The sequence below is a fragment of the Neoarius graeffei genome, chromosome 21 (assembly GCF_027579695.1).
Source record: "Neoarius graeffei isolate fNeoGra1 chromosome 21, fNeoGra1.pri, whole genome shotgun sequence".
NCBI lineage: Eukaryota > Metazoa > Chordata > Actinopteri > Siluriformes > Ariidae > Neoarius > Neoarius graeffei.
Window position 1 is genome coordinate 55533898 of NC_083589.1, and position 72089 is coordinate 55605986.

Below are 72089 nucleotides of genomic sequence, written 5' to 3' on the forward strand. Positions count from 1 at the left end.
TAGAAAATCCTTAAAAAATGCTCTGCTTCTGTGGGGGTCCGGGGCATGCCCCCTGGAAAATTTAAAAAAAAAAAGTGTCAAATGGTGCATTCTCCTCCATTCTGAGTGCCATATTTGAAGAAAATTAATCAAGAAATCGTATGAACATATTACACAAAATGCTGCTTCTCACTTTGCCTTGATGCTTTGATGCATGGATGATCTAATGATCAAGTCACCAATGACCAAGTTTGAGTATTTCAGAAACTGCTGATCTCCTCAGGTTTTCACACACAGCACTCTCTAGAGTTTATACAGAATAGTGCGAAAAACAAAAAATATCAAGTGAGCAACAGTTCTGTGGATGGAAACCAATGTTGTCATCGAGTCACTAAACCTCGAGTCCAAGTCTAGTCTTAAGTCCCCAGTGTTCAAGTCTGAGTCAAGTCCAAGTCATTAAAAAAATTTCGAGTTAAGTCCACTATTGATCCGAGTCGAGTCCGAGAACAAGACTCTGCCTGCACCATTTGACGGCGGCTGTTTCAGTGCTATTAACATTAATTTGTTCCTGAACATGACATGTGAACAGGTGATTGTGCTTCTCTTTATCAGGGAGTGTGAAGTATTCTGTCGGAGATGGATGTCAGTGCAGAAAGTGTGTTTATTAATACAAGTGAAGACGGTAAACAATCCAGAACGGCAGGCAAAATCGTAAAACGGTGAAACAGGTGATAGGTTGAGCGAGACACAAACAGGCTATTGTAGACTCGTCAGAATCAAAGACGAGAAACAGGAAATCAGGGATTAGGAACCCAAACAAGGAAATAAGGCTCGGTAGCATGTCAGCAACGCAACTCAATACTTCGCAAAGTAAGTGGGTTTTCACAATTTTTATATACAGTAGGTCCACTGATTGTGCCTTAATCCTGTGCAGGTGCGAATCGTTTAGTGCCCTGTCACACTACGACGTTCTCACCAGCGTTCGAGTAACGTGTTGCGAAACGCAGAGGAACGTCGAGAACGTTAGAAAAAAGTTACAAGAAAGTTAGACGAGCGTCGGCAAACGTTGGGGAATGTCGAGGGACGTCGGCGAACGCTGAGGGTGAAAAATAGTTTTGGGTGTGCACAAAAATTCAGGACGTTCTATCAAAACGCTACTTACACGTTAGAGGAACGTTACACGAAAGTTTGCGGGCGTTACTCGAACGTTACTCGAAAGTCAGGACGTTCCCTGGACGCTAGGCGGACGCCGGCCCATCAGGGTCGAGTGTCCAGCGCGTGCCTAGCGCTTGGGTAACGCTTGCCTAACGCCTGTGTAACGTCCATCGAACGTCTGTCCAGCGTGTCGCCAACGTTTTTCAGCGTTCGTCAGCGTTCGCCGAGCGTTCTTAACGCTCATGTAACGCTCTTTCAACATCTTTCTAACGTCTGTCAGCGTTCTGAATTTTTCCAGCGTCTGTGTAACGTCCATGTAGCATCCTTGTAACGCGCCTGTAACCTACTGGTAGCGTTCAGGAGCATTTGGCAGGCACTTGCCAGAAATATATTTAAAAGGGGCTTGCAGAGGCCACCGACAGTCCTGTTGGAACTTTCACAGAGTGAAGACTTCCGAACAATGACAGACCAAGAGAAACACCAGTATGCTGTTGCTGCTCTCATGCATCACAACAACCTCCTGCAGTTGGCATTGCACCAGGTTAAGATGTCCAAGGCAGAGGCAAAGAAGAAAAGGAAGAGGAGAGGGAGAAAGAGCTGGGTGAGACCCTGGATAGGAAGGCGACCACAGTTTGGTGTTTATGACAAGCTGATGGCTGAACTCCGAGCTGAAGACCAAGCCTCCTTCCACAACTTCCTGCGCATGCCAGCAGTGATGTTTGATGAGCTGAGACAGAGAGTTGGTCCCAGGATCACCAAGAAGGACACTCGCTTTAGACCGGCCCTCGACCCTGGTATGAAGCTGGCCCTGACTTTGCGACACCTTGCCTCTGGTGACAGCTATGCTTCACAGAAGTTTGCCTGGAGAGTACCTCACAACACACAGTCACTGGTGGTCAGAGAGGTTTGCCATGCCATACTGGACGAGTACCTGGATGAGATGCTGACCTGCCCCAGTACGCCAGAAGAGTGGAAGGAAGTTGCTGACAGATTCTATCAGAGGTGGAACTTCCCCCATGTCCTGGGAGCACTAGATGGCAAGCATGTGGCCATTAGGTGTCCTGCAGAGAGTGGCTCCTTGTATTACAACTACAAGGGGTTCTATTCCATCGTGTTGCTGGCCCTTGTGGATTCTGACTACAAGTTCCTGTGGGCAGATCTTGGAGGCCTGGGATCAGCATCCGATGCCCAGATCTACAACTCCAGTGAGCTGAAACATGGAGCTGAAGAAGACCTGCTTGGGTTTCCACAGCCTATACCTCTCCCACAAGACACTACAGATGTTCCATACTTCTTCATTGGAGATGACGCCTTTGCCCTGAGAGCCTACATGATGAAGCCCTACAGTCTCCGTGGTCTATCACAGGAGGAGCGCATTTTCAACTACAGACTGTCGAGAGCCAGGAGGGTCGTGGAGAACGCCTTTGGGATCCTTGCCAACAGGTTCCAGGTGATTCTTGGCACTATGCAGCACAAGCCAGAGACTGTGAAGCTGATAGTGAAGACCTGCTTGGTCCTTCACAACTTGATGAGGGTCAGATATCCAACACTGCAGAACCAACAGCTGGACCAGCCAGAAGGTCCAGAAGAAGACTTTGTGCCTGGTGCCTGGAGAGATGGCTTCAATATGGAAGACACACAGGTTGTTGCAGGCCCCAACACTGCGACCAAAGAAGCCAAGAAGCAGAGGAACCTCATCAAGCACTGGGTCAACTCCTCAGCTGGGGCACTGGACTGGCAGGACAGGATGGTGTAGACCTGGACCCTAGTGTTGCAATGCAGAATGGACTTAATATAGACTATACTTTTTGGTAGAAACTGAAATATTGTATGTGTAACTTAATTACAATGACTTATTTGTCGATAACAGTAATAATAAAAGTAATTGTGTGTGTCATTTCGAAGTAATTATTTTTACTGATCGCCCTACTTTTTTAGCCAATCTGTTCTAGGCATGATCTCTTTTTCAATTATTTATTTTACTGAGTTCCCGGTCGACCCCTTTTCAAGTAACCAAACGTATAAAACAGTATTAATAAATGTCATAGTTTTATTTTGTATTGTTTTATTCTTTTTCATTTTTTTAACTTTATTTTTTTGGGGGGGATTTTGTATTTTTTTATTATATTTTTTATTTTATTTTAGATTTTACTTTTTTTTTTTATTTTAAAATAAAAAGTAAACTCAAAAATAAAATAAAAAATAACATAAAATAAAATAAAACATATACAATAAACGAAAAATATAAAATAAAACATATAAAATAAACGAAAAATATAAAATAAAACATAAAATAAATGAAAAATATAAAATAAAACAGATACAATAAACGAAAAATATAAAATAAAACAGATACAATAAACGAAAAATATAAAATAAAACATATACAATAAACGAAAAATATAAAATAAAAAATATATTTTACTTTTTATTTTATTTTTTATTTTATCTTTTATTTTATATTTTATTGTATATTTTTTATTTTACCTTTTATTTTTTATTTTATCTTTTATTTTATTTTATAATTTTTTTTTACTTATTTTATTTTTTATTTTTTTTTCCATTATTTTTTTGGGGGGGAAAATATTAAAAACAAGAAATTGAAAGTTTCACGCAAGAACCAGGCAAAGTTCAAACTATGTACAACATTTATTTACAGATTCCTAAACAAAAAGTTCTACGAGTCAGTCTCTGGGTCCACTGGTGGCTGTGGAGTGTTGAGCGTGTCAGTCAGAGAGGTAGCCGTGGACGGGGTGGCAACTGGACCTGGACTGTCCAGGGTGCTGAATAAGTCGCTGACACTGGCTGCTGTAGACACTCCGGTGGGGAACACGGTAACGTCCGTGGCGGCACAAGTGACAACCAGGGCTGGAGAGCTGCTGCCTTGGTTGCTCTGGTCCATGGTGTGTCTGGCAGAGCTGATGGCCGTAGAGACGGAGGCATGGGTGGTGGCTGGTGCTGTCAGCGTGTGGAAGACGGGAGAGTTCCTACTCTGTGGCTGGAAGAACCTCTGTGGCTGGTAGTAGGAGTGAGGCTGCTGGAAGGACGAGTGAGGCTGCTGGAAGGACGAGTGAGGCTGCTGGAAGGACGAGTGAGGCTGCTGGAAGGACGAGTGAGGCTGCTGGAAGGACGAGTGAGGCTGCTGCTGGTGGTATCTGGCCATCCACTCCCTGGTCTGTGACTGCCAAGGAGTGCCAGTGGGCGGGTTGTCATGCCACTGGCTAGGGTCCGGCTGAAACATGTCGCTCTGGGCTTGCCTGGTGGTTGTGATGCCAGGAGGGGGGGCCGACCGACATGTAGCTGAGAAGGTCGGCAGGTCCTCCTCTTCCTCTTCACTGTCTTCATCCATCAGCCGCGTGAGGATCATGTTGATACTGGCCCTGGCCTTCTTGAACTTCCGGCTCGACATTGTGAGAAGGCTGTCCCTCACGTAGTTCGCAAAGGTTGACTCAGGGGTCACTGCTGGAGGCTGGAACAAACCCCTGAGTATAGCCTCTGACTCCTTGACCTTCTCCTGCAGGGTAGCCAACACGTCATCCTCAGTGGTGGTATCCTCATCCTGTCCAGATCGTCCGGGCCTCTTGGAACTGCTGCTGCTGGAGGCTGCTGTGGCAGGTGTGGAAGATCTGGAAGGTATGGCAGCACACTCCGTGATAGAAGGTCCAGATACCGGTAAATCCTCCTGGACAGTTGCTGCAGCTGAGGCTCTGCTGGGTAGGATGGGCTTGGCTGGCTCCGGTCTGTGTCGCACTACCTCCTGCAGGAACCTGAAGTTGTTGAGCACCCACTCGTCCCTCTCTGTTCTTCTTGGGGCACCGTCACCGCTCTTGTGTTTCAGGAGTCTGGTGTTCTTATCCCGCAGTGACCGGAACCAGCCCTTCAAGTGCTTCACCGTCTTCTGCATCTTCTCTGCCTGGGCCTCCCACAACTTCTCCTTGTTGGTGATCTTGTGGTAAGCCTGGAGCTTAGAGTCCCACAATGTCCGGTTCTCTTGTAACCACTCGACCATGATGGCCTCATCAGATTCAGAGAGGCTGTAATTTATCCTGTCACTCTTCTTCCTCTTGCCTCTGTCCTGTGAGGAGGCTGCTGACAAGCTTCTGGAGGAGGAGGAGGAGCAGCTAGACCCTGGAGACCCTGGAGAGGCTGGAGATGGCGACTGGGACCTGGAGGGGGTGACTGTTGCCCTCTTGTTCTTCGGCTGCTTCTGCTGCTGGCTGCCTGCTGGCTGGCTGTCAGCCTCGCTTTCAACAGGAGGGGGATGGACCTCTGCAGTGATGGAAACAACCTCCTGGCTGGGAGAGGATGCTGCTCGTCGGCCCCTGCTGCTGCCCCGACCTCTGCTGCTGGCCCTCTTGCTCTTGGGAGGCATACTTCTTTTCTTTTTCTTTCGTTTCGTTCTTCTTCGTTTTGCGATGTTGACTGCGCGGTGGTTGAAATGGAAGTGATGCACTCTGGCCAAAAGCCCCCCCTTTTATACTGCGCGTCCAGCCGCAGGTTGGCGAAACGTCACAGGAACGTCACACAAACGCTCCACGCGTTACTCGAACGCTACAGGAACGCTAGGCAGACGCTGTGGAAACGTCGAGAACGTCAGCTAGACGCTGGACAAACGTCGAGAACGTTACCTGGACGCAAGGCAGACGCTACCCAAACGCTATGATAACGCTATCAAAGCGCTGTGGACGCGATGAGAACGCTAGGTTTTGCTGCTATTTTGGACCACAAACGTCGCCTGACACTGAGGGAACGTTGGCTGAGCGTTACCCAAGCGTTACAAGAACGTTACAACATCGTTGACCTAGAAACTTTATTTGAAGAACGTCGACGTTCCCCGGCGTTTCGCAAATTTTTAAAAACACAACCAAACGTCGAACAAAACGCTATAGTGTGACAGGGCCCTTACAGTGCATGCGAGAGTCTGCTTGGTGTGCGTGCTGTCCGGAGCGCGCCCGAGAGTCTATCTGATGCACACACCAAGGCGCACAGGTGTGACACTCTTACACGAAATTAGTACAAAAATTAACATAGATATAAATATCTTATACCAAATTATGCCATGTTACAAAAAATAAAGAAAAAATCAGAGTCTTCGTCTCTAATTTATGAGTCCGAATGCAGTTAATGCACAAGTGTGAGTCCAAGTCCGAGTCATCAGTGCTTAAGTCCAAGTCGAGTCACAAGTCCTTAAAATTAGGGCATGAGTCGGACTCAAGTACTCCAAGCATGGTGGAAACAAACGCCTTGTTGATAAGAGAGGCCAGAGGAAAATGGACTGATTGGTTCAAGCTGCCAGGAAGGAAAAATATAGTGACTCATATTATCACTCTTTACAACTATGGTGAGCAGAAACGCATCTCAGCATGCAACAGCAGAAGAACACGTCGGGTTCCACTCCTGCAGCCAAGAACAGGAACCTTAGAATCAAGGACAAGTTCCTATAAAAGTGGCTGGTGAGTGTATATCTCATGCTTGTCCTACAATAAACTGAGAAACATGTCTGAACAGCTGTTTCTACGTCACTGACTGTTGCTCCCAGATATCTGTGAGACAGGATCTCTTAGACAGCAGAAGTCTACATTCCTAGATTATGCTTTGTCAATTCAACCTTCTTTAATACAGTGGTGCTTGAAAGTTTGTGAACCCTTTAGAATTTTCTATATTTCTGCATAAATATGACCTAAAACATCATCAGATTTTCACACAAATCCTAAAAGTAGAGAAAGAGAACCCAGTTAAACAAATGAGACAAAAATATTATGCTTGGTCATTTATTCATTGAGGAAAATGATCCAATATTACATATCTGTGAGTGGCAAAAGTATGTGAACCTCTAGGATGAACCAGTGATTTCAAGGTGAAAATAGAGTCAGGTGTTTTCAGTCAATGGGATGACAATCAGGTGTGAGTGGGCACCCTGTTTTATTTAAAGAACAGGGATCTATCAAAGTCTGATCTTCACAACACATGTTTGTGGAAGTTTATCATGGGACGAACAAAGGAGATTTCTGAGGACCTCAGAAAAAGTGTTGTTGATGCTCATCAGGCTGGAAAAGATGACCAAACCCTCTCTAAAGAGTTTGGACTCCACCAATCCACAGTCAGACAGATTGTGTACAAATGGAGGAAATTCAAGACCATTGTTACCCTCCCCAGGATTGGTCGACGAACAAAGATCACTCCAAGAGCAAGGCGTGTAATAGTCGGCGAGGTCATAAAGGACCCCAGGGCAACTTCCAAGCAACTGAAGGCCTCTCTCACATTGGCTAATGTTAATGTTCATGAGTCCACCATCAGGAGAACACTGAACAACAATGGTGTGCATGGCAGGGTTGCAAGGAGAAAGCCACTGCTCTCCAAAAAGAACATTGCTGCTTGTCTGCAGTTTGCTAAAGATCACGTGGACAAACCAGAAGGCTATTGGAAAAATGTTTTGTGGACGGATGAGACCAAAATAGAACTTTTTGGTTTAAATGAGAAGCGTTATGTTTGCAGAAGGGAAAACACTGCATTCCAGCATAAGAACCTTATCCCATCTGTGAAACATGGTGGTGGTAGTATCATGGTTTGGGCCTGTTTTGTTGCATCTGGGCCAGGACGGCTTGCCATCATTGATGGAACAATGAATTCTGAAATATACCAGCGAATTCAAAAGGAAAATATCAGGACATCTGTCCATGAACTGAATCTCAAGAGAAGGTGGGTCATGCAGCAAGACAACGACCCTAAGCACACAAGTTGTTCTACCAAAGAATGGTTAAAGAAGAATAAAGTTAATGTTTTGGAATGGCCAAGTCAAAGTCCTGACCTTAATCCAATCGAAATGTTGTGGAAGAACCTGAAGCGAGCAGTTCATGTGAGGAAACCCACCAACATCCCAGAGTTGAGGCTGTTCTGTACGGAGGAACGGGCTAAAATTCCTCCAAGCTGGTGTGCAGGACTGATCAACAGTTACCGGAAACATTTAGTTGCAGTTATTGCTGCACAAGGGGGTCACACCAGATACTGAAAGCAAAGGTTCACATACTTTTGCCACTCACAGATATGTAATATTGGACAATTTTCCTCAGTAAATGACCAGGTATAATATTTTTGTCTCATTTGTTTAGCTGGGTTTTCTTTATCTACGTACTTGTAGGACTTCTGTGAAAATCTGATGATGTTTTAGGTCATATTTATGCAGAAATTTAGAAAATTCTAAAGGGTTCACAAACTTTCAAGCACCACTGTACAAATAAATCAAAACCTATCAGTTGACTTGTAAACATTCTGGGAGTTTGCGGTTGGGACAGATGTGTGATCATGTTTGTTCCAAATACTATCAATCAAATGTAGGAGCAGTAGGAATGCCTGCCACCTGTTGTGACATGGGTGTTTTGAACCACACTTCGGAGCAGTGTTTCGAAACGTCTGCACTTCAGAAGCTCAAGACCACATCAAAACTTCAGTATTGAGCATCCCATCCCTACTACTAATACTGTGTTGATGGTGCATCCCAGACCACCTCACAGTGTGGTTTGAGTGATCAGATCACAATGTGTCTTTGAGACGCATTAGAGCCTGTTCACACCTGTACTTAGTGATGGCCGCTTATGATCGGATCACCCAGGATGCATGTTAATGCCAGGTGTGAATAGGGCCTATAGTGATCTTTCACACATCCTTCTGGTATTTGGTTTGGTTTCATACTTAACATACAACCCCGATTCCAAAAAAGTTGGGACAAAGTACAAATTGTAAATAAATCGGAATGCAATGATGTGGAAGTTTCAAAATTCCATATTTTATTCAGAATAGAACATAGATGACATATCAAAGGTTTAAACTGAGAAAATGTATCATTTAAAGAGAAAAATTAGGTGATTTTAAATTTCATGACAACAACACATCTCAAAAAAGTTGGGACAAGGCCATGTTTACCACTGTGAGACATCCCCTTTTCTCTTTACAACAGTCTGTAAACGTCTGGGGACTGAGGAGACAAGTTGCTCAAGTTTAGGGATAGGAGTGTTAACCCATTCTTGTCTAATGTAGGATTGTAGTGGCTCAACTGTCTTAGGTCTTTTTTGTCGTATCTTCTGTTTTATGATGCGCCAAATGTTTTCTATGGGTGAAAGATCTGGACTGCAGGCTGGCTAGTTCAGTACCCGGACCCTTCTTCTACGCAGCCATGATGCTGTAATTGATGCAGTATGTGGTTTGGCATTGTCATGTTGGAAAATGCAAGGTCTTCCCTGAAAGAGACATCGTCTGGATGGGAGCATATGTTGCTCTAGAACCTGGATATACCTTTCAGCATTGATGGTGTCTTTCCAGATGTGTAAACTGCCCATGCCACACGCACTAATGCAACCCCATACCATCAGAGATGCAGGCTTCTGAACTGAGCGCTGATAACAACTTGGGTCGTCCTTCTCCTCTTTAGTCCGAATGACACGGCGTCCCTGATTTCCACAAAGAACTTCAAATTTTGATTCGTCTGACCACAGAACAGTTTTCCACTTTGCCACAGTCCATTTTAAATGAGCCTTGGCCCAGAGAAGACGTCTGCGCTTCTGGATCATGTTTAGATATGGCTTCTTCTTTGAACTATAGAGTTTTAGCTGGCAACGGCGGATGGCACGGTGAATTGTGTTCACAGATAATGTTCTCTGGAAATGTCCCTGAGCCCATTTTGTGATTTCCAATACAGAAGCATGCCTGTATGTGATGCAGTGCCATCTAAGGGCCTGAAGATCACGGGCACCCAGTATGGTTTTCCGGCCTTGACCCTTACGCACAGAGATTCTTCCAGATTCTCTGAATCTTTTGATGATATTATGCACTGTAGATGATGATATGTTCAAACTCTTTGCAATTTTACACTGTCAAACTCCTTTCTGATATTGCTTCACTATTTGTCGGCGCAGAATTAGGGGGATTGGTGATCCTCTTCCCGTCTTTACTTCTGAGAGCCGCTGCCACTCCAAGATGCTCTTTTTATACCCAGTCATGTTAATGACCTATTGCCACTTGACCTAATGAGTTGCAATTTGGTCCTCCAGCTGTTCCTTTTTTGTACCTTTAACTTTTCCAGCCTCTTATTGCCCCTGTCCCAACTTTTTTGAGATGTGTTGCTGTCATGAAATTTCAAATGAGCCAATATTTGGCATGAAATTTCAAAATGTCTCACTTTCGACATTTGATATGTTGTCTCTGTTCTATTGTGAATACAATATCAGTTTTTGAGATTTGTAAATTATTGCATTCTGTTTTTATTTACAATTTGTACTTTGTCCCAACTTTTTTTGGAATCGGGGTTGTAATTAAACAAATCAAAATGCAATGAGGGATGGCTGAGAGGTGTAGAGTTGAAATCTTACTTTGGTTCAAAATCGGTAAACAAAATTTTCACAAGTGTATGTACGGTAAGTATTACAAAAATCTCCTGAGTAATGATGACATCATTAAATTTTGTGTATACTGCTTACACAGCAGCACCAAACCCTACCATGTGGCTCATTTTGCACAATTAGCAGCTTGCAAATGCGCAAAAAAAAGCTAAGTACATATTATTTTTGGCTCACTTTCTACAGATTCAGGGTTGAATCACTTTGAATTCACTTAGAAGCCACCTGAGATCATCTTCCTCAGGTGATCTCAAACCGGTTGGTTTTGGTCCACGCCCAAGTGTGATTGAACCAGACCGGGGGGGCAAGGGCTCCATTCACACTGACTAAACACTGCACATGTGACAGCATCAGTTTTGGCAGATTTGGATATTTCGCACTCAGCGCAAAATGTATACTGTTCCTACTCATCAGGCGACATTGGGTATAACAAACAACCTGTGCTTTCTCTCCCCCCAATCTGTCTGTCCCTCTGAGTTAAGAAGAAGAACAAGAACAACTTTATTCATCACATGCTTGTGAAATTCCTCTCTGCATTTACCTGAAGCAGTGAACACACACATGAGCAATGAGCACACACACATACCCAGAGCAGTGGGCAGCCATGCTAACAGCGCCCAGGGAGCAGTTGGGAGTTAAGTGCCTCGCTCAAGGGCACCTCAGCCCAAGGCCGTCCCATATTAACCTAACCACATGTCTTTGGACTGTGGGGGAAACCGGAGCACCCGGAGAAAACCCACGCAGACACGGGGAGAACATGCAAACTCCACACAGAAAGGCCCCCGCCGCCGCTGAGCTCAAACCCAGAACCTTCTTGCTGTGAGGCGACCGTGCTAACCACTTACACCACCGTGCCGCCCCATGGCACACTGTTACATGTCAATCCTGAGATCGAGATGCTGACCTCTTCTGCACCTCGGACCTGCCTGATCCATCCTGATGCCCTACGTCTGGTTGGAGTCTCATCACATCGCTCTTGTGGAGGATGGCCTCATATGGACAGTTGAAAGTCACACTTGGAGGATGCTCTGGACACTTACAGTGATGCTTTTATGGCTGAGGACTACGGTTAACTTGCTAACTTTAGGACTGCAGTTGTCATGAACAGTTTTGCACTCAAGTTTCCATCAATATAAAATGTTATGATCACATTGTCTGTTATCACCCAAATGAGGATGGGTTCCCTTTTGAGTCTGGTTCCTCTCGAGGTTTCTTCCTCATGTCGTCTGAGGGAGTTTTTCCTTGCCACTGTCGCCACAGGCTTGCTCATTGGGGATAGATTAGGGATAAAATTAGCTCATGTTTAAAGTCATTAAAATTCTGTAAAGCTGCTTTGCGACAACATATGTTGTTAAAAGCGCTATAAAAATAAACTTGACTTGATATTTGTGTCACTAGGATTTGGACTTCCATCCATCCATCCATCCATCCATCCATCCATTTACCGTATCTGTTTGGGTCATGGGGGAAGTTGGAGCCAATCTCAGCTGACTTTGAGCAAGAGGCAGGATACACAAATGCCTTGTGCAAGCCTCAGGAACAGTGCGGTGCCACAAGGACACAGGGGGCAGGGTGTAAGTTGAGAACACAGCTAGATTTCAGGGTCATCCATCATGACATCATTGTGTATTGGTTCCCTCAGAAACCATGGTAATGGTTACCTCCACCAACCATCAGGGAAGCATGAGGCTTTCCTCCACCACAATATATTTTTCTTCCATTTTTTTTCCACGTTGCACAGAATTCATCACCTATGCCACAAATGTCTGCTCATGGTCCTTGGTTTCATTCCTGATTTCAGTAGTGGTGGTTGGAAAACCCTGGTGCCTTCATTCCTGAGCAAACTGCCTCAAAGGAACAAAGAGATTTAGCATTCTCAGCCTGATCACCTGTGCCTGCAGATCTGGTACTCTTTCTATGAATCCAGGAATCCAGTCCAGGAAGCGACCTTGATTGCAAGAGCCCCAGCACACGAATCTTGTAAGCTGTTTCCTGTATGACGTGCACCTCAAAGGCTGAAGTAGCTTTTCCTCAGGGACTGCTAGACTGCAATTTGACCCTGTATTTGAATCTGAAGCTCATATCACACACATTTATATTTATAAAATCGATTGGTCCGTGCTCAGACCAGACGGCAGTTATTCAATCCTCAGACCAACTGTTCATCTGTCACAGAGGAAAGACACTAGGGACTTCCTTATCTAAGTAGACTGATTCACTTGGTGGTGGACGTCGTCGCCATGTCCTATAGACAGACTGGAAGCCCAGCCTCTACCGTGTTGTGCCATTTCTTTCTGTAATGGGACTCTTTTTTTTTTTAATATGGAATAATAAGTGGCGGATAATAATCACCAGTATTATCTATTGGTGCTCCAAATATCCATCTGTTTTCTGTTTTAAACCCAAACTGAACGTCAACAAAACCAGAAAGTGTTTGTTTTTGTATTACAAAGCTGAGACTATTTCAAATGCATGTGTTTGATAAGGCGTGGCACATGCCTACATGGTAGGAATCATGTGCAACTTTTTTTAAAGTTAAATACTACGCACTTCATCACTCGAGGTCATGGCAGGTCTCAGCTACACGCGTACAAGGGATTATTTGGGCAGTTTATTATTTTTATTATTATTATTTTTGTTGTTGTTGTTGTATTTGCCTGAGAGATTTTCTAATAAATTTACATTACAGGCATTTAGCGGACGCTCTTATCCAGAGCGATGTACAACGTACCCAGAGCAGCCTGGGGAGCAGTTGGGGGTTAGGTGCCTTTCTCAAGGGCCCTTCAGCCATGCTTGCTGGTCCAGGGAATCGAACTGGTGACCTTTTAGTCCCAAAACTGCTTCTCTAACCATTCTCACATGAAACAAACCCGAAATGTAAACAACCATGACTCTAACCGGACAGTTACTAATTACCGCTCTTTCTTTGCGCCAAATATCTGACCTCTTGCTTGTGGCGGGATGAAAGTAAAAACCTCCCACTCAAGCATGCCTTTTTTGTCTTTTATTATCTGCAGAATCGCAGTCCCAGCCCACACCTATAGTATGAACAGAATCAATGTAACACTGCCCATCCCTGCTTAATACACTGTTTATCTTTCACTGTTTGCATTTTACTATTGTTGCCATGGCACCCAATACACTGGATTGTTGTGTGACTCTTGTACAACGAGTAAACTTTTCTTTTTGCCACATCATCATGGCAATATGACAACAATACAATTTTGTAACCACTGTGATGAGAAAAAGGAATGAGAATTCAGGATGAAAACATGACAGGATGTGCTGTTAGAGGAAAATAATCAGTGACAGGGAGATGTAAAGGGTAACTTGGTGGGGCAGAGCGTAGCTGCCTCCAGAGGTGGACAAAGTAGGTACCCAACTTCATTACTTAAGTCAAAGTACAGATCCCACTGGTCAAATGTTACTCCGATACAAGTGAAAGTTCTCCAGTCAAAATTTTTACTTAAGTTAAAGTACTGAAGTACTTGCTTTTAAAAATACTGAAGTATTAAAAGTAAATTTTCTGTCAACGCATTGTTGTATTATTGCCACAACGCTTACAAAACCTAATGCCGCTGAAACAACCGACTGGATTTACAAAATGAACGCATGCTGTGCCATCATGGTGGTTTAACGTTAAGCTAGCTAGTCAGTGAAACTCCAACTGGCATGCTAGCAAACTCTTTTCAAACTCGAAATCATATTGGGTAGCTAATGTTACTAGAAAAGAAAGATTTCTACATTCTGTTTATTTGGCAAGATTATGCTAAAACATATTTCTGAAAGGACTTCAGATAAGTTAACGTTATTCATGTTAGCGTAACTCCATTTTTACATGCTAACTAACAGTGTCCAAGTTAATGTTAATGTTAGCCATGGACAAGGCTAGGGCAACTTGGCGGGCAAATCCGTAGAAAGTCATTTGACTAACTAGACTGCACAGCTACTGCAACATTATCGTTAGCTCTAAAAGCACATAAAATTTCATTGCAAGCTTTCTCTTGGAATAAAACGTTTATATACTGTACTTCAATATGCTCCCGCAGGTTGGATGGCAAGTTTTTGGAGGCCGTGATGTGGTTCGTTTTAGGCAAACAAAGCAAACTTTAAAAATAAAATGAAGCTTTAAAGGTCTGATGACACGTTTTTGACATCTTTGGCGATGTTTTATAACATAAAAAGTAATTCCCGATGATCCATATATTAATTCATGAAGGCGCCTATTTTACAAGTTATGATAAAAAACGCGGCTATTTGGGCAAATTTGACGGGGCTGCAGCACCCAGGAGATGAATGAGGAGGAGGGGCTAAATGACGTCATCGAAATAATCTTCCTCCTCACTTACCAGTTTGTTGTTGATGCGACAGGTGTTCAGTTTATCATTATTAGTATTATTATTATAATACATTATATATAGGGGCGGCACGGTGGTGTAGTGGTTAGTGCTGTCGCCTCACAGCAAGAAGGTCCGGGTTTGAGCCCCGGGGCCGGCGAGGGCCTTTCTGTGTGGAGTTTGCATGTTCTCCCCGTGTCCGCATGGGTTTCCTCCGGGTGCTCCGGTTTCCCCCACAGTCCAAAGACATGCAGGTTAGGTTAACTGGTGACTCTAAATTGACCGTAGGTGTGAATGTGAGTGTGAATGGTTGTCTGTGTCTATGTGTCAGCCCTGTGATGACCTGGCGACTTGTCCAGGGTGTACCCCGCCTTTCGCCTGTAGTCAGCTGGGATAGGCTCCAGCTTGCCTGCGACCCTGTAGAAGGATAAAGCGGCTAGAGATAATTTGATGAGATGAGACATTTTATATATATATATATATATTTATTATGCCTTCGCGTTGTGTTGCCGGCTTTTGCTCCAAAACCCACAAGGATGGGGTAAGTTTATTCAAGTTTCCCAGGGATCCCAAGCTGCATGCGAAGTGGGTGAAGCAGGTCAGGCGCACTCGTGACAAGTGGGAGCCCTCACCAACATCCGTCCTGTGCTCTGAACACTTCGATTTGGATTGTTTTGACACCCTTCCCAGCTTAAAAGAATCTCTTGGGTGTGCAATTCAGCACAAACGTGTGCTGCTACCATCAGCAGTGCCTACAGTATTCCGGAGGGGGTCTATTAGTAGCTATGCCGGATCCAGCAGTCGCCTGGGACAAGCCGACTCCTCCAAAGACAGTCCTCCTGTCAGAACATGTGTTGAGAAACGACATAAGATAAAGGTACGTAGAGTTATAGAGTGCTCCGACATGATGCTAAAAATAGTAACACTGCGGTCTGCGCGGCCATCTTGGAAGTGACTCGCTCCAGAGCGCTCATAGAGTACACATTCATGATAATCATAAATGTAATCATAAAGTCGGCGTGATATCAGTCATGTATTTGCTTGTGAAAGCTTGCGGCTTTCATGTAACTGCCGCCTAGCAACGAGAGGCAAAGGGTAAAGAGGGTAGGCTATCATAGATTCTATTCGGAAGAGATCAACACATGATTGCTTAAAAATTAGGTATTTTAGCAATTTGCATCTGTTTTGTGATTATCGTGACACTTGTGTGTTATATAGAACTGTATGTCTTATCAGCACATCGAGGATCTTCCACCGGAGGCTTTAGCAAGTACTCGTAGCAACACTACACTTTACTCTTTGCCATGCGTTGTTAGGGAACGGTAGCAAGTACCCCGATGACCGACTTCAAGAATATGTAGAAAAAATTTAGAAATTATACTTTCCAAAAGTCATTTGAGCTTAGTGTATTGCATTTCCATTTATATTGTAGGTTCTTGCTGATGTTTTTCGGAGTATGACGCAGCTGCTGAATCAGAAGCTGCAGAGTTTGTATGTACTAGTTGTGAACATTCACATTATTACCAATCTCATTTATTTAAAATCAGATAAAATCATGCCATCATGATCACTGCTTAAAGTACCAGTATTTGGTTGTTGAAGAGCTAGCACTAGAGAGTTCACCGGCGTTTTCATGCGCCATTTCCATTGAGTAGAACAGCCAGTGAACCGCAGCGTGTTCTTCCGCTGACGTCACAACATGGCCGCGAGCCACGGACCCAGTTTTCTTGCGCTGTACAATTAAAAGTTGGATATTCGCATAACAACAGCTTCTTTTCACGTAATTATAACAGAAATCTAACATGTTTGCCATGTTGTATAGTTTATTTAAAAAATTGCATAGAGTCATGTTCGTGTCATCAGCACTTTAAGTTAAAGTACTGAAGTACTTGCTTTTAAAAATACTGAAGTATTAAAAGTAAATTTTCTGTCAACGCATTGTTGTATTATTGCCACAACGCTTACAAAACCTAACACCGCTGAAACAACCGACTGGATTTACAAAATGAACGCATGCTGTGCCATCATGGTGGTTTAACATTAAGCTAGCTAGTCAGTGAAACTCCAACTGGCATGCTAGCAAACTCTTTTCAAACTCGAAATTATATTGGGTAGCTAATGTTACTAGAAAAGAAAGATTTCTACATTCTGTTTATTTGGCAAGATTATGCTAAAACATATTTCTGAAAGGACTTCAGATAAGTTAACGTTATTCATGTTAGCGTAACTCCATTTTTACATGCTAACTAACAGTCTCATCTCATCTCATTATCTCTAGCCGCTTTATCCTTCTACAGGGTCGCAGGCAAGCTGGAGCCTATCCCAGCTGACTACGGGCGAAAGGCGGGGTACACCCTGGACAAGTCGCCAGGTCATCACAGGGCTGACACATAGACACAGACAACCATTCACACTCACATTCACACCTATGGTCAATTTAGAGTCACCAGTTAACCTAACCTGCATGTCTTTGGGGGAAACTGTGGGGGAAACCGGAGCACCCGGAGGAAACCCACGCAGACACGGGGAGAACATGCAAACTCCACACAGAAAGGCCCTCGCCGGCCCCGGGGCTCGAACCCAGGACCTTCTTGCTGTGAGGCGATAGCACTAACCACTACACCACCGTGCCGCCGCTAACTAACAGTGTCCAAGTTAATGTTAGCCATGGACAAGGCTAGGGCAACTTGGCGGGCAAATCCGTAGAAAGTCATTTGACTAACTAGACTGCATAGCTACTGCAACATTATCGTTAGCTCTAAAAGCACATAAAATTTCATTGCAAGCTTTCTCTTGGAATAAAACGTTTATATACTGTACCTCAATATGCTCCCGCAGGTTGGACGGCAAGTTTTTGGAGGTCGTGATGTGGTTCGTTTTAGGCAAACAAAGCAAACATTTCAATTAAAATGAAGCTTTAATCCTTTCAGAAAACTGAAACATGGGTTCTAGGTATAGCCATGAGTGCGTGCGTTCTCCAGAAGAACCGCCTCCTTCCATTCCGCCATCAACTGATCATGTTAAATAATGCTGTTGAGAAATCATTGAACTTGATTTTATCCAGTCTATAAACATGACGTGACCCTAGTGATTACTGATCGGCTGTCTCAGTGTCACCTGCAACAAAACCAATCACGCTTTAGAAAAGAAAAGAAAAAAAACATCCACTTTCAAAGCTGGACATACAGAGGACCTTGACAGAAATGTAGTGGAGTGAAAAGTACAATATTTGTCTTTCAAATATAGTGAAGTTAAAGTCATAAGTTTCCAAAAATAATAATACTTGAGGAAAGTGCAGGTACTCAAAAAGTGTACTTAAGTACAGTACTCAAGTAAATGTACTTCATTACTGTCCACCCCGGCTGCCTCGCAGTTCCAGGGTCCTAATTTTGTGTTATTGTGTGTGAAGCGTGTGGCGTTTCTGTGCATGCTTTCCTCCTGTCCGTGTGGGTTTTCTCTGGGTTCTCTGGTTTCTTCCCACCTCTGAAAGACATGTTGGTTGGTGGATTGGTAGGTCTAAATTGCCAGTGGCTGTGAATATCTGTTTGTATGATGCCCTGTGAAAGATTGGTGTCCCATCCAGGGTGTATCGTCATCTCATGCACGGTGTTCCCAGGATCGGCAACAGGTTCACTATAACTAGGTGCCTTTTAAGTTGTGTGTGTATTAGCTTATTTGTCATATTAAGTGTAATGTCTTGTTTGTGTTTTAGTATGTATAGTGTTGGATTTGTGGTGTAGTATGTAACGTCGTCTTGTTTTTTATGTATTTTGAAACTTTTTGCCGCCAGTCTTGGCCAGGACTCCCTGGGAGAAGAGTTATGCTGCGTTCATGTGCTATGGGAATTATGGTAAATACCAAACGCCGACATGGAAAGCACACATGAACGCCCCCTCTTGTGGTATTTTCCACTGGGCAACTCGTAGAAAATTTTGATACACGAGTTGCCGAGATGAGATGAACTTTAACCTTTTCAACATGGCGGCGAGCGGTACAAGACACTTGAATGTTAAGCATTGTACGCTACTAAAGTTTTTTTTTACTAGTACTAGTGGGTAGTTTTTGGTGTCTATGCAATGTTGCGTCATTAACAAGTGTAATATAATACGTTAGAAATCCGTTTCCTTTAAAAATGTGTTGTTATGGTTTGTTTTTACCTATCCAGAGCAAATGCTATTGCTAACGATAGCTAACTAACTATTGCTAACTCGCAGTCCGCGTCCTTTGTCAACAACAAAAGCATGTGAACACAACACACTAGTAAATACCACTTCCCAACTGGAAAATATCATCTTCCCATAGCACATGAACGCAGCATTATTGTAACTCAATGGAACGTTTCCTGGTTAAATAAAGGTTACCCTGGTGAAAAATAAATGTGCTAAGTGTACTAAAATTTAGCATACTTTTGTGTACTTGAAGCCACACTAATCATCAATATACTTCAAGTGTGTTTATGATTAGTTAACTTGAGGCATGCTATTTTGGAACAATTAATTTTGTACTAAATATATTTTAATTGTAATTAAATTGTAGAAAAGTGCAACTTGAAGTGTATTTAGTGTACTTTTACATGCTAAATTACACATAACTTTCACTTAAAGTATATTTTAGTATAATATATTTCTATAAAGTCTCGTCTCGTCTTCTTCCGCTTTATCCGGGGCCAGGTCACGGAGGCAGCAGTCTAAGCATGGAAGCCCAAACTTCCCTTTCCCCAGACACCTCGGCCAGCTCCTCGGGAAGAACACCGAGGCGTTCCCAGGCCAGCCGAGAGACATAGTCCCTCCAGTGTGTCCTGGGTCTTCCCCGGGGCCTCCTCCCGGGGGGACATGCCTGGAACACCTCCCCAGGGAGGCATCCAGGAGGCATCCGAAAAAGATGCCCGAGCCACCTCAGCTGATTCCTCTCGATGTGGAGGAGCAGCGGCTCTACTCCGAGCTCCTCCCGAGTGACTGTGCTTCTCACCCTATCTCTAAGGGAGTGCCCAGCCACCCTGCGAAGGAAACTCGGTCATTACCCAAAGCTCATGACCATAGGTGAGAGTCGGAACATAGATTGATCGGTGAATTGAGAGCTTCGCCTTTTGGCTCAGCTCCTTCTTCACCACGACGGACCGGTAAAGCGACCGCATCACTGCGGAGGCTGCACCGATCCGCCTGTCGACCTCACGCTCCATCCTTCCCTCACTCGTGAACAAGATCCCGAGATACTTAAACTCTTCCACTTGAGGCAGGACTTCTCCACCAACCTGGAGAGGGCAAGCCACCCTTTTCCGGTCGAGAACCATGGCCTCGGACTTGGAGGTGCTGATTCTCATCCCAGCCGCTTCACACTCGACTGCAAACCGCCCCAGTGCATGCTGGAGGTCCTGGTTTGAAGAAGCCAGCAGGACAACATCATCCGCAAAAAGCAGAGATGAAATCCTGTGGTTCCCAAACAGGATTCCTTCCGGCCCCTGGCTGCGCCTAGAAATTCTGTCCATAAAAATTATGAACAGAACCGGTGACAAAGGGCAGCCCTGCCGGAGTCCAACATGCACTGGGAACAGGTCTGACTTACTGCCGGTAATGCAAACCAGACTCCTGCTCCGTTCGTACAAGGACCGGACAGCCCTTAGCAAAGAGCCCCGAACCTATAAAGTGTAATATAGTATAATTATTTTAAAGTGTGTTAAAAGTGTTAGCGTGAAAGCGTGATGTTAGTATACTTTTTATATATTTACAAAAAGTACAATTTGTGTAGGCGGCACGGTGGTGTAGTGGTTAGCGCTGTTGCCTCACAGCAAGAAGGTCCGGGTTCGAGCCCCATGGCCGGCAAGGGCCTTTCTGTGTGGAGTTTGCATGTTCTCCCCGTGTCCGCGTGGGTTTCCTCCGGGTGCTCCGGTTTCCCCCACAGTCCAAAGACACGCAGGTTAGGTTAACTGGTGACTCTAAATTGAGCGTAGGTGTGAATGTGAGTGTGAATGGTTGTCTGTGTCTATGTGTCAGCCCTGTGATAACCTGGCGACTTGTCCAGGGTGTACCCCGCCTTTCACCCGTAGTCAGCTGGGATAGGCTCCAGCTTGCCTGCGACCCTGTAGAAGGATAAAGCGGCTAGAGATAATGAGATGAGATGAGTTCCATTTTCAATATACTATTGAAAATATGAATATACTTTAAATACAATAAAGTACATTTATTTTTCACCAGGGTAAATAAAAAAATTAAATAAAAATTCCCTGAAGAGGATAAAACACTGAATGGATGGAAAAAATGGTGGTGTTAATGTACTGTATATTTTATATATTATACTAATACTAATACTAATAATACTTGTAATACCAATAGTATTAATGCTACTAGAGCGGCGGCTACAATTATCAACTGTCCATAATTATCGACACCTTTTCAGATTTACCAATAAAAACAATTTTACAAAGGCGAGTTTCAGTTACAACAGTTATTATTGGATAATTAATCAACCGGAAGACCCACCTCGCCCTTTGATCTTGTCATCTGATGACACAACTCGTTACCTGAGATGGAATTTTTTTTAGCACGATCAGCAATTTTTTGGAAAACCCGGACGTTATCATCGCAGGTAAGCATGGTGGAAAGATCATGGACATGTTTTTACTGATCAAATTCACCGATATTTCATGAACTCCTCGTTAAAACCTACTTTGTTTCGTACGCTTTCATTTGACAGCCGCCATTTTGTATCTAAACACGTATTTGAGAAGTCACGTGAGGTGTCGATAATAGTGATCACTTTCACCGGTGTCCACCATTATCACCACCCTGTGGAATCAAGTGGCATTTACAACTGTTATGGATCGATCTTTGTGTAACATTGTTGAAGTAGATGAAGTACTTTAAAAAAAAAAAAAGTGCTGTGATTTATAATATTTTTTTTCTGATTCATACCAGAATGGAATGTTTATAGAGTATTTGGAATCCTATTGCAATAAATAGAATTAGACTAGAATTAAATTCCTAACATATAAAAAATTACATACTTGAAATATTCAGATTTTTCTATTTCATTCAGAATTTTTTTTTTTTTTTTGCAGTTTGTTGTAAATATCGACCGCATATTACAATATCAGTAGACATTTTATATTTTGATTCGAGGAATGACATGTGACCTTTGACCTGGATTTTCATGCAGTTACAATGTAAATTCCCTGTTGATATTTATTGGTAAACGACAAAACTAGAAATTAATACAAACAACAACGAATGATGAGCAAAATGTGATCTACAAAAATACTTAAAAAGTGGAACAAAGAGATTTTCTGACGCAGGTTAAACATTATCAGTTCATTTGTTTACAAACATTACAATTACTTCCTCATTTACGTAAACACCGACATCCATATATTTATATAAAATATATTTTGTACTAAATACAAGTCTATGTAAAACAAATTTTAAATAAAAACTATGTTTAACTTAAATCCACATACTGATTATTATTTTTTTTAATAAATAATCGTCTGGATATCGATAATTGCGGAATGGTGTCGATGACTGTGGACAAAGGTGTCGATAATTGTGGAACAGTGTCACGTGATCTGATACGCTACGTAATCGGGAATCAACTCAATTTTTTTCTAGTGGAAGTTTGAGTAATTATTCATGTGCAATTTAAGTACTGAAAGTCTTTTCTACTTTTGTAACGGCCAAAAGATCGTTAAGGTGTCGATAATTGTAGCCGCCGCTCTACTACTTTTTTTCTACTTTGGAGCTGCTGTAACATATGAATTTCCCCTATGGGAGATCAATAAAGTTTATCTTATCTTATCTTATTTCTACTACTGCTAATAATAATTATTATTGTGTTATCACATGGTACAATTTTTTTTGTTGATGGTATGATGCATCCATCATACCATCCAAGCAATGCAGATTTCTGAAAGACCCCTATGTTGTACTTGATCTTCAACTGGTCCAAGAAATATGGAAGTTTGTGAGGAATTGACCCTCAGTGCTCCTATTGGAATTACTGTCGTTTTCCTGTTCCACATCCTTTCAATTTCCAATTTGAGATCAGCAAAGTAGTTACTGGTCTTTTCAAATTCTTTCTGGGTTATGTTGCTATCTCCAGGCTCTGCAACATCAACAAGGACGCATCGAGCTGCCTTCTTGTCCACCAAAGTGATGTCTGGCCTTTTGTGCTCAATTTTCCAGCTGGTCTGTACAGTAAAGTCCCAAAGGATTTCTGCATGCTCATTCTCCAGGACCTTATCTAGTTCATGGAGAGCCCACCAAGTGTTAACTTGGAAACCGTATTTCTGGCATAGACTCCAAAGAAGATTTAAGCATACCTTGTCATGCCATCTCTTGTAATCTTTTTGTGTGAGCATTTTACAAGAGCTTACTATATGAGTGACATTCTCAACTCCATCTCCACAGAGCCTGTGTTTGTCAGAGATCTCTTGTTTATATATAGTCTTCTTGATTGAGTTAGTATTTAGAGCTTGATCCTGAGCTGCAATTAAAAGGCTCTCGGTTTCTCTTTCGAGGTCTCCCTTTATAAGCCATTTCCATGAATCTTCTGTCTTGAGATCTTTTGTATCTCTGTGAAACTGTCCATGAAGAGGCATCTTCTCCACCAAGGCAACTTTCTCATCTTCGATTCTCTTACGATATTCTACTTTGGTCTCAATAGTACCATTATCCAAACCCTGCTGTTGTGCCACATACTTCAGCAGTATTTCATTATTATTTGCCAATTACCAATCTAGCGTTCATCTTTCACTCACCACACAATCTTCAATGCTAACCAATCCCTGATCTTGCAGGGCATATATAGCCGAATCACATTGGCTTTAGGATGTAGAGCATGGTAAATAGTCATAGTTTTCCTAGTTCACCAATCTCGGTTCTGTTCCTGTGATTATTATTATTATTATTATTATTATTATTATCCCATTTCCACTGAAGTGGAAATGGGATCTTGAAATTGCTTCGGCTTAGTGTACACGTCGTAGTAGCAGTTAGACAAGGGTAATTTCTCGCTCAGTTTTCAAGATATCTGGATGAAACTTGGTGTGCACATAGGTAGTGACCATCTGTGATCTCCATCTCATACATGACATCACATGATGTCATGACATCGTTTTATGATGTCATAAAATGTTCAGGAATGGCGATGATTGGGACCACCTGGTACAGTACCAGGACAAGCTAGACAAAATTCTTTCATGCCATCTTCCATGGCCCTTATGCCTTAACACTTTTTTGCACACATTTGACCTCTGACCTTGACTCTTTGGCAGAATTAGGTCAAAGGTCACTTATGTGTTAAATCGATACTCCTCCCTCATTTTTTCATAAATTTTCACCAAATTGGGTAGGGAGAACCTATTTGGGGGTCTTCAAAATAGTTCACATTGGTTAAGCGATTTGACCCATTTTCACCGAGTTACGTGACCTTAAACTTGTCAATTAGGTGACTCTATAGCAAAAAGTCAGAGTTTTGTCTATTTTTCATGGTTTTTTAGCTAGCCTTGCTCCTTTGCCATAGAAAAACATGTTTCAATGAATATTTATTGTTTTGACCTATTGACCTTTGACCAATGGCCTATATCTCAAAAAATGGAGCAAGATAAGGCCATAGTTACTATTAACCATAAATAGGAAGTCATATGTGGGCTTTCATTTGGGGATATGGGATTTCATTTTCATGAGGGGCACCTATGGCTTTCAAGATGGCGGAGCGCATGGACGCAGCGGCTTTGCTCTGGTGGATTTCTGTTGTTATGTTGTTGTTTGTTCATGTGTCGGTCAGCAAAATCACATACAGCCGAGAATATCTTTTAAAGACTGGAATGGCATGTACTACCCCAATTCCAAAAAAGTTGGGACAAAGTACAAATTGTAAATAAAAACGGAATGCAATAATTTACAAATCTCAAAAACTGATATTGTATTCACAATAGAACATAGACAACATATCAAATGTTGAAAGTGAGACATTTTGAAATTTCATGCCAAATATTGGCTCATTTGAAATTTCATGACAGCAACACATCTCAAAAAAGTTGGGACGGGGCAATAAGAGACTGGAAAAGTTAAAGGTATAAAAAAGGAACAGCTGGAGGACCAAATTGCAACTCATTAGGTCAATTGGCAATAGGTCATTAACATGACTGGGTATAAAAAGAGCATCTTGGAGTGGCAGCGGCTCTCAGAAGTAAAGATGGGAAGAGGATCACCAATCCCCTTAATTCTGCGCCGACAAATAGTGGAGCAATATCAGAAAGGAGTTCGACAGTGTAAAATTGCAAAGAGTTTGAACATATCATCATCTACAGTGCATAATATCATCAAAAGATTCAGAGAATCTGGAAGAATCTCTGTGCGTAAGGGTCAAGGCCGGAAAACCATACTGGGTGCCCGTGATCTTCAGGCCCTTAGATGGCACTGCATCACATACAGGCATGCTTCTGTATTGGAAATCACAAAATGGGCTCAGGAATATTTCCAGAGAACATTATCTGTGAACACAATTCACCGTGCCATCCGCCGTTGCCAGCTAAAACTCTATAGTTCAAAGAAGAAGCCGTATCTAAACATGATCCAGAAGCGCAGACGTCTTCTCTGGGCCAAGGCTCATTTAAAATGGACTGTGGCAAAGTGGAAAACTGTTCTGTGGTCAGACAAATCAAAATTTGAAGTTCTTCATGGAAATCAGGGACGCCGTGTCATTTGGACTAAAGAGGAGAAGGACGACCCAAGTTGTTATCAGCACTCAGTTCAGAAGCCTGCATCTCTGATGGTATGGGGTTGCATTAGTGCGTGTGGCATGAGCAGCTTACACATCTGGAAAGACACCATCAATGCTGAAAGGTATATCCAGGTTCTAGAGCAACATATGCTCCCATCCAGACGACGTCTCTTTCAGGGAAGACCTTGCATTTTCCAACAAGACAATGCCAAACCACATACTGCATCAATTACAGCATCATGGCTGCGTAGAAGAAGGGTCCGGGTACTGAACTGGCCAGCCTGCAGTCCAGATCTTTCACCCATAGAAAACATTTGGCGCATCATAAAACAGAAGATACGACAAAAAAGACCTAAGACAGTTGAGCAACTAGAATCCTACATTAGACAAGAATGGGTTAACATTCCTATCCCTAAACTTGAGCAACTTGTCTCCTCAGTCCCCAGACGTTTACAGACTGTTGTAAAGAGAAAAGGGGATGTCTCACAGTGGTAAACACGGCCTTGTCCCAACTTTTTTGAAACGTGTTGTTGTCATGAAATTTAAAATCACCTAATTTTTCTCTTTAAATGATACATTTTCTCAGTTTAAACATTTGATATGTCATCTATGTTCTATTCTGAATAAAATATGGAATTTTGAAACTTCCACATCATTGCATTCTGTTTTTATTTACAATTTGTACTTTGTCCCAACTTTTTTGGAATCGGGGTTGTAGTACATTAGACTTTACCGTGAACTTTCAACGCGACCAGATCCCGCAGGAGATCGTACAACCGCTGGGATCCCAGTGGATCACTATGTGTTTTTGTTTTTATGTCTTTGTTTTTTTTAATGACCTATTTATGTTTTTATGTCTTTTTATATGATCCACTAGAGGAATAGGATTTCATTGTACATTGTGCAATGACAGTTAAAGGAAATTGAATTGAAGTTGGGAACATTGGTTTTGCCCTGGCGTGATCTCAACAGGTTAGATCATCTCATCTCATTATCTCTAGCCACTTTATCCTGTTCTACAGGGTCGCAGGCAAGCTGGAGCCCATCCCAGCTGACTACGGGCGAAAGGCGGGGTACACCCTGGACAAGTCGCCAGGTCATCACAGGGCTGACACATAGACACAGACAACCATTCACACTCTCATTCACACCTACGGTCAATTTAGAGTCACCAGTTAACCTAACCTGCATGTCTTTGGACTGTGGGGGAAACCGGAGCACCCGGAGGAAACCCACGCGGACACGGGGAGAACATGCAAACTCCGCACAGAAAGGCCCTCGCTGGCCCCGGGGCTCGAACCCAGGACCTTCTTGCTGTGAGGCAACAGCGCTAACCACTACACCACCGTGCCGCCCAGGTTAGATCAATGATCTGAATATTTTTCACTGGCCTGCATCAAGAAATTGGTGAAAGATAGGAACTTAGTTGATATTATTAACCATGGAAGTATTATATCCTTTTCCCTTTGTCATCAGATTCCAGACAAGTGGCCTCATTTCCCTCAGTTCTGTGACCTTGACCTTTGTCCCAAAGCCTCAGGTGTGGAAATGGGATACCACTGTGCCCTTGGCACAGTACCGCTAGTTATTATTATTATTTTTTAATAATAATAATTATTATTATTATTATTATTATTACTATGGAACATTTTGGCCCTCACAATGGGCTAAGTATCTGCACGCACGCACGCACACACACACACACACACACACACAATGACTGCCAAAGTGTTAATAATTGGTGGTGTTATAAGGAAGTGAACTTCAGTCCTGAGGCTGTATAGGAAGGCTTCTGGTAAAACAATCCAGAAAAACAGGTGAGGGCTTGATAATAAGCAGAAGGATGAACGTTAGAGGAAAGTAAGCGTTTTCTCTCAAGACAATTTGTTTTTATTCAAAAGCAAACAGAATTTCTCCAGCTCAGGTAAAAAAAATTAAAAATAACAGTGAACTATATGCTATATACACATCATAACTCTGAATATTGTAGTTGGTTTCCTGGTGGTTTAGTTTTAATCTCGGTTACCAGCCTTTTTTGCAGCTCGTCTCCAACAACATGAAGGCCGAAGACAAACTTCAGATCAGAAAATTCTTTTTCATGCTGATCAACTCCTTGTTTATTGTAAGATCCATCTCAGCTCTATGTTTGCATTTGCAGTTCTCTGTATAATTAGTGTACCAGTTCTGTTAATATGGTGAATATATTTAAAGTGAAATATGTGTTGCTATATACAATATTTATATTAACTACGTATCATGTGCTAATATTAACATTTTTACAGATTCTTGGTATCAGCCTTTTTGGAGCTTCGATATGGATCTTATTTGATACAAGTACTGTCATAACTGTTTTAAGCAATGGTAAGATTTGTTGGGGTTTTTTTTTATTCTTCTTAATCGAGTGACACAGAAGTTAGAAGTATCGAGTGATTCTTTTGTCTACTGTGTAAGAAAATCTCAAGGAAGTCCAATTTGTTCATTATTGACTAAGAAAGTTGTGTCGACGCTTGAGTGAGCAGATCCAACTATGTGCTGATTGTGTGATGATGCATAACGATAGTTCGTATGTGTATGTGATCTCTGATCTCTTAGAGACGGACGTCAAGGTGGTGGCCGGAGGGCTGTTTATTATCGGTCTGGTGGTTGTCGGTGTTTCCATGTTGGGCTGCATTGGAGTTTGGTTAGAAAACAGATGTTTCATCGCACTTGTAAGTGTTGATACAAAATTCTGTAGTATAACATGCACTACAATAAAAAAAATTCACTGATCATTTATACACAAGTCATACTGCATACACTCTTTAAAAAAAAAAAACATCAGATTCTTAATGTTTTACTTGAACCCTTTCCCTTATCTTACCTTACCTTTAAAGGTTTCCCCTAAATTATCCAATCAGCCAATCATGTGGCAGCAGTCCAATACATAAACTCATGCAGATGCAGGTCAAGAGCTTCAGTTAATGCTTCAGAATCAAACATCAGAATCTGGAGCCATTGTGATTTCAGTGACTTTGGCCATACTGCAGTGGTTTGTGACAGACAGACATCTTTTTCCAATCTTCAACTGTCCAGTTTGGGTGAGTCCATGCCCAGTGTAGCTTCAGATTCCTGTTCTTGGCTGACAGGAGTAGAACCCAGTGTGGTCTTCTGCTTTTGTAGCCAGTCCACCTTGAGCTTTGAGGTGTTCTGTGTTTTGAGATGCTTTTCTGTTCAACACAGTTGTAAAGGGTAGTTATTGGTCACCTGGCCCCTCCATCTCTCTGCTCCTGCCCAGCCCGCTCAAGACCACTGTCTGTCCTGGTTTCCCGTTGTTGGAATGACCTTCCCATTGAGGTCAGAACTGCTGACTCCATGACCACCTTCAAGCGCAGACTGAAGACTCACCTCTTCAGGCTGCACCTCTGCCTTGCTTCCTTGCCCACCATGTAACTGCGTTTTGGTCTTGACCAACCCAGGCTGTGTACGGTCTAGGCTGGGGTTAGCTGCTTTGAGTTCTCTATTTAGTTGTACTTTATATGGTTGGTTTGTTTCCTTGGGTGTATTGATATTTCAGCAGAATATTACACTAGGTATTGCTGTCACTTGTTCAGTTGGTACTAGAACGTTCTTGTCTAGAAGTTCAGCACTTCGTGTACCTGACTTTTGCACTTGTTGTACGTCGCTCTGGATAAGAGCATCTGCTAAATGCCATTTAATGTAATGTAATGTAATGTAATGTAATATAATACTTGAGTTACCATAGCCTTCCTGTCAGCTTTGAAACAGTCTGGCCATTCTTCTCCGACATCTCTCTGGATGTTTTTTTGTTTTTCGCACCATTCTGAGTGAACTCTAGAGAATGTTGTGTATGAAAACCCCAGAAGATCAGCAGTTTCTGAAATACTCAAATTGACACCAATCACCATGTCATGGTCAAAGTCATTTTAATGTTGGATGTGAACATGAATGGAATCTCTTAAGTGGAGATGCACTAACTTACAGTTGTATCATTCTGCTGGTTTTAGACTTTGGTCTTTTCCATCTCTTCCAGTACATGGGCCTCTTAATTGCCATAATTTTTGGTGAACTTTTTGTCACCTTCTTACTACTGGTGAGACGGAACCAAGTAAGTTTTTAACCAGACTCATTTTGACATTCAATATACCACTTTAGACTTGTCACGAATGGTGAATTATCAGAGAATAACAGTGTTTATTCTATCCACATTCACTTGATATGAGCAATCGCGCGTTCTGATTGGCTACTCTACTATTAGGATATCAGCTCATATACCGTGAGTAGAGAAAAACAAAATGGCAGCGTGCATCAAGTCAGATATATCACTTTTTTTTTTATCAAGTATTTAAAAGAAACAGAAATAGCTCAAATAATATCGTCCCCCCACCACCACCACTACCCCTAATATCTCCTGTTCCACACTCCAGCCCAGTCGATGGCAGTAATGCAGCTTTAAGTTGTTTTGCCAACCACCAGAAAACCCTAAAGAAGAAGAAGAAAATGGCGGAGCGTGTTACTGAACCAACCGACGATGAAATAAAAACTCTACTCAAAAACAAAACCCTAATAAATACAAAAAAAGCAACAAAATACAGAATAAAAGTATTTGATGGTAAGAACGAATCTTTTTTATTATTTTTCAAGAATTATTATTGTTATAGCATTTTTCACAAATTGCTACTGTCACTTCGCTGGTTTGTTTACATTCTAAGCAGAAATTATTTTGTTGGACGTTTTGTATAAAGGTTTTATTTATCGAATTAGCAAAAAATAAAAATGCTCTGTTTCTCAAAAGCCAGTGAATGTGGATAGAATAAAACAGTTATTCCACTCAATCTCGTCATACATGGATTATAGCCAATTCGGTGCTACGCGCCTCATAAGTTATCAGCTCATGTATGACTCGATTTCATGGAATAACTGTTAAGCATACTAAGCCAGGGAAAAACACCAGAACGAGTTTAGACATTTTTGGCTTTTGACAAATTTAATACAACGCTGTGTGTGAGCTCTTTTCTCTGATCCTGCTTCCTAATGGACCCTACAAGATCAATTATTTACGAAGACCTAATGCTGTTTGGAAATCAGCATTAAACAAAAAAGTGCTCTCGACTTTAACAGATTGAGACATTTTTGACTGAAAGTGTCGATGCCATCATCAGCATGTACGGGGTTAATGGTACACAAACCACCTGGAGTCTTCTGGACAGTGTGCAGCAGTCTGTATGTACTGATTATACTTTGTATGCATTATTGAATGAAGCCTAATGATTAACCCTAATTAATTTAGTCTGTTTGTGAACGTCTCCAAATAAGTTTAACTGTAATTAAAAGCATGGCTGGCTTCCATCATCTTTATGAACTTGCTCCGTAATGAGTATGCTTTTCTCGAGGCAAAATGCTGCGGCAGACAGAACGCCAGCGACTGGAAGACAAACGAATTTGTTCAGAGCCAGAACACATCTGATATCTACCCCTGCTCGTGCTTCAATGGGAGCTGCCCTGTATTCCTGGCCAACGAGATGTACTCGTTTGGAAATGGGACTCATATCTACATAATGGTATTATAATGTTATTCACGCTCACTCACTCTCACCTCTGTCCTTATTAAATTGCATAACCTTGTTGTTGATTGTTTTCCTATAACAGAATCCTAAAGTGTTTTATGACTTGCATATGAATTTAATGATCCTGGAAATTGTGTGGGTTTTTTCCTGGTATAGGGCTGTGAGGAGAAACTAAAGGATTGGTTTGAAAAGAACGTAATTGTGATACTTGGCATGGACCTTGCACTCCTATTCATTCAGGTATCTACAGGATGCTAGGAAAGTGTATGCAAACTTTTTTTTTTAGCCTTATCCATATGATATAAACCTCTTGCTGTTGCTGTTCTGTTCAGATCCTGCAGTTTATTTTGGGACTTCTAATCTTTCGGAACATTGGTACGAAGATTAAAGATCAACAGCCTGAAAATCTTCTCAATGCAATGGAAGAAAACCCAGCATCAAGTTCTGACCCTTACCAAAACGATCTGGAGAACTACCAGTCTTACACAAATACTTCTGACCAGCAGCTGCACGATGCTTATAATCAAGAACATTCTGGACAGAGTTATTACCAGTATCACGATCCTCAACATCAACACAACTCTCATATGGATGACCAGAGATGGAACGACGGGTATGACAACGCGGGACAGAGTTATGATCAGTATGAAAGCCAGCTTTATCAGCGCCATCATGACCCAAACCCCAACCATCACATCTATAACCAGACATTTGAAGATGGTTATGAACAACAATATGCTAATACGAGTTATAACCAGTATCAAGGACAACAGTACCAATATGACCATGACCTTCATTACAGGCAGAGCTCAAAGAGCAATTATAGCTCGGGTTATGTTCATGATGACTACAGGAATAACTATGAATATTAATAATCAACTCCAAAATTATTGGCACCTTTTCAAAGTGCAAAAATGACACAATAATTAAAAAAAATACATTTGAAAAATTGAAGAAAACACTTGAGCTAAAAAGCAATTTCTTAAAAGAACAACTTGTTGAAATAAAAGTCTTTTTTTTTTTTCCTCAAAAGAAACATCCCCATAATTTAGTAAACAGGGCCAGATCCAATTCTCACTAACAGGGTGGGCCAGGAAGATTTTTTTTTTTTTTTGGGGGGGGGGGTTATATATCAAAGATTCTTTACTGTCAATTCGCTAAATATCCAGGACATATAGGAGAATCAAAATGCCATTTCTCTCTCACCTTACTTGTAAAAAACAGATAAAGATTACAAATATATGAAAAATATCCATTATCTGTAGCCGCTTATCCTGTGCAGGGTCACGGGCAAGCTGGAGCCTATCCCAGCTGACTACGGGCGAAAGGCGGGGTACACCCTGGACAAGTCGCCAGGTCATCACAGGGCTGACACATAGACACAGACAACCATTCACACTCTCATTCACACCTACGGTCAATTTAGAGTCACCAGTTAACCTAACCTGCATGTCTTTGGACTGTAGAGGAAACCGGAGCACCCGGAGGAAACCCATGCGGACACGGGGAGAACATGCAAACTCCGTACAGAAAGGCCCCATCGGCCACGGGGCTCCAACCCAGAACCTTGTTGCTGTGAGGCGACAGTGCTAGCCACTACACCACCGTGTCACATTTCTCTCTCCCCCTCGGGTAGGTGGGCCAACCTTGGCATTGGGTGGGCCAGGCCCACAATGCCCCCCCCCTGCAGAGCTGGGCCCAATAGTTCTAGGGTTGACTGTATACATTCTTATCCTCATAGATTTTAGTTTTCATTTCATCAACTGATCAATTTATTATGTATTCGGTATACAAAATGCATAGTTTTTTTTCAACTTGGTATTTTATTTATAATACTGTATAATGATTTTTATAAAAGTTTGTAACATACAGGATAACAGTATTTACTTATTGACATGTAAAGCATATATATATATATATGAAGATGAATTAGTGGGATAGCAAACTAACTCTGGGTCCAGTTTATGTTCGCTCACTTTAATTACTTTGAATCCCAGCTTAAAAAAAAAAAACAACAAAACCACTGGTTAGCTTAGCGATGAATGAATGAATGAATGAATGACTGAATCCAGCTCTGTAGATGATACAGGTATTTACTGTAAAATGAGAAAATCAGCAGGATAAATACTGTCAAGTTTTACTGGTCAAGTAAGTTGGAAAGAAAATAAATACTGTTTGAAGAGTTAAAGTTGGAAAATAGCACAAGTCATATGACACACTCTTACTTCTGTCACTGTAACCAATAAATAAATTATTTTTTTTTTTTAAAAACAAAAAAAAACAACAAAAACGTCATATGGCATGTACTCTTTGGCTCGCGTACAACATTGTCATGATATTTTGATCTTGGTGTAACATCAAACAGACCCTTTTGTGAGTCACGGTGTTGTTCCCTGCACTCGGTGCTCCAGTCTAACTCAGGAAGTGCTTGGATGATGCTAGAATCATATGGTGTTGATCAGCGGTGTCTGGATTGTCAGCGCACAGGCTGTGTGTCTTGTGTGTAGCTGTGCTGTTCAGAGCTGAGTTGGTGTCCAGAGAGTGGGTTTAGACCGGAGAATGACTAATAACACCATAAAAAGCGGTGTGTCTGTGCACGCATGAGAGACGTCTTTGTTAAAGCCCCTCCGCGGTTGATGATAGCCAGTCTGCCATTACTGACCTCATATATCGCGAGCCGGAGGTCACGCTTTATGACAATAGTGGACAGCAGTCGCATTGTTAATTCGAGAGAGAGAGATTTGATGAGTTCGGGGAGACAAAAGAGCTTCAGACTTCCTCCACCTAAACCTGAATGGGCAGAAAATGACCCTTTCTAATACTGGCGCTCAAACTGAGTCAGGGAAAAATTGCTCAGCACAATGTTTGGAAACATGATGGACACGGACATTTGATACTGCTTCCTCAACGGCGTAGTGTTCATCAGTTCATCACTCGGAGCTACGAAACATTTTCAATAGAGAGTCCTGTGTTATTCGTTTCAGCCCAGACGTACTTACTGTGAGCCATAGTCCAGGGCAGCTGCATGGATAAACCCATCTTCAGAAGCCAAGCGAAACAGACACACAACGTGAGAATCGAATTATGGGATGTGAGTCAGATTCATCATGTGGCTTCAATTCTCATGCACTTTGACTCTCTGCTTATTGTCATGAAAACAGTCAGCTCTTTCTCCTCCTGTTCGAGAGATAAGTGTGTTTATTAGTGACAGAGTTAGGACGTTTTTCTCTGTGCGAGCACAGTGGCCTTTTAAGATTATTATAAATCTTGTCATGCTGTATAATATGATACAAATCAGATTATTCCATCCACATTCACTGGATATGAGCAATCGCGTGCTCTGATTGGCTCCTCTACTACTAGGATATCAGCTCATATACCATGAGTAGAGAAAAACAAAATGGCGTACTGTGTTCCTGAACCAACTGAGGACGAAATAAAAACTCGACTCAGAAACAAAACCACAAAAAATGCAAAAAAAAGCAACGAAATATGGAACGAAAGTATTTGATGGTACGAACGTATCTTTTTTTTTCAAGAATTATTATTATTATTATTATTATTATTATTATCGCATTTTCCACAAATTGCTCCTGTCATTTCGCCGGTTTGTTTACATTCTTCATCTTTAAGCATTAAAATGTGTTGAATTTTTTTAGTCTGGTTCAAAAGCTCAAAGAAGTTTGAAAATTACGTCACTGAAATATCCAAGGAAGAACTAAAATAAGTCTAAAGCTATTCTATACCTCGACAGCACGACGGCACTTTCTACAAAAAAACAACACCAAAGTCAATTCGTGCCGCCATCAATAGGTTTTTAAGAAGCCAGCCTAAGCGGAAATGATTTTGTCGGACGTTTTGTATAAGGTGTTTATTGATCGAATTTGCAAAAAATACAAATAAAAATGCTCCCTTTCTCAAAATCCAGTGAAGGTGGATAGAATAAAATAGTTATTCCACTCAATCTCGTTGTACATGGATTATCAGCTCATGTACAACTCGATTTCGTGGAATAATTGTTAAATATACGATGGAGATTGTATTGGCGCTCACGTCATCAATCTGGCACGTTTTCTCATGCGGAAAACGGGATCGCGTAAACACAAACATTCTTCAATACAAGTTTGAGGTAATACGGATATTAATTTCTGTCAATTAGCAGGTTTTGTTTCATTTCATTTTGCCATCGCTGTCCTGTGAGTTTTGCATAATCCTGCGCCGTCCTCCAATTGGTGGCTTTTGGATTCTGTGACCACCAATCTCAATTCACGACCAAAAAATTCTTTGATGATGTGTGATTTTTGGCAGTGACAGGAAAAAAAAAAAAAAAACAGGCCAAAAATTATACCATGTAAAGCCAACTTCAAGTGGATTTTTCTTGTGATATATCGTGACGCTACCAAGCTGCTTTATCAACACTTCCTGTTGTCCACACTACAAAAAAATGCTATCTTGTTAAGAGAAAATATATTTAATATGGGTGAATTTATCTAACATTTCTTATTAGAAGATTATTTAGCTTACTTTTAGACGCTTTTCCTCATTTCAAGCTTGAAATTTTCTTATTGTGTCGGCAGATCATTTTGCTAATTTTAAGCATTTAATTCACGAAAGAAGCAAAATTATCTGCCAATAGAATACAAAAATTTAAAGCTTGAAATGAGGAAAAGTCTCATCTCATATCATCTGTAGCCGCTTATCCTGGTCTACAGGGTCGCAGGCAAGCTGGAGCCTATCCCAGCTGACTACGGGCGAAAGGCGGGGTACACCCTGGACAAGTCGCCAGGTCATCACAGGGCCGACACATAGACACAGACAACCATTCACACTCACATTCACACCTACGGTCAATTTAGAGTCACCAGTTAACCTAACCTGCATGTCTTTGGACTGTGGGGGAAACCGGAGCACCCGGAGGAAACCCATGCGGACACGGGGAGAACATGCAAACTCCGCACAGAAAGGCCCTCGCCGGCCACGGGGCTCGAACCCGGACCTTCTTGCTGTGAGGCGACAGCGCTAACCACTACACCACCGTGCCGCCATGAGGAAAAGTATCAAAGTAATATAAATAAACTTATATTTGAGTTCTAATAATTTTCTAAAAAGAAATATTAGATAAATTCAGCTGTATTAAAGATATTTTCTCTTAACAAGAAATCTTTTTTTTGCAATGTATTTGTGTTGGTTTGCTGAATTTTAAGCACATAAGAACCAATTATAGGAATGGCAAATGTATTGTGGATAAAAGATTGACCAATGGTAAGTTGTCATAAGGTTTTCTTTTTTCGTGCTATTTGGATTCTTGGCTAAAAATTACCTAAATTCAACTAATACCTGTGCTTTTTTTTTTTTTTACATACAGTCTCATCAACATGAAGCTGTCATTGTGTTCTGGCCACCAGATGTGGATGTGTTTGGATGACTGCCATGCCACAAGAACTTCAGTGCCCGATTAAGTGGTAAGAGTGGGCTGGCTTTGTTTTTTTCCAGTTTGAAAAGAAAGTACTTTTGGAGTGGGCCAGCTCGTACAATTATTGCATTTCAATATGACCACCAGGAACAATACATCCTGCATATGAGATGACCTTGGCTTTAATGACATGAGTGTGATGGCTCTTACCACACTTCCCACGCAAACAAACACACTCCTGTAATAAACAAAACAACCGTCACCACCGTTGTACCTCTCACGCCCACATTTGGTGACACTCGGCCCTTTCTTTACAGAAATCCTAAAATGCAATGAATGAACTGCAATCTGCGCCGATCTTTCATCCGCCATCCAGTGCTCCCAACTGCGCATACCGCCAGGACAAGTATGCCCACTGTTCTGCCGCAGTGCTGTGCTGCAACATGGAGGAAGCCTCGGCAATATAACACAAAAAAGCTATTTGTCCTCCAAAATAAGGCCTGCAGCACCACAAGTCAGCCTCAAAGAGACGGACCTGCCGCAGGCATGGTGGCGGTCACGCCTCTGCCGTGACCACGTCTTCAAAAGAGCTGTGCTTCCTGTTCCGGCCAAACCACTAAATCACCAAAGCGTTCCAGCAGGCTGTTTTCAAGGATGCCTTCTTGTTTGTGCAATCCAGAAGAAGCACGTTGAGTTACTATTTATTGGGCATTTGGAGAGTCCGATGCTGGGGGTGGAAGATGTTAGGATTCTTGCAAGTGAGGTCATTTCTTGGGTATTCAATTAAACACATGGCTAACTGTTTAGCGCATAACTTTCCAGCCAGCTGTGAGAGTTGATCCTGGGATTCTGTTCAACGCCCTTCATTGTGCACTTCATATATCCAAAGAATGCCATCAAATACTTTCGGTGCGGCGGATTAAACTCCCGTGTCCTCAACCTGCTGCACCCTGATGAGAAGTTAAACACAGAACAAAGTGAGGCTTTTTTCTCAGCTCTTGTTTACAAAAAAACACAAAAACCCAAACACTGGGTTTGTCATTCGTGAAATCAGCACCATTTGTAGTGTGGTATTGTATTGTATTGTATTGGTCTAAAAGGAAGCCCTCATACCTGTATTGGTTATTTAAGAAAGATGATTCGCTGTTATTGAGTGACGCATCTATACTGGCTTCAGGGTCATTTTGTGGCTCCATGTCATTGGTCTCATCCCGTCTCCTTTCTGTACAGCACATTTTTCGATGAAGCACCTACAAGATCGACAAATTGAAATGTATACAGGTATTGTTTACAATGTTGGGGGTTTTCTCCCTTGCGTTTTAGCCTCCTGTCCACATGAAACCAGCATTTTGGGTCACTGAAAAAGAAGCTTTTTCAATAAAGGTGGTGAAATGTTAAAAATCAGTTTATAAAACAGATATATTCGGTTCTAAAACCTGATTGGCTGATCCACATTCGAAGCCTTTGAAAACTGCTCGATAGATGCGTGCTCATCACAATAACTGAATTCTGCACTAATACAGTACACCAGGGTTTAAAACAATGAAACCATTACACTGCAGCCATTGTTCTGTCCACAGAACCACAGTCTTTGTCCGTGACGTTGCTGAGCAACCAATGCTTCCTGTTAACAAACAGAACTGTTTATTACGAATATGATGAATAATAAATTCAATTATTTTTGGAAAATGAAACAAGACACACGTTTTCAAATAGTTTTTGAGGGGTTTTTTTTTTTTTTGGGGGGGGGGGGGGGGGGGTTACATGGACCGTTCGGCGAGCCACACGTGCAAAACGTTAATAGAGTTACTACAAACGCAATAACTAAAGCAAAAACACAACAGAAAAATCAACAAAACAAGCAAAGAAACCTTTAGCAAATTCAGAAACACATGAGCATTAACTCAAAAAGGAAAGGCGTGGTCTTTGTTGAACACCACAGGCTCGTTGCTGATTGGACGCAGTCTGCAGAAAACTGGGAGGTGGACGATGTTTACGCTGAAAGGTCATCTGAGAGTATTTCAGATACGCAGACTATTTTGAAAATGCAAATGCTGAAAAGCTGAATAAAGGATGGCAAGATACTTAGTAAAAACAAGAATTACTTCTTGATACAACAACGTAAATAAATTTTGAGGAAATTCTTGCTGAGCAGATGAACCCTTTGATGCAAAACATATTATGCACACCCCTTCTAATGCACAACATGGGTCAAAAATGACCCGCATTCATTTTCCAGGTTATTTCATGCTGACTGAGTTTTTCTTTGCTCTATCTTTTGAAATCAATTTATTTTATGATTGACTATTCCAAGTATTCTTTACATATCTTGTTTTTAATTACCACAAATCATTAATTTAATTTTTCTTTCCTACTTTATGAACAAAAATACTTTTTATATTACTACACATGGGTCATCCAAGTGTGAGTTAAAATTAAATGTCTTAATACTATAATAATTACTTTAGCAGTGAATGGGGCCAGTTATTTATTTATTAACTATGTCGTTAGCTAAGCCAACTACAATAAAATTAGCTAACTAAAGTAGAATATGTCGACAGCTCGGTAGCTAATAGTAATTACTTGTAACTTTCTGACAAGTAATCTACTCACTCTCAAGGTAACCTAAACATAATCCATTTTTTTCTAAGGTAATGTTAGAACAATTGAAAAACATTCCTTCCATGTATTAGATGGGCAAAGGGCGCCGTGCTGAGCTGTGAAATGTCTGACACAAGCACAATTCACAGTTCCCACCAAACGCTGGAGTAAATGCATGCGGGTCGGTTCTGACCCATGTGTGTAAACTTGATGTAGAATTACAAAAGCTGTGCTTGTTCATAACTTAAGAAAGGAAAAATAAAAATGATGATTTGTGCTAAACAAAAACAAGATATTTACTGCATATTTGGAAAAGTAAATGACGAAATGAATTTATTTCAAAAGTATATCATAGAAACACTCAGCCATACATGAAATAACCTGGAAAATGAATGCAGGTTGTTTTTGACCCATGTTGTGCATTAGAAGGGTAGTGATACAAAAAGGGTTTTTATTCAAAAAGTAAGAAAGGAAAAAATAAAATAAGGATGTATGATGATTACAAACAAGTTAATTGAGGAATACCTTGAATACTGAATGATGGAATTAATTTATTGCAAAGATATAGAAGATAAAAACTCAGCCGGGTCACTTTTGACCCATGTTTTGCATCAAAGGGTTAAAAAAGTTCAATTATTTTTCTTGTCATAGTCACACGCCGTGTCCAATCAGCAACCAGCATGTAACGTTCAAAAAGCACCTACAGTTTCTGTTTTCAATTAACGTTGATGTGTTTCTGAATTTGCTGATGTGATTTTGCTTTAATTGTCACCTTTTCGGATTTCCTGTTCCTGTGTTTTTGGTTAGTTAACCCTTTCACCACTGCCTAACTTCATATACAGACTACTATATACACACTATATAACTTTATACAAGCAATATTATTAAAGCTAGACGGCCTTTCAGATTTTTCAAGTGTAGGTCATAAAAAGAATTTTCCCTGACACCCAATTATTTTTGTTTAGTGGATCGAAAGCTACTGAATTCGAATCACGGGCTTCCAATTTTATTAGGTTTTTTTTTTAAATAGAACAATTAATGAATTTACAGCCACATGGCCCTGAATTCTCCGCTACTTATTCCTGCTTCACCATGACCCAATTCAAGATACTACGTCATGCATCATCACGTGGTGGGCTTTCCCTGTTTGCGCAAGGCATTGTGGGATACAAATTTGAAACAGGAGAGAAAAATGGAGGACGTGAGTGTGCGAAATGTGAAACGTGAAAGGCCGACTACAGTAACGGAAAGCGAGAAGAAAAGACGTTATGTTATATGCGAAGGAAAGGAAACGCAGGACCAAACTAATAAATATCGGCGCTCAGCGAGCACCTCGGTGTGATCAGCTGTTCGTTTAGCGACAGAATGATGGAACTGTCAGTGCACGCTCAAAGGTAAACCTGTAGATGGCAGTAATGCAACACTGTGGATGCCAGCTGCTGTAAAAGCCAAAAGAAGAAGGAAAAGAAGAAGGTAAACCTGCGCATGCGCACACGGACTTCCTCTGTCTGCTCGACTGTGCAAAGCGAGTGATTTCATGCACATTATTTGCTTTAATCCCCTCAAATTAAATAACTTCCCAGCCACAGAATGGCCTGGGTTTTTTTTTTTTTTTTTTTAGATATTACAGAAATAAACATTTGTCACAATTAGGGTTGCAAAATTCCTGGGAATTTTCAGAGTGGAAAATTTCCATGGAAATTTTGGGAATTTATGGGAATTTTGGGGAACTTTCAGGAATTTTCAAAACCAACTTTACTTAAAAATTGATGCAAAAAAAAAGGTCCTTTTATTCAGATTAGGATATTTCTCTGGGTCTCTGTTCTGTTCAGAAGAACATACAAGCAAAAACAAGCATGTAGCTAATTAAACAACTGAGAAAATTAATAACCACCAAATGTTTTACAAAAACAATACAGGTTTTCCCTGGTACATGTGTAATGAATTAAACAATAACCTTAGATTTTGTGAGAACTTATCTTCAAAAGCAACTTTAACTCTACTTATGATTTTGAAGACTGCTTCCTGTAACTTTTTTATTTACTAATTCTGCTTCAACAACTTGGATTCCTTTTTTCATTTTGCAACTGGTTTGTAAACCGTATCCTGTCAAGTAATTTGCTTGCAAATCATCGGATTAGAAGTAATGATTAGGGTATACAACGCTATTAAAACAATGACATTAAACAACCTTGCTCCAGATTCAAAGAAAAAAGTGGCACTAAGACATTTTACAAGCAGCAAAACTTATTTCAAGACTACTAGTAATTAGAAATTTTACATTTAAAAAAAAAATATTCCTTGTTATTTTATGATGTGATACCTTTGTGATTAAATCTGTAGACAAGTCTTCAAGTTTTGTAAAAATTTTGTAATAAAAATAGTCAAAATTGAGTTTTTGCAAGATTTTTAGAAATCACTACTTGTTATGCAAGGAGTTAGGTTTCCAGTTAATTCTTACCAAAGGGTACACTCTAGAAAAATAATCTAGTCAATTCAAAATTACAAGATATCTTGTCCGAGGGACACTTAATAGAAATCTATTCAAATACAGATTCGAGAGGTCCCCAACACAAAAAAAAATGTATTCAAAATATGTGTAGTAGACCAAGGGATACAAGACCTTCTACACTTTTGTGGTCGGGAACTTGGGAATGCACATTTGACCTTTGACAATTTTGACTGGATTTCTATTAAGTGTCCCTCGGACTAGATAATTAAAATTGAGAATAATCATTTTTCACTGAAAAATCTGAATACTAATATTGAAAAATGAAAAGCCTTTTATTAATTGGCCTTTAGCAATATGTCCTTTTCTTAATTAGCACAAAACAGTACATAATTGAAAGAAAGGCTTAACATGGGTTTTAGTTTGTTTTTCTGGGTGATGAAATGTTTTAAAATGTTTAAAACTTAATAAATGCCAAAACTGAAAATTCCAGAAAATTCCCAATATTCCTGGGCCCTTCAAAATTCCCGGAAACTTTCCACCCCTTTGCAACCCTAGTCACAATTCAGAGGGAACTATATTTCACTGATTTTATGAAATCGAAAGGCCGTCTAGCTTTAAGACTAAGTAACTTTGTGATAAATTCAATATATCTATGTTATTTACCAGCTGGGAGGTCCGTATCGTGAATACCGTGACCGAGGTCTTGAAAGTACTGAGCGAGGCCCTCTAAGCCGAGGTCAGTATTCAAGGCCGAGGTCACGGTATTTCACCATACGGACCGACCTTAAGCTGGTAAATAATAGATTTATTTTTTTCTTTACCAAATTCTAACAGAAAACGAGAGCGCCCGAAAGGGAAAACCGAGCCGAGCCGCCATTTTGAATCCTCATTCATGGCTGTAATGCAAATGGCTTCCTCCTCGGTATACAAGTGCACTTCCATGGCAGGAAAAAAACTACATTTTGCTGCCTATGTAGTCCCCTATTTATACACAATTGAGTCATTCAGGATTCAGCCATGTTTTTGCTCGGCGTTAGCAAGTTAGAGGTTTTTAGCTTTCTCCTGAAATGCTTTCTTTTACTTCTTCTTCCTCAGGGGAGTAAAACTCGCTTTCGCTGTGAAGACTGTCGTTATCGCTATCCATGCTGTAAAATTAATGCTATTCTCCTGAGAAATGCGAAAATAAATGTTGACAAAAATTGCTACTATGTTTGTTCTTGTTGTGAATGAGCGAGTCGCCAGAGGTCCGTAACCGGGGTCCGTAACTGGGGTCTGTACCGTAGGATACGGACCCGCTCGCCAGCCAATCAGAGTGCAGGATTTGATGGAAACCGGACCGCGAAAAAAATAAAAAAACAGTACACAATTTTAAAAGTAAATATACTGAACCAGAGTGTGTGCCATAGTGACATGCACTCGCTGGCCACTTTAATAGGAACTTGTTCTTGATTCTGAGATTCCTGTTCTTGGCTGCAGGACTGGAACCCAATGTGGTTTTCTGCTGTTACATGCTGAGATGCTTTTACAATACAATACAATAAGCTTTATTAGGTTCCCAAACACGGGATCTTCATACCTAATTTACAAAAATCTAATCATAAATATTTCTAATTACAAATAATAATCATAAATTTTAAATGTAAACTATGATAAAATCTAATCAAAAAATTAAAAATATTAATCTAGAAAAATATATAAAAAGATAAAAAAATACCTATAAGATCTAATAAATATACTATATTTATCATCATCAATTCAGTTTGCGCTCAACCACCTTTCCAAATACTGCGACTTCAAATTCCGCTTAAATACTGACACTGATGAAGAATTAGAAAGTGAATTCCAGACAGAAGCCCCTCTATAAAGAAATGAGTGCTGTGCCTTAACGGTAGCTACGACACTTAGGAATATTCAGATTGTCGCTGTTCCTAGTGTTATGTTGATGTATGCTAGACTTTTCTGCTCACCACGGTTGTAAAGAGTTGCTCTGAGTTACTATATCATCTTTCCTTCCTGGCAAAAAAGCTCGAACCAATCTGGCCATTTTCCTCTGACCCTCTCTTACCAACAAGGCGTTTGTTTCCACCCACAGAACTGTTGCTCGCTCCCTCAGTGTTTTTTGTTTTTCGCACCATTCTGTCTGTGTAAACTCTAGACAATGTTGTGTGTGAAACCCCCAGGAGATCAGCAGTTTCTGAAATACTCAAATAAACCAGTCCATCTGGCTCAAACCAACACCCACGCCACAGTGAAAGAAAGAAAAGTCACACTTTGAAATCACCATTTTTCCCGTTCTGATGATCGAAGAAGTGAACATTAATTAACTGAAGCTCTTAATTTGTATTTGTATGATTTGATGCACCGTGTTGCTGCCGAGGGATCGGCTGATCAGTGAACTGTATAAAACAGCAGGTGTATATATGGGTGTTCCTAATAAAGTGGCCAGTGAGTGTATTTGGAAACTAGAGGAGTTCTGCTGAGGCAGCATAGTGGTGTAGTGGTTAGCGCTGTCGCCTCACAGCAAGAAGGTCCGGGTTCGAGCCCCGTGGCTGGCGAGGGCCTTTCTGTGCGGAGTTTGCATGTTCTCCCCGTGTCCGCGTGGGTTTCCTCCGGGTGCTCCGGTTTCCCCCACAGTCCAAAGACATGCAGGTTAGGTTAACTGGTGACTCTAAATTGACCGTAGGTGTGAATGTGAGTGTGAATGGTTGTCTGTGTCTATGTGTCAGCCCTGTGATGACCTGGCGACTTGTCCAGGGTGTACCCCGCCTTTCGCCCGTAGTCAGCTGGGATAGGCTCCAGCTTGCCTGTGACCCTGTAGAACAGGATAAAGCGGCTAGAGATGATGAGATGAGGAGTTCTGCTTTGAGAATATGTAACACTTACTGTATGACAACAACCTGATCACAGGTAAATTTCTGTTTTATCCACAGAAAGAAAGCTGCGTAACCCTAATTAGCATAAAATAACATTGTGCTTATTAAAATTATGTTGTAGGGGATCTCGGGGAATCTGACTTCTCAACCAATCAGAATATACAACACAGGGGTTTCAACTACAATAAGACCTGAATGGCGGTCTGCAGTGCTGAAAGGGTTAATCTGTTTTGCACTTACAAGAAACAAGAAGACTGAGCTTTTTTTTTTTAAACGCTGTTTGTGTGGATGGATTTTTTTTTCTTTGTATGAAATACCAACTTCTATTCTGTAGGCTACTGTATTAATTAGAGCAAATGAAAAAGAGACTTAACTGTTCTGATTATGAGTGCAAGTGCAGCAAGACAGGGAATGACGACTAGTGCGAGAACACCAGGGATCGCTCTGGTAATCACACGCCGATCTGTGAAGACACAACAGCACAGTCACGCTTAGGTCATGTATGGGCATGAAGCTGAAGAGCTATTATAATGACTATCACTTTCACACAAGCTATTGTTTATGACTGGGCATGTTTTCTATGACATTGGGTTGTGTGTGTGTGTGTGTGTGTGTGTGTGTACTCACCTGACTCACCTGACATAAGTGGAGGTGCGGTAGCGGTGGGACATGGAGGAGGAATACAGTCCAACTGGTGGGGATTCGAGGTAAACGTTACAAGAACCTTTTTGACATGGTCAAAATAACGTCTGGTGGACCATCGTGTGCTCCGATAATGACACTTAAAGGCCTGCATTGTTGACTCCTGGGACAAACACAACATCACTGGTTTTGACCAAAGCCAGTTATACCCTGTGTGATGTCAGCAGTCTTTGAACAGTATTACTTGCCACGCTGTATGAAATCTTTTCTATAACAGACTTCTCTGTAACACGTAACGAGACGGTCAGTGACGGCGTAGCTCACTCCACTAATTACTGGTACCCACCACTGAATGAGGATCACGATATGGAGTCATCTTATTTCTACATTGGCTATGTTTTGTCACTATTGAACTTTACTACCATCTACTGGATGTTAAGATGTATGGCATTGTTGAGTGCAAAAGCAAAGGGGAGTCCCATATACGATTCGTACATTGGGGGAGTGCCTGTTAGAGAGCGCACTTGTCCTGGGCCATCGGCATAGTGAGGTAGGGTGGCCAGTTCCTTTCCTCGCCACCTTTAACTTCCCCAGTGTTTCCACCAGGTCCCCATTCACTGCTGGGTGGACAGGGAGCGAGCCCCAGATCCCCGTCGAGCCGAGGCTCGACCCAGGGACCGTTCGCTTAGTGGTCAAGCGCTCTAACCACTTGGCCACCTGCGCGCCATTGTTGAGTGCAGATTTCCGCCAAGGCCAAATGCTGCATTTTGTAATGTTAGCAACAGAGAAATCGAGACCGTCAATGACGGCATAGCTCACTCTGGCTCCATCTAGTCTAGAAGGAACAATCTAAAGTGGGCCACCTTGCGCAATACATGTTGCAAGCTATATACACTATATACAAGCTATATATAGAAGCGATATCCACTCTAGGAATACCGACCTATTTGCCAGAAAGAATCCAAAACGGTGAGGAATTGACCGAGAAAAAGCATTTTTATTAAACTGCTCATTAAGGCTTAATTGGTCCATAACTTCATTAATAATTGTAATGAAGCAAATCTGGGTAGAAGGTCTATGCACCCTAAGTACCCCTACCTTCATGCCAGAAAGAATCAAAATTGCTGAAGAATTGAAGGAGAAGAAGCGATTTGTGTGGAAACTGCTCGTTAGGGATTGATTAATTACTCCATATCTTCATTATTAATTGCAATTATGCAAATTTGGGTAGAAGCTATATGCACCCCAGGCAGACCTACTTTCCTGCCAAAAAGAATAAAAATCAGTGAAGGACTGAGACAGAAGAAGTGATTTTCGTGAAGTGTGGACGACCCTGGATGGACGCCGGACAACACATGATGGAATAAACTCATTGCCTGTCGGCCGGATGAGCTAATCACTAAATGAGAATGAACCATTGAGGAACTGGCAATCATAAATACACTCAAAAATAACTTTCTCAAGTGAGAATTGTTTCTGAGGTTGATATGTAAGGAATAAAACACTTCAAGGGGTGCTGTTATAGGAAAATAATCAGCGATGGGGTGGTATGATACGGCCTGAAAAGAAGTCGAGTTATTCTTACCATTCCATAGCAGCACATCCTGAAGAGTTTTATTCCACTTCTACCACAGTAAGTTGCCAACAATTACAATTGATCCCTTTCTAGTTTGGTTTTTGTGTTGTGGAATGTCCCCAAAACAAGTTGGTTCCTGTTCTCACGGACATAATAACAACGATAAACTGTTGTTTCCTCGTCATCCTTGATATATCTTTTCTCTTACTTGACATTAATAAGACAAAAATGCAGCTTGTCAGGTTACCAAGAAACAACAAAAGCGAAAAAGTCCTCTGTCCAGGAAACCTTCCTGCGACATTAATCATAAAGCTTTACCTTTGTTATAAGGTGCGGAAACTGGAGATTCCTTCCAAAAATACTTAATAAATACCTTCTTACAGAAAACTTTAACAATTCTTACCATATTAACCATTACACACGTTTTAATCTTTTTATCTGGAGCATCCGTCATAAAAGTTTCTCCATAAACCGGTACGATAGAATGTCGGCCAGATGAGCTAATAACCCCATGTGAGATTATACAATGAAGATCCGCTGTCGATAGATCTGTGTTTAAGAGAAAATTACTACAGTATGTTCTGCTTGAGTTACTGATTAATAAGGATATTTTTCTGCCCATTAGCATGTTTCATTTACGCTTCATCTAAATGCTACTGCATTGCTAGCTGACCTGTGAGTTTTGCGTAATCTGACGGTGGCTTTGTGATGACATTTTAATACAAACAAACATTTCAGACACTTGTTGTCCAGAATGTTATCATCAACCATCTTTGCTCATAACAGCTCTAAATTGGCCACATGTCACATTATACAAACTCAACTTTGGTAAGATTTATAGAAAAAAACGACAACTTTGCATATTATTCATAAACAGAGGTGTCATTTACCAGCTGCTCGTTATCGATGGTGAAGCGAAGTCCTTGCAGTATGGTGATGAAGATAGTAATATTTTCTCTGTTGGCTGAAAGGTTGCCAAACTTCAGGGCTAGGTTTTTCAAACTACTCTCCGCTGGATACAGGTTCAGATAAACCCAGCACATCCCTCCCTGAAACAGCAGAAAAGGAGAGAACTTTACAGTACAGAGAAAGTTGGACGTCGTGCATAAAACAGGCATTTGCAGTCACTTCCAAAATTATTGGCACCCTTCAACAAAACAGGCAAAAGTAACATAGATACAACGATTCATTTTTTTCCGAATCTTTACTCACCCTTCCTCTAACTAAACTCATCCTTATAAGAACTGATTTTTTTTTTAATGATCGTATTTTCTCTCAAAAAAATGCTGTCAAATTATTTGCACCATCAAAGAACATTTAATATAAATGCAAACAAATCTATAAAAAGCAGCACATTAAAAAAAAAAAAAACAACCCAAGCAGTAAATCGACAGTTGCATTTAGCCATATCCTGTTTCTTTGGGGTATAACACTGAGTTCAAGTGATGTCAGAATGATGATAATTATGAGCTTCCCATTTACAACAAGCATAATTACTGGTACTAGTTATGCTCGGAATGTTCTGAAAGCCAAAAGACATGCGGTCACGTCAGGATTCCTGCTTATGCGTGTATATAGGTTATTCACTATTATACTGTATTAGTAACCACACAATCACTGGCAGTTAAGCTTTCTATCTACTAACTAGTGAAAGACGTGAAGGGGCTGAGTGGAATTCCACAGAAATGACTCAGTCCTGAGTCAGAGCAGCTGTAAAATTCCATGATAAATCCCTTTTGTCATTTATTACCATGAGAAAGTTCAAAGACCTTTGAACAGATGTTGATACCTGCATGGGTCTAGTAATGTACATAAGAAATACTTGAAATACCATTAAGTTCAATCAGAGCCATGATAATTTTTTTTGACAAGTCTGGAACAAAATGTACCTACGCAGTTTAAAATCCGTAAAAGTGGGCGGACACGATGACGCGCACGATCGAAGCTGTGTTCATGCTGCAAACTGCGATGGTGTGTCATGTTTGTTAATATGGAGTGTGGAATGTGGTTTTGGATGCAGCCCAAGCAGTCTCATCCTCTCAATCCCAAAATTGGGCTGTATTAAGTTTAAGTTTGATATTAAGTTTGATATTTAGTTGTTGTTGAGGTTTTTCAACAAAAAAAGAAAGAAAAAAAGCAAATTATTTCTGCAAATGAGGCAAATTTAATTCCTAAACTTGCATGTTCAATAAAACCACCCATCTATTATGTTAGAATCAAAATTATCAATTTAGAGTGAAGACACTCTTCACGAGAAAAGTTTTTATGGTAAAATTTGCTGAAAAATGTTTAAAATCTTCTTTTTTTTTTTAATCAAGAAAATACCATGCACTGATATTAAAAATGCATTCTTTTTTTTTTTCCAATATAAAAGCTGATATCAGTGGAACAATGATCAACATTTTGGGAAAATCCCCAGTAATAATCCCCAGTAAATGCAGGCAATATAATAATAATAATAATAATAATAATAATAATAATAATAATAATAATAATAATAATAATAATAAATTTCTTAAAAATGTATTTCAAAAAATTCTATGCTTTTTACAAAAACTATTACATATAATAATAATAAAAAGAAGGAAAAAATATTCATTAGTAAATGAATATTACTTATATTTATTTGTATATTTAAGAAAAAGGCCTATATATAACCGAATGGTAGAAAAACCCTATATATACATATTCTAAAAGATCTTGTGTTAAATATTAAAAAGGTATGTCTTTAACCTAGAAACTCAGATACACTGCTGCAGTTTTAAAAATACAATATGGTTTCGATTGTTTCCACATTGGTAAGTGATTAGTAAGTTATAAAGAAAACTGACATGTACGTCATAATGACGCGTACATCTCTGTACGCAGCAGCGAACAAGCTTTTTTAGTGATTTACAACACGACGTCTTTGTATCGTGGGCTTCATGCTGCTATGATTCAGATAATCTTGTAATCATGAGTGGACAAAAACGCTGAAAAACAAACCCATTTATTTCCTTACAGTGCAAGAGAAGGCACGTTATACTGTAGCTACCCAAAAATAAGTTTAATAACTGATGCGACCAAAATAATAATTTCTGCTTGTCGGGTCTTGCCTTAAAATTATTCAACACTACTGTGATAAAAGAAGCTTTTTGTAAGAGTTACAAGAAAGAAACCCCTTGTGAAAGAAACTCACAAAATGAAACACCTGACTTTACAAAGAACGATACAAACTCCAGTGTTATATTGAGATAAGGCCAAAATCATGTTTGCTGAGAAAGCAGACTGTATTTATCATGGGAGTGCCACATGGGCGAGAAGTTTTTGCTTTGAGAACAACGTTCTCTGCCGTGTCTTTATGTTTACGCTCAACATGTCCCTCTCTGGTTTGTTGTGTTCATTTTTGCTCATTTTTTATGAAGGCTGCCAATCAGTTTGGAGTTGACTCTAAATTGTGAGGGTCAGAGATTATAAATTTAATTTCATTCATGCTGAATCATTTTGAGTCAGTTGATCAGATGTCTGTTTCTTGGTCAGACTTACCACGTCTTTGGAAATGTAACGAACACGAATTTTGTAATCCTTGGGAATGTTTTCTCTCTGTAAAACAGAGCATTTATTAGAACAAACAACAACAACATTTGCAAAAAAAATTAAAATGCAAAAGCTCAGTTGCAGATCAAACAGTAGTTAGACAGATGAAGGAGAGTGAATACAGGTGTAATGGGACATCAGGCAAGTCAGTGAAAGCCAAAGCTTCTGGTACTAAGCCCTCGCACTGGAACTGCTTCGTAGAAATACTACAACATGACTTCATTTAATTTATGTAGCATCATATAAGGGGGTGTGGTCATCCTCAGGGGCGCAGATAGGATTTTTGAACTGGGGGGGACTGAGCTGTCAGCAAATGATTCCATTTTGTGTATATATGTATGTGTGCGCGTGTATATATATATATATATATATATATATATATATATATATATATATATATATACACACACACTACCGTTCAAAAGTTTGGGGTCACTTTGAAATGTCCTTATTTTTGAAAGAAAAGCACTGTTCTTTTCAATGAAGATCACTTTAAACTAATCAGAAATCCACTCTATACATTGCTAATGTGGTAAATGACTATTCTAGCTGCAAATGTCTGGGTTTTGGTGCCCATTTCCAGCAACTCTCACTCCAGTGTTCTAATGGTACAATGTGTTTGCTCATTGCCTCAGAAGGCTAATGGATGATTAGAAAACCCTTGTACAATCATGTTAGCACAGCTGAAAACAGTTTAGCTCTTTAGAGAAGCTATAAAACTGACCTTCCTTTGAGCAGATTGAGTTTCTGGAGCATCACATTTGTGGGGTCGATTAAATGCTCAAAATGGCCGGAAAAATGTCTCGACTATATTTTCTATTCATTTTACAACTTATGGTGGTAAATAAAAGTGTGACTTTTCATGGAAAACACAAAATTGTCTGGGTGACCCCAAACTTTTGAACGGTAGTGTGTATACATGTTATTTCACCTCCCTCACTGCCATCACCAGGAACTACCTGCAGGCCAGGACAATGATAACATTTTAACATAGCCTATGGAAATCCAAAGTTTACACATTATCATCACGCACAGAAATTGCAAAACTGCAAAACTAGTTTTAAAACCGCTAAGTTCCAACTGTTAAACATAGCGAGAGGCTGGGCTACGTGTGTGTGTGTGTGTGTGTGTGTGTGTGTGTGTGTGTGTGTGTGTGTGTGTGTGTGTGTGTATAAAGTGTAAACCAGTGCATCCTGACTTTCTAACTATGCCTGTGTGTTGCGTGAACGGCAGTCAGTCAACAACTCTTCGCAAAGTTTCCTTATGAAACAATATGCTCGCTGAAATTATGGCAGGGAACGCCAGATTAAACATTAAAACTGCCTTCTGAGCACTGTATCTACAGGCTACCACCGAAAGAAGGAGGCTACCAGAAAGGCTTCTCTACTCCGTACGATTTTACTTTCACTACGACATTACTTTGAACAGACTATCAAAAAATTGCAAGGTGATATGATAAAGTAAGGCACAGTTTACTTACAGTCGTTTTTTTTTTGAAAAAACGATGCAATCGTTTTCTGCCTTTTGGCACCCTTCATCATGCCGTGTTGGGGTCCTGAACTAGGAGGAGCTGTCCCCGATATGCCTGTCAAACTTGTTGTGGGTAACCATAGCAACCAAGCTCGAGCTCGCAACCTGTGCAGTCTGCGCAGTTGCAACTATGTATGTACTGCTGTGCACCTCAATAAACCGAATGGTAATTAGTCTTTTGATTTTTCCGTGAGGTTTGCCTTATGCAAAGAAAGACAGCATAGACGTTTTTTCCTCCCTATAAGTGGGGGGGACCGAACGAGGTGAATTTAAATCTGGGTGGGACGAATCCCCCCGTCCCCCCCTCTATCTGTGCCCGTGGTCATCCTCAAATAGGAAGGTGATCCCAAAAATTTTGAGGTAGGAAAAATTGCATGGGTCATTCTAGAATTTGGGGTCCATTTCACATCTCTGAGATAAACCTTTTGTTATTTTCCACAAAAGAAATATTTATTGAATCGGTTTTGAACAATAATGCAAATTATGACAAACTTTCACCAATAGCGATGCTTGATGTACATTTTAGACCCAATTTATCCATAAAACTTTAACTAAATGACTCCCACCCCTCCCCCCACATTACTGGCCGTCTTCGACTCCTGATTCATCCATTCAACTTGAATAAACAGGAAGTGATTCAGTCTAACAATCTGTTTTTTGGGGCTTATTCTATTCACTGTTATAAAATCAATTGCACAGAAAGTCTATTTTCTGCATTATGTGAAATTTCAGGAATAAAAAATATATTTTTTTAATCCGCCCTAATGTTCTTGTCAACTCTGTTAAAAAAAACTGCATAAAATCCACAAAGACTTTTAATAATACGCATGTCACTTCCTCTGGCAGGAAACTTCAGAAAGGCAGTGAGGTATGTTATGTTTCTTCTTTCATTAATTTGAACAAAATGTTGAGGATTTTACACCAACAATAGATTAATTATTCGTCAGCTCTGTTATTGTGATCTCATCTCATTATCTCTAGCCGCTTTATCCTGTTCTACAGGGTCGCAGGCAAGCTGGAGCCTATCCCAGCTGACTACGGGCGAAAGGCGGGGTACACCCTGGACAAGTCGCCAGGTCATCACAGGGCTGACACATAGACACAGACAACCATTCACACTCACATTCACACCTACGGTCAATTTAGAGTCACCAGTTAACCTAACCTGCATGTCTTTGGACTGTGGGGGAAACCGGAGCACCCGGAGGAAACCCACGCGGACACGGGGAGAACATGCAAACTCCACACAGAAAGGCCCTCGCCGGCCACGGGGCTCAAACCCGGACCTTCTTGCTGTGAAGCGACAGCGCTAACCACTACACCACCGTGCCGCCCTGTTATTGTGATATTGCAGCAAATCTCTCAGTCATTTTTTTAAACAATAATACAATTAAAATCCATAAAATTCTGTTTTTATACATGCCGTGTGGTAGCTAGTTTGAGGTTGGTATGTGGAGTTAAGACACAAAAACGTGGTGGAAAATGTCAACTCTGTTGTCATCAGTTCTGTTAATGGATGGCCCGGTTTAACAATAACAGAGTTGATGATGACTAACAGAGTCAACACTTGAAATATACCCACAATTATAGAATGGGCCACACACACACACACACACACATTATATATATATATATATGGGTCTGTCTCAGAAACTGGGTACTGTGGGGGAACCCCACTAAATATACTCACAGTCAATAAACTATACGGTTTTGAATGGTGATGTTGGTTTTAATTTGAAATAAAATGATGAAAGAAATAATACAGATAAAACTAAATCTTTGATGTGAATACTCTATTCAGAATTTGGCCAAAATTCTGCAAATTTGTGGAAAAATGGCGGCTTGATCTGGGGCATGATAAATGGTTGACTACATCGCATTCCCTGAAAAAGGTTGTCGTCCACTGAAAAGTCTACAGTTATCACTAATTGTATTTTAACTTGTAACTTTATCCACCTAAGGATTGGTGGTGCGCTCACAAAATTGGGCGGCACAGTGGTGTAGTGGTTAGCACGGTCGTCTCACAGCAAGAAGGTTCTGGGTTCGAACCCAGCAGCCGGCAAGGGCCTTTCTGTGTGGAGTTTGTAAGTTGTCTGCGTGGGTTTCCTCCGAGTGCTCCGGTTTCCCCCACAGTCCAAAGACATGCAGTTAGGTTGACGTGGGGCGGCCTTGGGCTGAGGTGCCCTTGAGCAAGGTACCTGACTAGAGCACTGCACTCCCACGGGAGTCCCGCGGGACCCGCCGAAAAGCAGTGCGGCGCGGGACAAATTTTGAAAGCTCATTGCGGGCGCAGGCGGGACCGGAAGTGCACATATGCACGCGCGGGCGGGAGCGGTGATAAGCTGCAGTCCCACTAACTATAAATGTGTTTGAAATAAAATGTATAAATTATTAATTTACATCTATCATATATAATTTGTGCTGGATATTTTATTTGGCATTAATAAAAACATTTTAAGATGCCTAAATTTGCAGAGAGAGTTAGATTGGCGGAGGAATAGCATCTTAAACTTGCCATTGATCACTCTAATGACTCGCAGTTCATACCCAGCTAACAAGAGAACCATGAGTGAATTGATTTACTTGTTGTGTTAGTCTACAACTTTAGTCAGAGAGACGTTACACAGTGACGGTAGGCTTGACTCAATGCTATCCCAGAAATCCTTCCTGTAATATGCAAATTTGGCTGTCCAATCAGAGGCAGCCAAATTTGCATATTACAGGAAGAATTTCTGGGATAGCATTGAGTCAAGCCTACCGTCACTGTGTAACCTGTCTCTCTGACTAAAGTTGTAGACTTACTCAAGCAGTAAATAAATTCACTTCTTTTACTAGCTCTGCTTTGCGATAAAAAAAAAACAAAAAAAAAACACCATTGGTACAAAGCAAGTCCATTCACTTTTTTATGCTGATCAGAGAATTACAATGGTTTCTCATATGATAAAAGTGTGTGATTCGCGATTAAATATTTTAATTGTTTGACAGCATTAAATATTATTATTAGAGACAGTACATGCTGAATTCTGAAACAAGGTAAATAATAACAACGTGAGCTGTAGATATTTATGCTGAAATCCACTCAAAGTAGGGGGCGGGGCACCATCACGCTGTGTCAAGACAAGAACTTTCCTGAGAAATAACGCGAACGTCTGCATCATGCGGGATTTGCGGGCGGGAGCGGGACAAAATATGGCAGGCGCGGGCGGGAGCGGGACTGAAAATCACACCGGCGCAGGAACCGGGGGTGCGGGGGGTGCGGCAGCACCCCCTGGTGGTGGACCCTCAAAACTGACATGAACATAAAACAAAACTTACGTGAAAATATATATGTTTATTTATTTGTTTTCATTTGGCTCTGCTGATTTTATATGTCATGTTTTAGATGTAGGATGATGAGGGCTACATTTTAGTTATTTTAAAAAGGATTTAATTAAAACTTATAACTTAATATGTAGCCTAGTGGACCATCAGAATTTTTTTTGTCGTGACGTTGACATTCAGCTTTTCAGCGCGCGAAATTACAACAGGAAGCGAGTACGAGTCGACCGTCTGTAGAGAAGAGTAAGAGTTAGTTAGTTGATACTTAATAGTTACTATGTCTCAGAAGAGAACCGTGTGGATTTAAGTGGAATAATTGCGAGAAGTCATATGATCAAGACAGCGTTTTAAGGTAAGGCCATTTGGTTATTAATTGCCCGCTGTGTCGTGTTCACTTGAGCCTATTTGGTATGCCTTGAACAAGTGCAGGTGTTGCTAGCATCGTGCTTTGAAGTTGACTCAGATGTAACTACAATCTTAAAAAATGTTCGTTTAAAACGGTGTGTCCATGCTCATTATGTTTTACTTTTACTTTTCTTAATGGAGAGTGTGAAATACCGCTGCATCACTTTTATGAGTGATTTTTGCAATAGAACACTAAGTTAGTGTCACTAACCCATAGTAGTAGGATGAGTGGGTTCATGGATTTCGGTCTGTTGATTGAGAGAACCATGGTGTTTGTGTTGTTCCAGCGAGAGTGTTGTTCTGTTTCGTGTGTGTGTGTGTGCGTGCGACTAACTACTGTATTTGAAATGCACACTCGCTTGACTGGATCTGGGTATGTAAGGCTGTAATCGGGTGGAATCCGCGTCTCCTTCAGTTTATCTAGAGCAGATGTAAAACCTGCGACTGTTAAACCACAGCTGTGCGCTTCTGCTTCTAAAATAACCTGTCCTTCGTAATCGTGTTAACTGAGAATTGTCATTGACAGACAGGCTTCAGATTCTTCCGTCATCACTCAAAAAAAAAAAAAGTCATTTTTACGGATTAGGCCTATAAGTAGTAGGCAGTTTAACGAAATATTGCAATTGCAAGCTTAAAAGGATTTCGGACGCCTGATTGGTTAAAATGCAGGAAATTGCATCTAAGAAATACAAAATTTTCTGGGGGAGGACCCCCCTTCAAAAAAATGTGCCAGGTCACGTCACAGCACCCCCTGCCGACAATGTCTTCCCGCGCCACTGGAAAATCATAATTTTTTGGTGGGCGCAGGCGGGAGCGGGACTGAAAATCATAATTCTTTGCGGGCGGGAGTGGGACTGCACAATGCGGGCGCGAGCGGGGGCGGGACTGAAAAATCCGACCCGCGCAGATCTCTATACCTGACCTCTGACTGCTCCCCGGGTGCTCTGGTGTGGCTGCCCACTGCTCTGGGTATGTGCGTGTGTTCACTGCTTAAGATGGGTTAAATGCAGAGGATGAATTTCACTGTGCTTGAAGTGTGCATGTGAGGAATAAAGGTTTCTTCTTCTAGAATAATCATAACCGGAATAAAACATCATGCAAAATATTTGATCACCATTGTAACTCCATTTTCCACAAACCCAAAACCAATACGATCGTGTGTTTTGATCGAAACGGAAAGCCTCAGGGTCGAGGTCACTACCTCACCAAAAGTAGTAACTTAAAATCACTACACCATATAAACATTTAGTTATAAATCTGCAATTTTGTTTTTTAAAACGAAAGCTGAAAGTTAGGTATAGAATATGTTTCTTACAGAATATGTTACGATGGTAGCTGGTCTTGTATGAATTTCTGAGCTATAAAATGAGTCGTGGTCTATTTTTTACCGTAGCATGTTATTTGTATGCGGGGAAGGACACGCATTAACAATTTGCATGTGTAGAATGGAATTTTCCACTCCAGCAGTTAGAAGTTGATCGTGCTTCCATTTGCGGTCTTTCTGTTACGCGAGTGATCTGTTCGGACGTTATCACTGAAAAGGTGAGTCTTGACAGTTTTATTTTGTTTTAGTCTTGCAGTATAAGGCAATAGAATGTTTCTTTTTCATCTTACTTTCATATTTCGTAGTGAGCTGTAAATTTTTGTGAGCGTATAGTGAGCGTATTTTTGGCCAATATTTTGCAACCATGGTCAATTTAGATCGAACTTTTGATAGAATCTACGGCCAGTCATTTTGCCCCGCCCCCGCTCTGTCCGGCGCAGTAGTGATGTCCTGATGTTCACGCGCCGCAACAGAGACCCGCGCAACCTTCAGCCGGTACAGTCGCTGTTCTTTTACCACCGCCGTTATTCTCATCTTTCCGGTGTGTTCTTGATTTTTCCATTGTGTCCTATTTCGCCATATCAAATACCCAAAATGTATCATATCATTCATATTTAAGTGAATAATCAATTCAGTCATCATAACTTGGCATTTTTAACCCAAGCAATCAAAAAGAGGAAATTTATTCCATATTTTCACTCATCTGTGAAGGAGGGGCTTTAATTCTTCATGCTGCAGTTATTTTATATGGAAATCAATTTTACAAAAGCATTTGAATTGTAATCAAAAAAATTTTCCACAGTGGAGGCCAGATAAAGCAAGATACTATCTTTATTCTTATTAAACATGACAAAAGAAGCATTGAGTGTTAGGGAAATGCAAAAAAAAATAGTAAAATTAGAAAATCTATTTTTTGACCATAATGTCCCAAATGAGAGACCAGTTTCTGAGACAGACCCATATACACACACATTTTTTTTTATAAGGTTTTAAAACTGTCATGACTCATTTATATTTATGATGCAACTCTATGTATGATACACTTCTGATCCTGAATATTTTGTTCCGATTCATTGGGACAGCCTTAATATGAAGTAAAACACATTAACATTAAAATTATTGACTCATTTACTCTTATAACGCAACCCTAACCGTGATATAGTTATTGCAAAGTTGGATGGAGAGAGAGAGAGAGAGAGAGAGAGAAAGTTCTTTATTCTGTATAATCCTGTTCTGAATAATCTGTGAGATTAATTATAAAAAAAATAACCTTGAGTGGTTGTTTTCTTCTGTTATTACTTAATCTATTAATTACAGAACGTTAACAAAACGTTACTTCAGCCAACATCTGAATATGTAATCACTTTTAGGTTTTAGTAATCCACTGTGTTCATACAATATTAGAATGTGACTGTATTACTGATGATGAATTTGAAGCTCTATGCAAATTCTGTTATTGGGATTTGATTTATTGATGCCATGATGAGCATGTGACAAATAAATAACTTGTTGAACGTGAAAATGAAAGGAAAGGCTGCTTTATTTTCAGTAAAATACAGATAAGCTGTGCTTCATTGGAATATAATCGAATCATTTTTTCATCACGTGGTGAACACTTTTCAGAAATCTACAACAGGTTTATTAATTACAAGAAAGCTCAGATAAGGTAAAAATTCTAAATCTGTCCTCATAGACTACTGTTCTGTTCTGCATAGAAGAAAAAAAACCCTGTACTAGTACTTTTGTATGGAAATGTGGATAGAAAGTACCCTTGAAGTTATATAAAGGTACATAAATAGATTTTAATTATTTTAGAGTAAAGCTGTAGAGGTATATTAGAGATAGGGTACACTGTCAGAAATAGGGGTACATTAGGAGTCCCTCAAGTTACAATATACACAAATGTACCTCCTAGGACTTGTTATTAGACCTTGTGCACCTTTTTAGGGCCAAAAAGTTACATATATGCTCCTAAGCAGTACTGTATATAAAGGGTACAAATAAGTACCTTAGTGGGTACTGCCCCAATAACAAGCTGGTGTAGCACTAAAGGTACAATCTTCTTTAGTGTTCGTACACTACCGTTCAAAAGTTTGGGGTCACTTTGAAATGTCCTTATTTTTGAAAGAAAAGCACTGTTCTTTTCAATGAAGATCACTTTAAACTAATCAGAAATACACTCAATACATTGCTAATGTGGTAAATGACTATTCTAGCTGCAAATGTCTGGTTTTTGGTGCAATATCTCCATAGGTGTATAGAGGCCCATTTCCAGCAGCTATCACTCCAGTGTTCTAATGGTACAATGTGTTTGCTCATTGCCTCAGAAGGCTAATGGATGATTAGAAAACCCTTGTACAATCATGTTAGCACAGCTGAAAACAGTTTAGCTCTTTAGAGAAGCTATAAAACTGACCTTCCTTTGAGCAGATTGAGTTTCTGGAGCATCACATTTGTGGGGTCGATTAAATGCTCAAAATGGCCAGAAAAATGGCTTGACTATATTTTCTATTCATTTTACAACTTATGGTGGTGAATAAAAGTGTGACTTTTCGTGGAAAACACAAAATTGTCTGGGTGACCCCAAACTTTTGAACGGTAGTGTACATCAGAACTTCCAGGGAACATTACAGTAGTGGTTTCCAGTTGCTTTCTACCAGATTATTATAGAGGTTTTCTCCTCTCAACCATTTAGACTATTAAGACTATCCAGTTTAGACTATCCAGTTAATCTAACCACATGTTTTTGGACAGTGAAGGAAACCGGCACACCTGGAGGAAACCTATAGGGAGAACATGGAAAGGCCTTCCATCAGCTGCTAGGCTCGAACCCAGAACCTTCTTGCTATGAGGTGACAGTGCGAACCACTACACCACCGTACCGCCCCAAAGGTATAATAATGGTATCTTCAGAGGGAGAGTGTATGCTCCTTCCTTTCCAGGTAAAAGGTAAACTAAATAAAGGAAGGTTCCACCCCAGTTCAAAGGACATGAACAGTTCAGTGCTCATTTTCTGAGAGTGTATCCGAACTACAGAGAAAAAAAAAAATAGTCAGAGAAAGGTGTGAGAATGTACTGAGGCTTACCAGGGTGTCTAGTGTGGTCACATCGTCAGTTAAAGGGTTTCCAAACACACCAGAGCAGGCGACAAGCCCGGAAAATAGCAACACCAACACACATGCGCACCCGATCTGTGGGAAAGGGATCAGAAAGGGATCAAACCCCTGATGAGAGTCTGATGGCTCACTAGATTTAAGGACAGCCCGGTGTGTGGAGGAGGCTGACGGATGGCGTTCCTCCTGAAGGAACTGGAGTTCAGACGGAAAAGGGAAAAAACAAACAAACAAACATGTAAAGTGAAAGTGCGCGCTTCTTACCTGAGCCTCCTTCATGTGGACCGTGAGACTTCCAACAAAACTCGGTGGATCTTCTATTTTCTCCGTTTTCTCCGGCGGCAGGATGGAGACATGATTCCACTCGCACGTGAACGCATCAATGACCCGAAATCGGGCCGGAAAAGAAACGCGCGCGCCTCTGTGTGTGTGTGCGTGCGTGCATACAGTGTGCGCAGCGTGCGTCCTGGAGTTTTGAGAGATTTCTCTGTCACACACACACACACACACACACACTTAGAAACCCTGAGGGGAAGAGGGTGCTTGGGCTGCATCCAAAACCACATTCCACACACACAGTGTTAACAAACGCAACACACCGCCGCTGTTTACAGCATGGGCACGGGTTCGATAGCGCGCGCGCGCGTCATCATCGTGTCCGCCCATTTTTATGGATTCTGCGACAGCCCGTTCAAATGGACTGCTTGGATGCGATACTGACCGTAGGTGTGAATGTGAGTGTGAATGGTTGTCTGTGTCTATGTGTCAGCCCTGTGATGACCTGGCGACTTGTCCAGGGTGTACCCCGCCTTTCGCCCGTAGTCAGCTGGGATAGGCTCCAGCTTGCCTGCAGAACAGGATAAAGCGGCTACAGATAATGAGATGAGATGAGATGAAATAAGATGATGAAAGATTGGGGGGGGGGATGGGCGGTTTGGAACGGAGCCTCGCGCGCACTCAGATCTGCAGCTTGACTTCGAGCGAAACTTCAAACGGAAGTGTGTTGGAGTGACTCAATGAAATGTCAGCGTGCAGGTGATGGAAATGACTAACCAGATATTTCCACATGAAACTGGTCACAACAGGACACTCTGATAACTTACTCATGGTGACAGCATGCCTTGTGGTGTTCCATCCAGGGTGGATTCCCACCCTTCCAGTGTTTCGGAGATAAACTCTGGATCCATTGCCACCTCACTCCCAGTGTTCCTGGAACAAATGATGGATCCACTGCGACCTCACTCCCAGTGTTCCTGGGATGAACTCTGGATCCACTGCCACTTCACTCCTGCTATTCCAGGAATGAACTCTGGATCCACTGCCGCTTCACTCCCAGTGTTTCTGGGATGACCTGCCACCTCACTCCCGGTATTCCAGGGATGAACTCTGGAACCACTGCCACCTCACTCCCAGTGTTCCCTGAACAAATGATGGATCCACTGCCACCTCACTCCCAGTGTTCCTGGGATAAACACCAGATCCACTGTCAATTCAATCCCAGTGTTCCTGGGATAAACTCCAGATCCACTGCCACCTCACTCCCAACGTTCCTGGGATAAACTCCACATCCACTGCCACCTCACTCCCAGTGTTCCTGGGATAAACACCAGCTCCACTGCCACCTCACTCCCAGCGTTCCTGGGATTAAACTCCACATCCACTGCCACCTCACTCCCAGCATTCCTGGGATAAACTCCACATCCACTGCCACCTCACTCCCAGCGTTCCTGGGATAAACACCAGGTCCACTGCCACCTCACTCCCAGCGTTCCTGGGATTAAACTCCACATCCACTGCCACCTCACTCCCAGCGTTCCTGGGATAAACTCCAGATCCACTGCCACCTCACTCCCAGTGTTCCTGGGATAAACACCAGCTCCACTGCCACCTCACTCCCAGCGTTCCTGGGATAAACTCCAGATCCACTGCCACCTCACTCCCAGTGTTCCTGGGATAAACTCCAGATCTACTGTCACCTCAGTCGCAATGTTCCTGGGATAAACTCCAGATCCACTGCCAAATTACTCCCAGTGTTCCCAGAATAATCTCTGGACCCACTGCCACCTCACTCCCAGAGTTCCCGGAACAAACATTGGATCCACTGCCATATCACTCCCAGTGTTCATGGGATAAACTCCAGATCCACTATCACCTCACTTTCAATGTTCCCAGGATGAACTCTAGAGCCACTGCCACCTCACTTCCAGTGTTCCCAGGATGAACTCCAGATCCACTGTCACCTCACTTCCAGTGTTCCAGAGATAAATTCTGGATCCACTGCCAAATCACTCTCAGTGTTACTGGAACAAACATTGGATCCACTGCCACCTCAATCCCAGTGTTCCCAGGATGAACTCCAGATCCACTGTCACCTCAATTCCAGTGTTCCCAAGATGAACTCTGGATCCACTGCCACCTCTATCCCCGTGTTCCGTGATAATCTCCTGATCCACTGTCACCTCGATCCCAGTGTTCCTGGGATGAACTCTGGATCTACTGCCACCTAACTCAAAGTGTTCCCAAGATGAACTCTGGATCCACTGCCACCTCAATCCCCGTGTTCCGTGATAATCTCCTGATCCACTGTCACCTCACTTCCAGTGTTCCCAGGATGAACCCTAGAGCCACTGCCACCTCACTCCTAGTGTTCCCAGAACAAACATTGGATCCACTGCCACTTCAGACCCAGTGTTACAGGGATAAATTATAGATCCACTGCCACCTCACTTCCAGTGTTCCCAGGATGAACTCTGGATCCACTGCCACCTTAATCCCAGCGTTCCACTGAAAAACTCTGGATCCACTGCCAAAACACACCAAATTTTCCTGAGATAACCTCTAGATCCACTGCCACCTCACTCCTATTGTTCCCAGGATGAACTCTGAATCCTCTGCCACCTCACTCCTAGTGTTCCCGAGATAATGTCTGGATCCACTGCCACTTCAATCCCAGTGTTACTGGAACAAACGTTGGATCCACTACCACCTCAGCCAGAGTGTTACAGGGATAAACTCTGGATCCACTGCCAAATCACACCTAGGTTTCCCGGGATGAACTCTGGATCCACTACCACCTCACTCTCAGTGTTCCTGGGGAAAAAAACATTGGATCCACTGCCACCTCAATCCCAGTGTTACTGGGAAAAAACATTGGATCCACTGCCACCTCAATCCCAGTGTTCCGGGGAAAAGCTATGGATTTGCTGCCACTTCCCTCCCAGTGTTCCCGGGTTAAACTCTGGATCCACTGCCAAGATAAACCCAGGATGAATGAACAAATGATGGCAACTAAAATAAAGCAACTGAAACCAATCAGGCTTTTGAGTTTTGCTCAGACACTTTTGCTTTACTAGCATGATCTGACATGTCTTGTCCATTTTGTCAATTTAAACTCAAACCTAATATTATAGACAAACAGTCTAACCAGTCTGAGCACTCTTGTCCTTATAATTATATTTCCTCTGTCAGTAATTAAACGTTTGCTGGAAAATAATAAGTTCCATGGTGGTGCGATGCAGCCTGGTCCAAATGCAGTTGATGATTTTGACCTGAAACTGGTATTCCTCTTTTGCCACAGCGATTTTCCAGTGACTGTATTTTTTATTAATTAAAACATGAACATTTTTAACTTTTTATAGTTATATTTTATAGTTACTTGAAACCTCGATGAGACTAGTTAGTTCCTGTTATGACTTTATAGCAGTAATAATAAAAAGTCGTTCCTTCACCAGCTTCTCTCTCTCTCTCTCTCTCTCTCGATGTCACCAATGTTAATAACATATAATCATTAATACGGTGAAGTTTCTGTAAGGAAACATGTATTTAACATGGATGGAGGAGCGTCCAGTGTCAGTGCTTCGTATTTGTCAGTAACTGACAGCTTTCTGGTTTCTTGGGAACATGATAAGCTCCGGATTTTTTTTTTGTTTGGTTGGTTGTTTTTTTTTTTGTTTTGTTGAATTAACTTTAAGACAGAGAAAAAAAGAGAGGCTGGTGAGGGAACGACTGTTTACAGCTGACATAAAGTAAGTGATAACAGGAAATAACTAGTCTCTCAGAGGTTAACATTAAATGTAACTACAAATGGATAAAAAGTACTGTATGACATGTTCAGTAATATAAGTAATCTCATCTCATCTCATTATCTCTAGCCGCTTTATCCTGTTCTACAGGGTCGCAGGCAAGCTGGAGCCTATCCCAGCTGACTACGGGCGAAAGGCGGGGTACACCCTGGACAAGTCGCCAGGTCATCACAGGGCTGACACATAGACACAGACAACCATTCACACTCACATTCACACCTACGGTCAATTTAGAGTCACCAGTTAACCTAACCTGCATGTCTTTGGACTGTGGGGGAAACCGGAGCACCCGGAGGAAACCCACGCGGACATGGGGAGAACATGCAAACTCCGCACAGAAAGGCCCTCGCCGGCCACGGGGCTCGAACCCGGACCTTCTTGCTGTGAGGTGACAGTGCTAACCACTACACCACCGTGCCGCCCCCAATATATAAGTAATATTCAGTAAATATAAATGTGTAATCATTGGTATCTGCTGTGGCAGAAGAGGAATGAAACACTATGTGCAGGATGTGCTGTTATTGGAAAATAATCCATTTAACACATCAGGGTGAACAGAATACTCCCAAGGGTTTCAGTTCTTATGTACATATGGCTCATTAAATGTGTATGAATTGTATAACAGGTCTCTCAGAGATGTGACGTGAAGCCTGAATTGAAGCACTCACACCCCTGGTTTGAAAGAACCTTATTATTCTGTAGAAAATGAACAAAATCTTTGTTTACTAGTTTACCAGCATATATACAGTTAGGTCCATAAATATTTGGACAGAGACAACATTTTTCTAATTTTGGTTCTGTACGTTACCACAATGAATTTTGAACAAAACAATTCAGATGCAGTTGAAGTTCAGACTTTCAGCTTTAATTCAGTGGGTTGAACAAAATGATTGCATAAAAATGTGAGGAACTAAAGCATTTTTTAAACACAATCCCTTCATTTCAGGGGCTCAAAAGTAACTGGACAAATTAAATAATTGGAAATAAAATGTTCATTTCTAATACTTGGTTGAAAACCCTTTGTTGGCAATGACTGCCTGAAGTCTTGAATTCATGGACATCACCAGACGCTGCATTTCCTCCTTTTTAATGCTCTGCCAGGCCTTTACTGCAGCTGTTTTCAGTTGCTGTTTTTTGTGGGCCTTTCTGTCTGAAGTTTAGTCTTTAACAAGTGAAATGCATGCTCAATTGGGTTGAGATCAGGTGACTGACTTGGCCATTCAAGAATATTCCACTTCTTTACTTTAATAAACTTCTGGGTTGCTTTGGCTTTATGTTTTGGGTCATTGTCCATCTGTATTATGAAACGCCGACCAATCAGTTTGGCTGCATTTGGCTGGATTTGAGCACACAGTATGTCTCTGAATACCTCAGCATTCATCCGGCTGCTTCTGTCCTGTGTCACATCATCAATAAACACTAGTGACCCAGTGCCACTGGCAGCCATGCATGCCCAAGCCATCACACTGCCTCCGCCGTGTTTTACAGATGATGTGGTATGCTTTGGATCATGAGCTGTACCACGCCTTTGCCATACTTTTTTCTTTCCATCATTCTGGTAGAGGTTGATCTTGGTTTCATCTGTCCAAAGAATGTTCTTCCAGAACTGTGCTGGCTTTTTTTAGATGTTTTTTAGCAAAGTCCAATCTAGCCTTTTTATTCTTGAGGCTTATGAGTGGCTTGCACCGTGCAGTGAACCCTCTGTATTTACTTTCATGCAGTCTTCTCTTTATGGTAGATTTGGATATTGATACGCCTACCTCCTGGAGAGTGTTGTTCACTTGGTTGGCTGTTGTGAAGGGGTTTCTGTTCACCATGGAAATCATTCTGCGATCATCCACCACTGTTGTCGTCTGTGGGCGTCCAGGTCTTTTTGCATTGATGAGTTCATCAGTGCTTTCTTTCTTTCTCAGGATGTACCAAACTGTAGATTTTGCCACTCCTAATATTGTAGCAATTTCTCGGATGGGTTTTTTCTGTTTTCGCAGCTTAAGGATGGCTTGTTTCACCTGCATGGAGAGCTCCTTTGACCGCATGTTTTCTTCACAGCAAAATCTTCCAAATGCAAGCACCACACCTCAAATCAACTCCAGGCCTTTTATCTGCTTAATTGAGAATGACATAACGAAGGAATTGCCCACACCTGCCCATGAAATAGCCTTTGAGTCAATTGTCCAATTACTTTTGGTCCCTTTAAAAACAGGGTGGCACATGTTAAGGAGCTGAAACTCCTAAACCCTTCATCCAATTTTAATGTGGATACCCTCAAATGAAAGCTGAAAGTCTGGACTTTATGTCCATGCCCATTATATAACTATAACTTGAATATGTTTCAGTAAACAGGTAAAAAAACAAAATTTGTGTCAGTGTCCAAATATATATGGCTCTAACTGTAGATAACTAACAATGAAACATCGCAAACTGGTTAGCTTAAAGTCGCTGTGAACAAAAACTAAAAAATTAGGAGGTAAACGATGAAGTCACTTTTCATCCAGATGTTAGACGTTGCTACTGAATGTACACTGTGTGCACAATTATTAGGCAAGTGAGTACTCTGACCCTACCATTATTTCTATGCATGTTTTCCAACCGCAAGCTAGATACACTTGAATGCTAATTGGATTTAAGCATTCTCAGGTGGTATTTATTTGTGTAATGAGGGAGGGTGTGACCTAAAGTCATTAATACCCTATATTAAGGTGTGCATAATTATTAGGCAGCTTCTTTATCTCAGGCAAAATGGGCCAAAAAAGAGATTTAACAGACACTGAAAAGACAAAAATTGTAAAATGCCTATCAGAGGGATGCAGCACTCTTGAAATAGCTAAGCTATAGAAATGTGAGCACAGAACAATCAAACGTTTTGTTGCAAATAGTCAACAGGGTCGCAAAAAATGTGTGGAGAAGAAAAGACACAAATTAACTGCAAAAGACTTGAGAAGGATTAAACATGAAGCTACCAGGAACCCATTATCCTCCAGTGCCACAATATTCTAGAACTGCAACCGACCTGGAGTGTCCAGAAGGACAAGGTGTTCGGTGCTCAGAGACATGGCCAAGGTAAGGAAGGCTGAAACACGACCACCACTAAACAAGACTCACAAGTTGAAATGTCAAGATTGGGCCAAGAAATATCTGAAGACAGATTTTCCAAAGGTTTTATGGACGGATGAAATGAGAGTGACTCTGGATAGACCAGATGGATGGGCCCATAGCTGGATAACTAATGGACACAGGGCACTTTGACTCAGACACCAGCAAGGTGGTGGAGGGGTAATGGCATGGGCTGCTATTATTAAGGATGAGCTAGTTTGACCATTTCAGGTTGAAGATGGACTTAACATCAACTCCCAAACCTACTGCCAGTTTCTAAAAGATACATTCTTCAAGCAGTGGTATGGGAAGAAGTCTGCATCATTCAAGAAGGCCATGATTGTTATGCAGAACAATGCACCATCACATGCACCCAAGTACTCCACTGCTTGGCGAGCCCGCAAAGGCCTTAAAGATGACAAAGTAATGACATGGCCCCCTTCCTCACCTGACTTAAACCCTATTGAGTACTTGTGGCCCCTTCTTAAGCATTAGATTTACAGCGAGGGAAGACAATACACCACTCTGAATAGCATTTGGGAGGCCGTGGTTGCTCCTGCACAAAAAGTTGATCGTCAACAAATCAAAAAACTAACAGACTGGATGGAAGGCTCATGGCAGTTATTGAAAAGAAGGGTGGCTATATTGGTCACTGAATATTTTTGAAATGCTAGAAGTGTTTATTTGTTAATTCTGAGTTGTTTATTTGTTACACTGAAAATTAAAATAAACAAGTGAGATGGGAAACTTTAAGCTTTTCATTTAGTTGCATAATAATTCTGCACACTAAATGCTGCCTAATAATTGTGCACACTTATATATTCCCCTGAGAAGGCCTAAACTCCCCTTTCCTTTGTTAATCATTCTGGTTTTAGGTTTATTAACAATTTGGATTGACTGAGAGCACTGTATTTGTTCAACGATAAAATTAATCATCAGGAATACAACTTGCCTAATAATTGTGCACACAGTGTAGTAGGAGGCTATTTCTGGTTCTGTTTAAATGAGCCATAAGTCAGGTGGGTGAAATCTACAGCTTTACTAAAGCAGCTGGTGGGTTTTTTTTCTTTTTAGAAGTCTACATAACTTCTTATTAGGAAGGTAAATTTAAAAAAAAATAGCTTTCTTTGAACACTAGATGCCTCCATCTCTTAAGCTGCTTCAAAACACTGATTGCAGATTTACAGCTTTTCCTTCTGTGATTAGAAACAAAAAAAAAAAAATTAAAGCACAACATGCGCGCACATACACACGAAGAGCAGAATGCAGGGAAATTGTATGTGTGTGTGTATTCAGAGCTATATCCGGCATGAAGCAGAGATCCAGGACACACCACCGTTCTCATTATCAGGATCATTAACCTCTAATAGAATAAAAGATAAAATATTTAGTCTATTAGTAACATTCTATTCACCTGTATAGTAGAGATACGTGCATTTTAAACTAGCAGCACTGACAATTTAAAAATAAACTACTGTATTAGCCCGGGCTCTTAATTTAAACACCGGTCTAATTAATCTCATCTCATCTCATTATCTCTAGCCGCTTTATCCTTCTACAGGGTCGCAGGCAAGCTGGAGCCTATCCCAGCTGACTACGGGCGAAAGGCGGGGTACACCCTGGACAAGTCGCCAGGTCATCACAGGGCTGACACATAGACACAGACAACCATTCACACTCACATTCACACCTACGGTCAATTTTAGAGTCACCAGTTAACCTAACCTGCATGTCTTTGGACTGTGGGGGAAACCGGAGCACCCGGAGGAAACCCACGCGGACACGGGGAGAACATGCAAACTCCACACAGAAAGGCCCTCGCCGGCCCCGGGGCTCAAACCCAGGACCTTCTTGCTGTGAGGCGACAGCGCTAACCACTACACCACCGTGCCGCCCCGGTCTAATTAATGTTCCTGGATATACAATACATGATATGGTCAAATGTTTGTGGACCCCTGACCATCATACCCATATGTCAGGGGTTCTTAACCTTTTCTGTGTTAAGGCCCACCTATTCATACTTGTAATGAGTATTAAAAAAGATCCCCAATTATTTTGGCTCCTCTATTCTATTAGAATCTAATAATCTATTGTAAAGTGTATTAATGAAACGCAAATCACTTCCTGTTACAGATGGGAGCCCAGGAATTAAATAAATGCAATAAAAACTGTTTTTAATTGTAGGTATTGTATTTAAAACTGTATGGATGTGCCAGAAGCCAAACCATGCATGCAGGGTCAAAAGGGATTAATGATCCAAAAGTGGAGTCTGGTCCATTAACACAAGAACTTACTTCCATGTTTGTGTTCAGCAAACAAGCAAGTTATTAAAACCAAGAAGTCCACTCAAAAGAAGTGGATATAGAAACCATTCAATGGGATTAGATCCTTCCTTTACAAAAAAGAAGTTTATTCAAGTGTGCTTCTAGTAAAATTCTTTTAAACTTAAAATAAGAGAGTATGCTTTCAGTTTACTTTTTATTTACTTATCAGAGATATACTTAATAAAGTTATACATAAGTATATAGAAAAGTCTAAGTATATTAAGCTTATACTTTTTATCAAGATATACTTAACAAAAGTGTAATAAAGTATTAAAATATTTGTGCCTTATGTTTAAGTGTGGGGCGGCACGGTGGTGTAGTGGTTAGCGCTGTCGCCTCACAGCAAGAAGGTCCGGGTTCGAGCCCCGTGGCCGGCGAGGGCCTTTCTGTGTGGAGTTTGCATGTTCTCCCCGTGTCCGCGTGGGTTTGCTCCGGTTTCCTCCACACTCCAAAGACATGCAGGTTAGGTTAAGTGGTGACTCTAAATTGAGCGTAGGTGTGAATGTGAGTGTGAATGGTTGTCTATGTGTCAGCCCTGTGATGACCTGGCGACTTGTCCAGGGTGTACCCCGCCTTTCGCCCGTAGTCAGCTGGGTTAGGCTCCAGCTTGCCTGCGACCCTGTAGAACAGGATAAAGCGGCTACAGATGATGAGATGAGAATGAGATGTTTAAGTGTACTTGCCCTGTAGTAAATTTAGATTTTTAAAGAAAATGAATATGTTCTTAATCCTGAGTATCTGTTATTTTGTGAATTCTTACCTTTATAACTTCATTGTAACTTAGGGTACAAAACACTTAAGTTGTCTACTGGTAGTGTGCATGAGGTAAGGGTTCGGGCTAGAAAACTAATAGTATACCTAGAAGGGGAATTGCAGTAAACTTCAAAACTAAAAATTGGACTAGATGTATATAACCAGTAACATAGTATATTTCCAATATGCTATAAAGTATACTTTTATAAACTAAGAAGTGTGTAGTAAGTAAACCAATAGTATATTTCCAGTATACTACAAAGTATACTTTAGTAAACTAAAAAGTGGAGTAGAAGTATAAAACGAGTAAACTCATAGTGTATTTCCAGTACACTATGAAGTATGCTTTTGTAAACTAAAGAGTGGACAAGTATAGAACTAGTAAACTATTAGTATACAAGTTTACTTGTGGTATACTTGCAGTATAAAAATACTAGTTGTATACTCTGAGTTTACTTCTCTTAGACTTAAAGTATACTTTTTATAAACTAAAAGTGGGCCGATTTAGTCCCAAGAAGTATTAGATTAGTTTACTTACAAGTATACTGTAAGTACATTGATATCAGTATACTTGGTACACAAAAGTATACTTAAGGAAATATACTTTACTTAGTAAAATGAACTTGAAGTATACTTCTTTTTGATAAGGGTTACACACTAACAAAGAAGGATTTTTGCCTATGAGTTGGAAAATGATCCATCCATTGCGTTCCCCAACATGTCAAACTACCTGGTGCTGCAGACATCGTTCTACATGGACACACAGATGAAAACCTGGAAGAGCATGGAGGAGTATGACTTTTTATATGTGGCTGAGTTAAAGATCTGGGGATCAGGACACTACATGATAGACGGCGGTCGACGGATCTAAGTGCAGGAAGTGTGTTTATTAGCAGGCTTGATATTTACAAAAACAAAGCATAAAGCTGAGTATTTAAACAGCGTTATAAACATGGCTAGAAACAAACGTGACGGTGATAATACTTTGCAAAGCCACTGTGAAAACAGCTCCCATATCTGTGCGTGCTGATTGTGCTTAAATCAGTATCAGGTGTTTCCCATAACGACTGGGATCCAAGCGCATGCACAACACGCTACGCGAGTTTGCACAGACCACAACTTTTAGCTCACATGTATATCGCTGCCAAAATGCCTCATTTTCATCGATAACCTATCGCAAAGCATCGCGAGCTGTAGTGTGACCGTAGCTTAATGAGGCAGATGTGATGTCGGATGCAACCCAGCAATTGTACCCTACTCACAGTAAAATTTAACTTCAACTTGAAAAGAAATCACAGCCCGCTAGATGGTGCTTCATGGCCGTGGCGCAGTGGGTGAGAAACACTACTAGATGTGAGCCTTCTCCAAACTGCTATCACAACATGAGAAGCACGTTATGTAATTATATAGAATGCCTTTGCATGCTGTGGCATATGACAGGGTTTTGGGGTTTTTTTCAGTTCACTGGTATTGACACCCAAACTTGTTCCAGCATGACACAAAGCGAGCTCCATGGTTTGCCAAGATTGGAGTGGAAGAACTCGAGTGTCCCATACAGAGCACTGACCTCAACCCCACTGACCACCTCTGGAATGAACTGAAACGCTGACTGTACCCCAGGCCTCCTTCCCTGACCTCGCCAATGCTCTTTCTCGTGGAAAACCTTCCCAGAAGAATGGAGGTTATTAGAAGAACAAAATGGGGATAACATCTGGAATGGAGCGTTCAAAAAGAACATATTGGTGCAGATGTTTTGGTGTCCATAAACATTTGGCTATATAGTGTAGCATAAATAAGTCTTTGCATTTACATATTTTAGATTCTTGAGATTAAAAAAAAAAAAAAACAACCCCCCCAACTTTGCTACACTTCTA

The 72089-nt window shown here is 41.1% G+C and overlaps 2 protein-coding genes across 4 annotated transcripts; one reads left to right on the forward strand and one right to left on the reverse strand.

Moving 5' to 3' along the window:
• The first annotated feature begins 27371 nt into the window (after nucleotides 1-27371).
• Nucleotides 27372-33378, forward strand: si:ch73-139j3.4 (tetraspanin-19). Of its 2 annotated transcripts, XM_060903380.1 has the most exons (9): nucleotides 27372-27500; nucleotides 27606-27698; nucleotides 27859-27937; nucleotides 28169-28284; nucleotides 29607-29681; nucleotides 30695-30796; nucleotides 30967-31134; nucleotides 31297-31380; nucleotides 31473-33378. In XM_060903380.1, the coding sequence occupies exons 2-9, from the start codon at nucleotides 27633-27635 to the stop codon at nucleotides 32010-32012; spliced, it is 1230 nt and encodes a 409-aa protein (XP_060759363.1). In that variant the 5' UTR covers nucleotides 27372-27500; nucleotides 27606-27632; the 3' UTR covers nucleotides 32013-33378. The 2 variants fall into 2 exon arrangements, with proteins under 2 accessions (XP_060759363.1, XP_060759364.1); XM_060903381.1 differs by lacking the exons at nucleotides 29607-29681; nucleotides 30695-30796.
• kitlgb (kit ligand b) lies at nucleotides 32965-60469 on the reverse strand. 2 transcript variants are annotated; one of them, XM_060903383.1, is made up of 8 exons: nucleotides 60228-60469; nucleotides 59937-60041; nucleotides 50223-50279; nucleotides 47588-47746; nucleotides 45116-45284; nucleotides 44854-44942; nucleotides 37667-37803; nucleotides 32965-37503 (listed from the first exon to the last, which is right to left on the reverse strand). In XM_060903383.1, the coding sequence occupies exons 1-8, from the start codon at nucleotides 60240-60242 to the stop codon at nucleotides 37473-37475; spliced, it is 762 nt and encodes a 253-aa protein (XP_060759366.1). In that variant the 5' UTR covers nucleotides 60243-60469; the 3' UTR covers nucleotides 32965-37472. The 2 variants fall into 2 exon arrangements, with proteins under 2 accessions (XP_060759366.1, XP_060759365.1); XM_060903382.1 differs by having other exon boundaries at nucleotides 45107-45284.
• Nucleotides 60470-72089: the final 11620 nt, after the last annotated feature.

Bases quoted from the DNA above. Each gene is read 5' to 3' on its own strand.
- si:ch73-139j3.4 (XM_060903380.1), top strand. From the start codon at position 27,633: ATGAAGGCCGAAGACAAACTTCAGATCAGAAAATTCTTTTTCATGCTG. The intron at 28,285-29,606 runs GTAAGTGTTGAT...CATCTCTTCCAG, and splicing joins ACAGATGTTTCATCGCACTT to TACATGGGCCTCTTAATTGC. The intron at 31,381-31,472 runs GTATCTACAGGA...TGTTCTGTTCAG, and splicing joins TTGCACTCCTATTCATTCAG to ATCCTGCAGTTTATTTTGGG.
- kitlgb (XM_060903382.1), bottom strand. The intron at 37,804-44,853 runs GTTAAGTCTCTT...TCGATCTTGTAG, and splicing joins TTGCACTCATAATCAGAACA to GTGCTTCATCGAAAAATGTG. The intron at 37,504-37,666 runs GTATGAGGGCTT...ACTTCTCATCAG, and splicing joins TTCTTAAATAACCAATACAG to GGTGCAGCAGGTTGAGGACA.